At 48.0% G+C, this 64,721-nt stretch overlaps 4 protein-coding genes across 5 annotated transcripts; 1 reads left to right on the forward strand and 3 right to left on the reverse strand.

Moving 5' to 3' along the window:
• Positions 1-15,415: 15,415 nt before the first annotated feature.
• Positions 15,416-24,683, reverse strand: LOC124483248 (ubiquitin carboxyl-terminal hydrolase 43-like). The gene is made up of 2 exons (XM_047043597.1): positions 23,679-24,683; positions 15,416-16,817 (listed from the first exon to the last, which is right to left on the reverse strand). Exons 1-2 carry the CDS (start codon positions 24,303-24,305, stop codon positions 16,566-16,568), a joined length of 879 nt encoding a protein of 292 aa, XP_046899553.1. The 5' UTR covers positions 24,306-24,683; the 3' UTR covers positions 15,416-16,565.
• A 1,377-nt stretch (positions 24,684-26,060) lies between these two features.
• Positions 26,061-35,808, reverse strand: cfap52 (cilia and flagella associated protein 52). The gene is made up of 14 exons (XM_047043563.1): positions 35,672-35,808; positions 35,267-35,466; positions 35,039-35,175; positions 34,773-34,901; positions 34,301-34,400; positions 33,732-33,848; positions 33,325-33,425; positions 32,770-32,940; positions 32,283-32,431; positions 31,876-32,021; positions 31,531-31,682; positions 30,954-31,056; positions 26,951-27,062; positions 26,061-26,683 (listed from the first exon to the last, which is right to left on the reverse strand). The coding sequence occupies exons 1-14, from the start codon at positions 35,730-35,732 to the stop codon at positions 26,508-26,510; spliced, it is 1,854 nt and encodes a 617-aa protein (XP_046899519.1). The 5' UTR covers positions 35,733-35,808; the 3' UTR covers positions 26,061-26,507.
• A 244-nt stretch (positions 35,809-36,052) lies between these two features.
• Positions 36,053-41,114, reverse strand: LOC124483219 (TBC1 domain family member 24-like). Its single transcript, XM_047043558.1, has 8 exons — positions 40,522-41,114; positions 39,898-40,273; positions 39,070-39,726; positions 38,635-38,790; positions 37,603-37,666; positions 37,408-37,506; positions 36,881-37,094; positions 36,053-36,589 (listed from the first exon to the last, which is right to left on the reverse strand). The coding sequence occupies exons 1-8, from the start codon at positions 40,934-40,936 to the stop codon at positions 36,417-36,419; spliced, it is 2,154 nt and encodes a 717-aa protein (XP_046899514.1). The 5' UTR covers positions 40,937-41,114; the 3' UTR covers positions 36,053-36,416.
• Positions 41,115-41,577: 463 nt separating this feature from the next.
• On the forward strand, positions 41,578-47,992 carry stx8 (syntaxin 8). Of its 2 annotated transcripts, XM_047043595.1 has the most exons (6): positions 41,578-42,013; positions 42,724-42,823; positions 42,935-43,029; positions 43,303-43,413; positions 46,078-46,211; positions 47,275-47,992. In XM_047043595.1, the coding sequence occupies exons 1-6, from the start codon at positions 41,997-41,999 to the stop codon at positions 47,721-47,723; spliced, it is 906 nt and encodes a 301-aa protein (XP_046899551.1). In that variant the 5' UTR covers positions 41,578-41,996; the 3' UTR covers positions 47,724-47,992. The 2 variants fall into 2 exon arrangements, with proteins under 2 accessions (XP_046899551.1, XP_046899552.1); XM_047043596.1 differs by lacking the exons at positions 46,078-46,211; positions 47,275-47,992 and adding an exon at positions 43,587-44,688 and having other exon boundaries at positions 41,825-42,013.
• The last annotated feature ends 16,729 nt before the right edge of the window (positions 47,993-64,721 follow it).

The following is a 64,721-nucleotide window of genomic DNA, read 5'->3' on the forward strand; positions in this document are numbered from 1 at the left end:
GTTTCAGAAATATATATACGAAGAGTTAGATAGGAATATGTAGGGGGCTAGACTTGTATGTGCTGCTTGTATGTGTGCATTTGTGTGAAAAAGAGAGAGAGAGAGAGTTTTTGTGTGTGTGTGTGGGTGTTTGTGTGAAGTCTGTGTCTTTGGTCACAATTAAATGTACTAACTATTAACTTTTCATGCCCTGAAAAGGATGTTTTTTATTAAATGGAAAAGTGTAATCTCAAACTTGGACCTGTTCCGAACCTTGTTTCAGTTCTTTTCCGCATAGCATCACATCCAGTCAAAAGAAAGCACTCGGAATCGCTGCATATTGGGAATTACAGGTAAACAATCATTAATTAGTCACAATACCAGCTCTGTGCAATCAAACAGCACAACATGAGGTATTTTGCATAAAAGCCAGATTGCACAGTTATTTAAGTGAGCACTATTGTGCTTTTCAACATTCTCACTGAGCTGTGCTTGCTAATCAACCAATAGAAATGTGTTCCTGACAGGTGGCAGACAGGTCTAATCTATAGTCTGCTGGCTCCATTGAGAGTTAACGGCACTCAGTGTATAACAAGGAAGACCAGGCGATTCTAAGAAGTAAAACAGTTGAAGGTTGTTCAAGTTAAATGGAACACATACACAACCTATAATACATACTCAATCACAAACATGAAGTAGTCCTAGTTTCAGAGTCGAGTTCTGGGGTAGAAGCCTTACATAAATCCTTGATATGTGCACTATACCAGACCAGGCAAAAGGGCTTTCCGAGAAAAACAATCGAGTTCACTCAACAACAACAAATGGTGGTGTGCAAATAGGATGGAGCCTTGGAGGAAGGTGGATGAGGGAGCTATTGTAACAGCTCAAACCCCTGAGCTACACTTCCCTCGTTCTCTCTGAGGAGCATAATGGATCGTTCCGAGGCCCTGGTTGCGTGTGAGACGGAGATTGAAAAAGGTATTCATCGCCACATGGGGAACGAGAGCTAAAGAGTCAAGGGGCTGTTTTGAAGCTGACTTCCATTTCTGTTTCATTTTAGGGAGGTGATGGTGCTGTGAGGGACGACGTCACAAACTTATATTGACTTCTATATACTCTTTGACGACGTTCAAATAGATGTGGCAAAATACCTTCTTTTTGATTCAATTTTTCTTTCAGTTTAAGGGTGAAGAGGCTACAGTATGCTGACGCTGAGATTGTGTGTTAGCTCACATTGTCTCGGTTTAAAACTTTTGAAGTAACATCGTCAAATGATACTGTTGACTGTAGACTCTTTGGATAAAATAATCTGCTAAATGAATAAAATGTAAATCACTCATAACACCAATGGGCTGTCAGAGAAACCTCATGGAATGGGGAAACGTTTTATAAAAATCCTTAAAGCAATCAACATGCAAATTTGAGTCAACTCCAAAATGGAATTCAGAATCAGCGGCTGACCTGTATTTCCAATGTTATTCTTACTCTCTCTGTAAAGTGTTACAATTCTTGTCAAGAGGAGTGGGTGATTTTTCCACAGTCAAACACGACGGGACAGCACTCCAAGGATTTAGAAAGTGTTCGGAAGGAACTATAAAGTAGTCTCCAAAGGTTTGAGTCATCTACTTCAACAACGCTTCTACCTATTGAGTGTAAATCTAGTATGAAACCAGAGTTCAGTAACAGGATGGCAGACCAAAAAAATGTGCTATGCCTGTATATAAACTGTCACAGTCAAAAGCAAGACATGGAACATCCTTTAGAAAATGGTTGTGACAACCAGAACGAATTCTCTTCAAGAATAGCTTGTCACCAACACCATTTTAGCTCCAGTGAGTAACCGACCCATTATGATCCACATACCAACAACCAGATGGCCCAGTCCTCCATATTCTTTTGTATGATTCCCCAAGTTACGATGCTTTTCAGTCTGATGAGGAAAATGAACAAGATGTTTCTTTCAAAGCTTGGAATCCCTAAAGTTATTTTTGCTTCTGCCAATACAATTAAAGATTAACTACAGGCATGTATATCTGAGACATGCTAGAGAATGATGGCTATTAGCAAGGGGATGAGTTAGGGAATATTATTTTTATCCAGTATCTGTGTGTGCGTGTCAAAGATAAAGAGAAGTAATATTATGTGTGAATGAATGAGAGAGAGAGATACAGAAAGTGTGTGTGTGTGAGAGAGAGAGAGAGAGAGAGAGAGAGAGAGAGAGACAGAGAGAGACAGAGAGAGAGAGAGAGAGAGAGAGAGAGAGAGAGAGAGAGAGAGAGAGAGAGAGATATGACTGTTAGCCATGTGAGCGCCAGAGGATATTAAATCTGAGACTGACAATCCCACAAACACAGTGCAGAATGAAGACACTGAAATTGTGCCATTAGGAAGATAACACAAGCTCATTTTGTTGCGATCTGGCCCAGGGCTGAAGGAAAACACAACAAGCTACTGGTGCAGCTTTCCACAACAGATTCCCACTTTAGTCTGTTATCTACAGTATTTACACATTCCAACAGACAAGTAGGACAGATAAAAGCAATCAACGGCAGCATCTATTAAACAAAAGACGTGCTAATGTAATGATCAGCTCCCAAGGATTGGTCTCACAGACAATCTAGATTTTGCCAAATCAGAAATCTCCATGGAAACTGGCTTCATTTCGCAATCAACATGTGAGTAAGTGGAACTTTTTTCATTAGTCACAGCTCTGCCTGAAATGAGATGTGAGGTTAGCCACTGATACAACTTCTCCCTGCAGCAATTCGTCTTAATCAAATACATTTACGTGCCTTAAACAACCATCATATTGCGGACTGGCTCTGTTTATTCAGAGGGGACTTCCATGTCCTGTCTCTGGGAGAGAATGATGCTAACGCTAATGCTAGCAGACCCTACCTACCTGCGACTCGCCTGTGTTCCAGGAACTGTAATGACCTATCAGGGGACACACCGCTCGCCCCAGGTATCACAGCTTGCGCCCTCACACTCACCTCTACAGGTTATTGGTAGCACCTTAAGGCTTCACACGACATGAGACTCTTGCATCCAACCTCGATTGAAAATGTGTACGTTGATAATGCCTACTAGCATTGGAGCCGGAATGCAATTTCACAGTTTGGCCCCTGTGGAATGCATTTCCTGATTCATTGTTTCTAATGGCCACCTTCAGACTCTCGTACGAGGCCCAGGAATGCATGGGGAGGGCAGTGATATTGCAGAGAGAGATAAGTGTAAGAGGGTGCAATAGGAGAGTGGAATACCAACGGACCCAGACCAACTCAGCCAGAGAAGGGCTACTTTATTCCCTATTCATCAAAAAATACGAAACACAGCTTTGGCTGCACACTAGAAAAAACACCTTCCCCACAAGTAGGTCAACAGGCACTTAGCTGGACCTTAGAACAAAGAACAGATGCCTCCATTGAGAGCTCTGTGTGTGCCGTGCTTTTTTATCTGAGTCCCAGACCCGGAGAATGAATACCACTTGATTGTTGTTCTTGCTCCTGCCATTGTCTGCCAAGCCGCCCCGCCAAAAATAGATTTGAGGCCCAGAGGCAGCAATAACAAGTGAATGCTAATATTCCAAGAGGCGCAAAGCTGCTCAATTGTCACATTGAGTGAAACAACCCCCCCCCCCCCCAAAAAAAAAGGTATGAATGCTAACAGATCCACATTCAGGCCCCCTGTTGCTCAGGGAAATGTATCGCATACCCCCCAGGCAATGTAATTGATTTTCAGGGTTTGGGAAAGGATGGGGGACTTCAAAACTACTGGCACCACTGCTAATGCTATCTTCGTTCGTGACTTACGTTTAAAAGCTGGTAACGGGTTATCCCCAAGAATATTGGTCAAAGTGAAATGATGGTGAGGTTTGAGGGAGAATGCTAAATAGATCCTTAATAAAGATCAAGATAAATAGCCTTGGCATTCGAGAGCCTTGCAGTGATTGCCTGAGAGCATCATTTGTGCCAGAACCACCTGGTGTGTGGACTACCCGGCCAATCAATGGCATTAATTGATCTGCTAACTGCCAGAAGGTACAAAAACAAGCAAGACATAGAGACCTTGAAGGGTTAGTTTGTGCGACCATAACCCGATCCGTGGCATATGAATTACATGTACTTGTTTGATCAGTTTTTCTTTCCAAGCGAGTTCTGCTTGACCAGACCGTCCAGTCCCTTGGCTGAACATGGAAGTACAGAGAACTCTGGCGAAAACACCCCATTTGGCATTCCCCCTCCCCCCCGCCCCCCCCCCCCCCATCACCTCCCGAAAAGAGCACACCTCTATTCTCAATCTCATCTTCGAGTTCCCTTTCTGTTCTTTTATTTCCCCATCCCATTGCTGCTCCTGCCCTGCAGGATGTGAGGTCAAACAGATACATATCACTGCAATCAGCACAACCAAGGCATGGTTGCGGGAGCACAAAAGGACTGATGGGTATTGGATATCAAGCCAATGCATTTATGCACACGCACCCACCCCCGCTCACGTCGAGCTGAAGGACACGCCCCCATCTTCCATACCGACGAGTCAACAGCAGAGGCACGCCGTCATGACAACCACACAATGACTTTACACGCGTGTGACTTTTCCACCAAATGTTGTAGCAAACACTTTAAGTTAAAGTTATAAAATAAAAGGACAGCTAAATCAATGATACCACTATGGCCGTTATTTTTATTGGTAACGCTCGACCTCTACTATAAGTAGCTAATGAGCATCCACCGTCCCCACTACAGCCGGGTGGGAGAGAGCGAGGGCCACCGCCGCCGCTGCGCTAGCTCCAAAAATAGCACTCTGTTAGCGGGGAGGCTAAAGGACGCCGCGGCCTCCCCTGCCGGGACCCTGGGAGCTCACCTTCCCTCGTAGAGACGGCGTGCGTGGCTCAGCACTGCTGGAGCGCCATATGCTTACAGCTGACCTAAAAACCCAGACAGGCTGTTGCCTGGCACGTCCTGGGGGTCTCGTGTCGTCGTCTCGTTTGATGTGACGCCACCCTCCTCTTCCTGTCTGTGACTCAGTGACACCGTGGGACCCTGAGGTTCTCTTTGACTCTGGTTCAGGTCTCCCCAGCAAAGTGACAAAGCTGTGTGGAAGACTTGAGAGTGGCTCTTAGATCTCCAGTGCAGGTTCATGTTTGTCCCAAAAGAGCTCCCTTACAGGGTTATTGCAACGACTCAGTATTCCACGTCGGTGTTTTGGCTGAGTGAAACAGATGCCCCATAGGATTCACAATGGCCTTTTGCCCTCCAAATGTACTGGCAAAGATTGTCTCCCCACCCTCTGACATCCTCATAATGCAGTCCTGTGTGAAAACATATGTTGTTATCACCGCCCTGCTGTGAAGCCCTGTGTGTGTGCGCGTGTGTGTGCGTGTGTGCGTGTACAGTATAAACAAGAGAGAAGTCACTGTTCATCCTCAGGCTCTGAAGAGGGGGATGAGTGGGTATACAGGTTTGATATGTGGGAGTGCTGGATGCTAGCTCCAACACAGTAGATGCCAAAAATATTGTAAGTCATTGGCAAGCCACTGACTGTAGTGTAAACCACCTACTACTGTACCATGGTGAGTATTATTGTAGATCGAGGAGACTGAAACAACACTGGTGAAAGTCTAAGCCTTTAGCTCAGTATGGTTTAGTTCTAGTATGTGTAGCTTTACTCCTGTATCTGAACTCCTGATGGTACAAGAAAGAGTCACTTAAATAGCTCTGTAAAACAGCTATCGAATCACGATGGCTGCCATTTCAACACAACACTTGGGGTAACTCCCTCTTGGTCAAGAATCTAGTCTTCATTGCAGTGTGAGGCGACAGGAAACAGCTTCCACACCACATTCTTGAGAGACACAACGGTCTACTTTGAAAGAAGTTTCTGCCTTGTAATGTTTCCTCGTGTTATCCGAAGCGAGACTGCATGCGTGCGTGTGCCAGTCTGGTGCCAGACGGTGTGTATGAGCAGTGGTCTCCCACGAGTGGATGTGTGTGTACAGAAACTTTTTCTTTGGGCCGGCTCCAACCGACAACGCAGCACATGCTGTAAGCCGCCATCTCAGTGTCTCTGCTTCCTGCAGGAGATGACATCTCCTGAGGTGCGTGCGAATGAGACGAGCCAATGTTGACACAGCCGCCCGGTTTGTCCTTTAGAAGAAGAGGAGCTCGACGCCTCCCACCGTTTAGAGCGCCGGGAGACGATTCGGATTGGAAGGCCCTCGCGAGTGTGTTTTGCGACGTTCGGTGCGCGCGCGCCCGTGCCGTCGCGTGTGGGAGGCCGGTAGCATTACATCTTCTTCAAGGTCCCTGGGCGTGTTGTGCTGCTAACAAACTGCCTTCTGGTAACGGACCGTCTTAGCGAGAGGTTCGTTCTACGTTCTGGTTTGGGAAGGAGAAGAATGACATGGGGGAAAAAAAACGTCAACACGACGGAGCAGACAGGATGACATGTTTTAATGGCAGGCGATGAAAAGAAAGGGAAGAGGTCAGCAGGAACGGAGAGAAAGGGAGAGAGAAAGGGAGAGAGAAAGGGAGAGAGAAAGAGAGAGAGAGGGCTGAGGAGAAGAGTGTGACGGGGGGAGGAGGAGGAGGAGGGGGAGGTGGATGGGTGTATGAAATGCTGGCCCTGCAGTAAAGGGGCTGACTCACAGCCTATCCTTTCAGCGGCAGATAGCTGCTGCTAATTCGGGCTATTCAGCGCCGGCTTACCGTAACACGGCAGTCTGGATGATAGCAGGGAAAACCACTGGCGGTTTTAACCCGCTGAACCCTCCTCCATACCTCCCTCTCTTTTTCTCCCTCCTCCCGGCCACCCCTCCCTCCCATTCAACACATACTCCCTCCTTATCGGTTTCAGCATGTACCGATTTGTCGCCTTCCTTTCTCTAAAGCTACTTTACTTCAGGTTCTTGAATTCCTCATGGCGTATCTATCACTTCATCTCGGTGAGATGAGAGAGACACACCATATGACTCTCTGCCATACCATCCGATACACCAAGGATGTTTTCTCTGAGCCACAAATACAGAAATCACCCCTTTATCCTTCTCGTGTTAATCGTGACATAAGCTAATCTCCACCCCCCCCAACCAGCACTGGCTGTCCGCTCGTTCTCCCTTTCTCCCTTAGTCTCACCCTGTGAGTGCACGAAAGCATAGCCACGCTCTCTGCCCCCTCCTCGGCTGTTTCTATGGAGACGCACTGGCCGGACCCAAACACAAAGACGGAGCAGAAAATAAGCAGCCACAGACAAGAGCTCTTAGAGGAGCTTCTCAGAGCCAAATCCGTCTTGGCAGAGTTACAGGAGGGGGGGGGGGGGACTGGAGCACTCTCTCCATTGAGCGTCTGTTAATGTTTATTCACTGTGCCAAATATTCATTTTGAGAAATGAATTAGGCAGCTTGACTCGGGAACGGAAGGTTCAGGTGGAAAACAGAAACGATCAATCTATTTTGTTCAGAGGGGAGGACCAATAGGTCACCGGAGATTGATATTTTAAGCAGGACGAGAAGGGAGCATATTCCAGCACTTCTCAGCAAGAGCTTCACAAAGCTTTCCACAAGAACTCTTCAAAAGAAAAAGTACGAAAAGGTGAGCAATCTGCGGATTTGCTCTCCCTTGGAAACGTCACAACGAAAAGAACACTGGATGAGACAGTAACCACTCGAGATCTTCATATGAATTTCGTATCCAATTCAGTGTAAAGCTAAGACGATTTTGACGGTGGGAAGCTTGACGGCTAGGGCCTGAGCCCTTTTGTTTCGTACGCTGACTCTACAAGAGGTTGAAAGGTTAAGTGGCAATCTCAGCAAGTAATTGAGGCAACTGAGGGAAAAAATTATCCTATTCAGGCAGGGAGAGAGAGCACGTTTAGGGTCAACATTTCACTCCATCTCAACAGAAGATTGGAGTTCCTAAGGCAGCAAAACAAAATCCATTTCAACTCAAGGTAGTAAAAATAAAAATAAAACGATAAAGCTGTTTTTCTTCCCTCAAACAAAACTCCTCAGTCAAGACATGCCAACAGCCCAGAGACACGGCCGAGCCAAGAGACAACAATGCCCTGGTATTGCAGGGCAACAACCCAGGTTGAGGACAGGAAACAAGCCAATGAGGACACCGCTTACAGTTGAACCGCCTTCGGTAGAACTGGACGAGCCACACGATAACAACATTTCCAGTTGAACGGCCTCCTGCCATTCCAAACAGGAAGGTTTGGCCTTATATAGGACAATGGCTCGACAGGAGATGGGCGTGTGGGTGTGACATACAGTACAACAATAGGGCCCAGGGCCACACATTGTATACTGAATTAGGCAAACAACACAAAGGCACCACTGTATCCAGTCTCATCCTCCTCAAGCCGACGTCGACAGTTCCTGCACGACTGGTTCGAAATTAACACAGGGACTAGGGAGATTCTCAAAGAATATTCTGGGTGTTTTATAGATCATAGTACGGAGCAGATGGACTCCGGGCGCATAATAATAATCTCATCTACAAGACTTCGATTTCATCGATTTGAAACGCCGGAACACATGCGTAATAACGAGGGGTGAACTTCAGTCAGGCCCTTCATTTCAGGAGCAGGGAAACTGTCTCACCCCCCTCTCCTACCTTCTCCACTCTGTCAAGAGGTAATAAGGTTCATTTACAAAACGAACCTCTTCCTGCGCTGAAGACCCACTCCCTTTAAAGTGGAGACATGCTGCAAAAATAACTCTGCATCGCTTACGCCTAAGTATCCCTCAAATCATAAGAAAACACAATACAAACGTATCTCTGATGGTCTGGTGGTGCGTGCGTAGTGTGTGGGTGGGAGGTAAGAGATTGGGGGTTTGTTTCGAGGCCACGTTATCGCTTCAGAAACAATCAAGGACACAGCTTTCCAGCAGATTAAGAGACAATATATCCTCGTTCGTTGCTGACTGTCGAATTAGAAGAGAAATTTCAGGCACAGCCTTCAAAGACTTGAGAGGAACTCTTTCAGCAAAGTTACTGATTTGACAATGGAAAGGCTATTATTTCTTCATTCTTGGTAATCTGTTCAAAATCCACAGTTCTGATTCCCCCTTACTTGACTAATAGTTTGTTCTCTCTCTCTTTCTCTATCTCTCCCTCTTTCGCAAAGGACAGACACAAGTTTAGATGTCCCTGAATTTTTCAAGTGTTCCTGCACTATTTAGGGGGTCGTCGTCTAAAATATTCATGGGTTTTAATCAAATGTTTCCTAAGAAAAGGGCTGAATATTTCAGAAGGGGCTGGATCCATTAGAGTAAAAACCTGTGCAGTCTCTGTGTGATGCTACAAAGGTACGCTACACCTGGATCCTCTGAAGTGTGCGCGCGCGCGTGTGCGGAGACGATGATTGGTAGCCAATGTGGAGAAGTGGGACAGCAGCCTTACCTATCCCCAAGAGGACCACGTGGAAAAGGAGGGAAGGAGGAGGAAGAGAGAGAAGAAGCACTAAGGTGAACTGTGGTCTGAGTGTGAGAGAGGGCGTCTCTGTTATTTGTGTAGGAGGCCAGACTAAGTGCCCTTAGAAAGCAGAGAGTGTATCCTAGACCCCTTTAACACACACACACGCACAGAGGAAGGAGGGCAGGGGGATGGCCAGCCGGATGCGCCTCCTGCCCTCTCAGCTGATCGATCTTTGAGCTAATGTTCCTGCCATTTGTGCAGCACCACGCTTCCGACTTGAGGTCCTCTCCGATCCCATGGGGAGGGCCCTCTTCATTATTCAGGGACCCCTGGGAATCCGTGCTTCAGTTGCAGTGCTTTTGAGAGGCCTACACCACACAGTGATCCTGGGTCTTGGGTAGAAGGCTTCTCTATGGTAAGGCAGCCTCTGGACTTGTTGGAATCCGTGCCACATAGGGATTAATGAAGGACCGCATGGTATCTTCTGATGCAGGAAGCTGGATCGTTCACTACCCTGTTGAGAATGTGATTTCCTGAGGGAGAACTAATTGGCATAGACATACTGTGGTAAAGATGTGTTTGCAGGGACACACACACAGTATATGCAAGCAGATTCACACACACACACACAAACTCTCTCACTTATTCACGCACACACATATGCAAGCACACACACAGTATATGCAAGCAGATTCACACACACACACACACAAACTCCCTCACTCATTCACGCACACACATATGCAAGCACAAACACACGCGCGCAAGCCCTCACACACACACATCTTTTTTTCCCCCACCTGTCTCTTTCAGCCACGAGCACTCCTCTAACCCCGACGTGACCCCTGCATTGAGGACTGCTGATGTGCCCACGAACCCTCTCTCCCTTTACCCTCCCTGTTTCCACTCTCTCCCTGTCTTTCACTCTCCCTTTCTCTCCCTCTATTTCTCTCTCCCTCTCTCTTTCTTTCTCTCTCCCTTTCTCTCTCTCTTTCCATCTCTTTCCATCTCTCTCGCTCTCTCTCTCTCCTCTCCTTTGGGAGGGTTGTTTACTCTCCCCTGGCCTTTCATCTCAGCCGCCCAGGCTCTCAGGTCACTCTTCCCAGGCGGAGTCCCTGGCTCTGGGCTGTAGGAGGATTACAGGCTCCCTGGTTGACTGAGATGGAGCAAACAGCGCAACGTCACGCCTAATTAAGCATTTTACACCAAAGCTACCCAGCTAAGTTCATACAACATACTGTATGTTGCATTAGCCAGTTTAAACTAGTGAAAAAACTGGTGTGGAACCAAACGACTACAAAGTGCTTCTTGTGATATTGAAAGTTGAATACTTCAGAAAGTTGAACTGTCTAATCCCCCCCTCCAGCCTACAAGCCACAGTACTGCAATTAAAAAAAACAGCTTTTTATCCTGGGAATAAAAGTGATGTCAAAGTCTACAGTTATGAATGCAAAGCAGTCGTTTAATTATACATGAGTGTCTTTCGGCCTTTACGAACTCCGGCTGTAAAACCATCTCTAGGTTAAGGCCATAAAGTGGTAAAGACCCACATTGACAGCTTCAGTGGGCTGCCACAAAGCTCAAAATGTGCTTTCGGTTATTTTACCCCCCCCCCCCCCAACACGGTCTCCCTCTTTAATTTAATTTCTCCTTGTCGTCTGACTCCTTCCGTCTATCTCTGTCCATCCATCACCTTCCATGCACTTCCTGGAGTGACTTAGAAAACCAGAGGGAGAGGTGTACCATTGGAAATCAGGGCATCAGCTTGGCAAAGCAAAGCAATACAACACCGGATTAATTCCTGAGCAGACGAGAACATTTTTAGAAGCGCCGACTTATCATATGGGCGTTGGCGGCCCCGATTCACACCGTTTTGCGAAAAGAACATCAAGTTGCCGTCTAAATTCGGAAAATGTATCCACAAAGCCACAAAGCCGAGAACCTGCGGTGTCAACAACTTCTTTATATCCCTCAATATACACCGCAACAAAAGCATATCTGGAACTTTCCATTAACCCTTTTGGAGATGGAATTACTAAGCAGGAGTGGGAAAGGGACAGGGGACTCGAATTGGCCTCCTCAATCATTAATCTCTCAATAGCTGGTAGATTGTGCCACGTTGGAGGGCGAGGGGGGTTCAAAGAGACACTTTAACGGATAAAGGTTGAATTATGAATGAATCCGACGTTAAGAAAGGGAAGGCATGTTGAGAAATATTTCATAAAGCTGAGATTTTCTGAAAGTTTCTTCTTTTTTTTCTTCTGCTTCTGCTGAGTAAATCCTATTAGGAGGTTGGAGTGTAGTAGTGGAGGGATTAGTTCCAGCCCTTCAGTCGACAGTTCGCTCCATTCAAACCACACATTCTCACACGGATAGAAATACACACAACGTCGCCACTGTTGTTCCTGTACCACTCTACGCTGTGTTTGGGTCAACTGAAACACGACTGGGCCGGGGTGGTTGTTTTATTTGTGTTCCAGGAAATAACGATTATCGACGGTCGACCGATTTCGCGGCGCATCTACTCTGTATTTTCACGCAGAGACAAAAGAGACCCGTCGGAGGTCGGAGAACCTCGAAATAGATCAATATTCAAAACGCTTTCTAGTTCCTGTCCCTGTATTTCTCAGACGTCTTCCTTTCGCTCTCCCTTTTCCGCTCTCTGGTTCTTCTCTTTCATCCACTCAACCCTTTTCTCTTTTTTCCTGAAATCCGAAGGCATTCCAGAAATGTCACTGAGAGTTCTAATCGGATTGCGGTGGGGGTGTTGGGTAGTGCTGGAGGGGCCGGTGTCTTTTGAAGTGACCTGTGAGAGGGGTCGCCAAAGCGGAAGGCATGCGTCTGCAGCTCCTGGTCCACACAGCCTCAGTCTGGACACCACTCCGACTGCTAGTCACCAACAGCAAACATATAATATATATACATATATATATATATATATATATAGAGAGAGCGATAGATAGATATAGAAAGCCATAGAGAGAGACAGCGACAGCGACAGGAGGAGAGAGAGAGAGATGCAAAGGTAAATTAAAGGGATTGAAGGACGTTCGAGTAACTTTTGAACTTCAGCATCTCCACACAGTCTGACGCATCGCGAGCAAGGATTAGCGATACGGTAACTCTGCATTAGCTTCAGAAGAGCTACTATCATAGGAGATACAGCTGTTTCGAGAGAGGCCTAAGCTAATATGGTATAAAATCGGCCCGATCGTGGAGAAAACCCCACTTCATGATCTGCTGTCTAGACTGGCGTGGAGGCCACAACCTCCACACATGCTCAGTCCACGGCCACATACGAGAGAGGCTTTATCAGAGCATTAATGTCTCAGTGACAAGCAAGGACATTAGAACAAAGATGTCAGATCAACTACCCGTTAACTCCACCTGCTACCGATCCACATTTTCTCTCGTGAACAAAAACACTTTCATACCCCCTGGAGAACTTACACCAAAGAAGTCAAACCCACAATTTCTGCTTCCATCGATAAAGGTTCTCGCTTGCCCGGCCAAGTCCAGAGACCAAATTTCCAAGTCTAAGCAGTTTACTTTGAGTAGCAGGGAGCTTTTGTCCCCCTCACTCACTAGCCTGTCAACACTCCAGGGGCAAAGAAGCCGGCCATCATTGGCATTTAAAATTGAATAATGCATACATAATGACTCAGCACTCGCAGTGGTGTCAGAACGCCAGACCTTCCTTTCCCAGCCATGCTGTGGGGTGAGATGGATAGGCTTTTAAAAAAGCCCCAGTAGGGAACCCACTCACAGGTTGCCTCAGGGGCAAATGTAACAGCTCAGTGTACTTACTGGACAGGCACCGAGGTAATTGATGCCCCACTTGAATGACGTGGCGCCCGAGCCTGACTGATGTTTACGGTAACTGACCCTGATACTGAAGATGGAGAGGCTAGTTCGACTCATCCTCCTCTCACGTTGTGGCGAATATCGCAAGCGTCTGGCTGAATATGAGGCCTGAGTTCTTTTCAGATTGACTCTAATCTCAGCTGTTGCTAACCAAGGTTCTGGTCCGGGGCCACGTTTTATTGGCTTTCCACAACATTCGGCTGGGTCTGAAAAGAAGGCGGTTCCAGTGACACATTACTCACCTTCCAGGCCGATAACACTCACACTCTGCCCTATTCGGGGAAAAACATCAAACAAATCTAGTCTTGTGTCATCCAAGCAGCTGCACTGACATCAGACAACCGAGAGTCCAATCAAGCGGACACAAACCGGTTCCTATTGTGACGAGGCTTAGCATTACTGAGCTGCCCCTGCCCTCACAACTGTTCGTAACGCCACCCTGTGGGGGGAGGGGTTGAGTTGGAGTGGGGAGGGGGGGGGAAGGGGTGGTGGACCTGTTGAGCTATTCAACCCACTCTTCTCTAACTAGGAGGTCGCCCCAATAACGTCAACACAAACAGCTCTTAAAAGGGACGTCAACTGGCTCCCCCCCCCCCCCCTCCTGGTTTGCTTGACTTCCTCTTGGCTTGCTCGTCGAGCCTCAGAGAGGATGATTATGTCCCACTCGAAGGAGTCTCGAAAGCGAAAGCGTCGTTCTCTAGTTGCAACTGTGTCAATGCTGTTCACGGATACCTGCGTGTTTATATTTTCCTCTCGCTAACGTTCATCCACCTGGGAGTGAGTGCTGGAGGATTATGGAGGTGAAGGACACGAGAGGAAGGAGGAGGGGGGGAGGACGCCATTCGCAGAACGGCGGGAGACGGCGACAGGAATGTGCGTCTCCTTGGGTTTCTGTTAGCTCAAAGAGATTCTGGGTAAATGTTTGCCAGACACGCCTGCTTCCCAGGCTGGGGCGAAGGAGGGAGTTTCCACTCTCATGTCCCTCCCAATCTCTTCCTCCTCCCGCTCAATAGCACCCGTCGATACGTTTCCTCGTTCCATCCCCTCCCTCCGTTCAGTCGATCAACTCCTCTCGTCCCGATCCAGATCCAAATAACAGCTTAGCCTTGAGGCAGCGTTTGTCAACGCTGAGGGAATGCCACTGGGTGCTCCTGCCATAGCAGATGCACGCAGCCTTTTCAAGGAGCAACACAGACTAAGGATGGCACCATTTTAGCTCCCTATAGAACAGCAAAAGACCATGTTTACTTGCCTTCTATAAGCTACCCTGACCATAGATGGAATCGTTTTAGCTCCCCATAGTACAGTAAAAGACCATGTTTACTTCTGCTTTTACAGAACCAGAATCATATGAGGCATATATGTCAACCAGTTGCTATAGCAGACGGATGCTGCACAAGACCCAGTACTGATGTTACCGTCAGAACAGCAGCCTCACAACAATATGGCCTTTACTTTGTACTGTAGAGGTGCGTTAGGGAGTCGGGTGGTGGAAGGGCTGTACACACCACAGTGAATGAATTCAATTACAGAGAGGGAAAATAGCACCTCGGAAAAAAATGAAAATGGAGCACGACATTTGTGAAAGGCTTTTTTTCTTCCTGCTGCGGCGAAAGCGAAAGCTTTATGGCGACATGATTCAAGCGGGGCTAATGAGAGCGAGAGCCCTAAGCTGTTTATGTGGTATAAAGCACCCCTCTATTAGCCTAGCGGCACAGAGGGGAATTAGGAGGCATCGTGACGGCAGTTACTAACACTAACTTGCATCTGCTGATAATGGGTCCCGGAGATACTGGAGACACAGAAAGGGCTCTGGCCGAAGGTGAACAAACCCCTCTGATGCCCCTACCCTGGGGGGTTTGACACGCCACATGATCCAAAAGGCATACAAGGTTTGTCGTTGTGACGCTAAGGGGCAGTGAACGTTGTCGTCTGACTGCAATTTCCCACGTTTTCAAGTTCAGAGATCCTGAAAAGGAAGGATCCCCGCATCTGTCATGACGGAAGTCAGACACTGGAGTGGATACCGTCGGATTCAGAGTTAGTTAGTCACTGCCAAGTGAAGATGGAGGGAAACAGAGAGAGGCAGAGAAACAGAGAGAGGCAGAGAGAAAGATACAGAGAAAGACAGGGAAACAGAGAGAGGCAGAGAGAAAGATACAGAGAAAGACAGGGAAACAGAGAGAGGTTACAAAACAAAGAAAAAGAAAGAGAGAAAGAGGTAAAGTGGAGGACACCACCTTTCACAGTGGGCATTCTACTCAACAGCCTCTCCTGTTACCATCCACTGGAGACCTCTCCCCTCCACACACACACAATGCCTTGTTTCAGAGGCCCCCAGTGGGTGACTCACCCACAGTCAGACATGACTGGCTCTGCTCCACACACACACACACACATACACACGTCGACTACCCTCCGGCTCCGCTTCTTTGTGAGGGGGGACAGGGAGGGATCGTCCAGGGAAATGGGGGGGCGGAGGGGATTCAAAAGAGCCCCCCTCCTCACAGAGAACATTCCGTATCTCCTTCTAAAGTGCGATAATTGATTTTGGCGACCCAGGCGGGATGAGGACACACCGTGCCGCTCTATTCAGGCGAACACAAGGGCGGGCAAGGAGGAATAGGAGAAGGATCGCATTCTTGAACACACACTGCACTTCTGACGAGGAAGCCGTCTCGTTAGACCGATTGTCGCCCCCTCTTGTTAAAGACCCGCGGTTAATAGCCAACCGAGGCGAGGGTTCGGGTGTGTTCCGAGGATTCGTTCTTCGGTGATGTTAAAAGAAAACTCGTATCTACTCATTGTCTCTCTCGAGCGTGAGAGCGTTCATAGTGAAGACGTGGCCCGGGTCAAAAACAAAACTCAAATTCTGATACGTTTGTTACGCAACTAAACAGATGCTAAGTGCTAATTAGAACACCTGAAACTGTGTTTAGACCGTCTGAAATGCAGGCAGGTGATGCACACAACATCTTGGTAAATGTGAGGTGCCGGTAAAGAAACTGAGAAGCTTCTTTTTGGGACAGGAACAGATGAGCAAGCAGGCTGTGGGTGTGTGTGTGTGTCTGTGTGTGTGTGTGTGTGCGTGCTCTTGCGTGGGATCCAGGTGATATGACTCAAGCTCCAGCAACTCTCACACCTGAACAAGTGCTAATCTCAGCATCTTCTCCCGGGTTCCTCGAAATAAAACAGCCTCCTAAGGAATCTGGAGCCACCGGAGTTCAGGACTCCCAAATCGAAGCCTGGCCTCGGAGTCCATCTCGAAGCGCTTACCTGATCTCCTTGGTCGGTACAGTCGGTTCATCCGGAGATGCTATGAAAACGCTCTTTCCTGTTAATGGATGGTACGTCATGGCCCCTTACCTTGACAGAGGCTTTGGTCTTGCCGCTGCTGTGGTTAGAACTAGGGTTGTGGTTGTTGGAGCTGGGGTTGTGGTTGTTGGAGCTGGAGTTGGCGTCCTCGTGAACCCTGTCCAACAGCCACAGGAGGAACTCCAGGGCGTCGTGCTGCGAGTTCCCCCGGAACTGGGAGTTGTACTTGGAGACGATACTCTGGAGGAAAGACAGGAAAGGAGGAGATCAGATGCAGACCAGGATGAACCCGTGCGAGAACTCTCCTGCCACGCTGCCAGCTGAAAAAAAGAGTTTGACAGGAGTTGGGCTGTTTTTCGTGTTTGACAGGAGTTGGGCTTTTCATCATGTCAGTCGGAAGTTTCTCTGACACGTCTTTCAATCCGCTGCAGACAGCAATTAGACAAAACTAATAACGCCATCAGGACAACCAGGTGGCTATTTTCCATTCCGCCAGTCATCCCTCTTTCCTTTCCTTTTTCCTTGTTCTCCCTCTCTCCAGGCAGTGAGTGACAGAGCCCAGGCTCCTCTCCATGCCTCGTTAAAAATCAGCGCATCACACCGCCACTGTCTAAATATAAACACAAAACTCTACCCCCCGCCTCACCCCCTACCAGCCCCCCCCCACACCTGAGACGGCTCGCTAATGAGCTTAATCACAATGCGGGGGGTGCAGAAAGGGAGGAGAGGGGCGAGGACAAATTGGAAGAGTTCCCCCTGAACCCTCTGGCTTCCTCTCCCGGGCCGTCAAAGGGCGCCCGGCGCCGGCGCTACCTCGCTGAAAGGGCAAGCTGTGAAAACCGAGCCGAAGGGCAGCGGGGTGGAGCGGGGGGGGGGGGAGCGGAGCTAAGACTGCGGCCCCGCTGCCTTTTGTGTCCAAGGTTAGAGAGGTCCCTGCTGTGTCTGGGAACAGAAACCTGATGACGTTACAGAACCTTTATGGCTTCATTAGGACAGTGATGGGGGGGGGGGAGAGGAAGTAGGTGTTGTCTGTGTCTGTGTTCCTCTTCACAGTAGGTAGCAAGACGGACTCGACGCCCCGAAATTCCCGTATTAGTTGGGACTGGTGAGTTGTGCAGTGTGTGTGTGTTTAACGGCTGCAGAGTAAGCAAACAATATTTGCTCCTCTTTTCTGTTTGTTCTTGTTCCCAGTGTTCACTGTCCTTTTGGCTGACGGTCTGCATGATGAACACACATCAGACTCTCTAACTAAACCCACTTCAACCCACAGCAATCACACAGGAGAGGCAGTGCTCTCCGTGGGCATGTCGGAAGGCATCGAGCACCCGACGGGGGAGCGCCGAGATTCAAATGTAAATTGGAAATAAATCCCTTTGCGTGATTGTTTTACTGTTTGGTGGGATCGGAAAAAGCTCAGGAAAGACTGCTTCCCATTTCTGTATCCAAGAGAGGAGAAGAGAGAAAGGAAAGTGAGAATGGGAGAGTGGAGGTCGTCGGGAAACGCTCCCGCGGAGGTCGAAGCTGACAGAACCGCTGGCCTACCTGGTGGAGCCTTTTAAAAACAAACACAATCTTGACCATTAACCTTTAACGCAAACAGCAAGGTAGTAAACTGTCCATTTTAAGGCTTGGCGGGCAGGCCCAACGCAAAAATGTCCTCCTAAATTCTGCTGCTGGAGATGGCACTTCAGTCAAACTATAACTGGCCAATGTGACTGGGAGATGGTTAACCTTGCCCCCCCCCCCGCCCACTAATGTAAACAGTGAAGAATATGGAGAGCTCCACCCAGACAGGAATGTGCCCTACATCAAACAAACGACCCCTCTCCCTCACTAAACACATTTACACTGCCCCGCCCACCCTGGCCTGTAAGATGGACCTTGTCAGATTCCATGGGAGATGAGATGAGAGTGACCTGACAAATGATAATATTGCGTAACCTTTTGGTGGAATGACGGCTATGTTTAGACACACAGACACACACTAATGCCAAAGTAACACACACACACACCAGCAGGTGATGCTGGAATGAGCCTGGATGTTATTCATCTCGACATGCAGCTCCATTTGGGGTTTCATTTTTTAGCTCCCTTCCCAGGCATTGCTCCATTGCTGACCAGGCACACACAGGCAGGTCATCACTTCATGCCTTTCCCTCCCTCCCCCCCTCTCCCTCCCTCCCTCCCTCCCTCCCCCCCCCTCTCCCTCCCCCCACTCTCCCTCTCCCTCCCTCCCTCCTCATGTCCTCCCTCTCTCTCCCTCCCTCCCTCCCTCCCTCCCCCTCCCTCTCTCCCTCCCCCTCCCTCCCCCCCCCCCTCTCCCTTTCTCTCTCCCTCTCCCTCTCTCCCTCCCCTCCCCTCCCCTCCCCTCCCCCCCTCCCTCCCTCTCCCTCTCCCTCCCTCTCTTCTCATGTCCTCCCTCTCTCCCTTTCCCCCCCCTCTCCCTCCCTTCCCCCCCTCCCTCCCCCCTCTCCCTCTCCCTCCCCCTCTCCCTCCCTCTCTTCTCATGTCCTCCCTCTCTCCCTTTCCCCCCCCCCTCTCCCTCCCTTCCCCCCCTCCCTCCCCCCTCTCCCTCTCCCTCCCCCTCTCCCTCCCTCTCTTCTCATGTCCTCCCTCACCCTCCCTCTCTCTCTTCCCCCCCCCTCCCTCCCTCCCTCCCTCCCTCCCTCCCTCCCTCTCCCTCTCCCTCTCCCCCCCTCCCTCCCCCCCCCTCTCCCTCCCCCCCCTCTCCCTCTCCCTCCCTGTCTCCCTCTCCCTCCCTCCCTCCCTCCTCATGTCCTCCCTCCCTTCCCCCCCCCTCCCTCTCCCCCTCCCTCCCTCCCTCCCCCCCCCCCCCTCTCCCTCCCTCCCTCTCTCCCTCTCCCTCCCTCCCTCCTCATGTCCTCCCTCCCTCTCCCTCCCTCCCTCTCTCCCTCCCCTCCCCCCCCCCTCTCCCTCCCTCTCTCCCTCCCCTCCCCTCCTCCCTCCCTCTCCCTCTCCCTCTCCCTCTCCCTCTCCCTCTCCCTCTCCCTCTCCCTCTCCCTCCCTCTCCCTCCCTCCCTCCCTCCCTCCCTCTCCCTCTCCCCCCCTCCCTCCCTCATCGATCCCCGCTGAGCTCCAGACGCCCAGCCTCCCCTGGAGGACGGCGCTGATCGAGTAGAAACACAAACCTCGCTCGCCGCAGAGCCGACCGGCCGCCACGCCAGCGCCCCGTCCCAGTCTCTGACTCTTCACACCGGACGGCCCCTGTCTGAATTTACGACCCATAACACTGACCCCCCCCCCGCCCCCAACCCCCCCGCTCCCCATACACACACTCCCTTACACACACACACACACACAACCACCTCGTCCTGCCACATCTCAGCTCAGGCTTGATTCACTTGACTCGCCTCCAAAACATTCCGCAAAATAGTAGCCAGCTTTTTCATGGCGGCCGTATTATTTTAGATGCAAAGCTTTGTTATTTTTCCAAGAGGATATGAGCAAAATCCTTGTCAACATGACGCCAGTGAGTTGACACAGTAATTCCTGGTCCATAATGTTGGATTTACTGCTATCATGAAGAGACGGAGATGAATTGCGACAGTAATAATCGTCCCTGAGTGGTTTACAGTCTGGGAAACGTTCCCTCCCTGCAATTGTAATCGAGAAGTTTAAACCCAAACGACTCGAGGCCGAGGCAGTAAATATGCCACGGGGGAGAAATGTGATGTTCCCCATGCTATATTGTAACGGTTTCCACGTTTCCCCCTTCGCTATGATGAAGTGTCGAAGTCTGGCCCGACCCCCAAACCCCCCTCACATGATTGGCTGTTCTTACAGCCCAGCACAGTGTGATGGATTCATTCACCACCTATGTCGCACTCTGGACATAAATCACCCGGCTCATAACTGTATTGGAAACACGTTACAAATGCAGTGCTTACACAGACATATATCTCGGATGCCGTGTTTGCGTTTTTGTTGCGTTTTTGTCAGAAGGCGTGCAATTAAAGTAGTGCTCACTGGATTGTGAGGTAGCATGCTGACTGTAACCGCATATTATCATGTTCTTAGGCATTTAAGAGATTTGTCAGTTGACATGGCGTCTGCCTGCTATTTTAAGTGCGAACGATGAGACGGGCCTTTTTATCACCAGGAACATGACTGAAATAAGACATGAGAGGTGGGAAACATTTTGCAGTCGTCGACTGCCGTTCGCTGTCAACCATGAATTCTACCTCAAGTGACATGTACGGGATGCGAGTGATGTTCCATGTCTTTTACAAATCCTGGTTTGTAAAGCTGCTTCAAATCATGTTATCTTGTTTACAAATAATGGACGAATTATATGTTTCAATGTGGACTGACGTCAACAGTACAAAAAGTTCAGAGTGTGGTTTTTAAAGATTACGCACACTAGTGACACTTTAGCCTGACACTGTTTACAGTTCCGACACCTCTGGCCCCATCCGTTACAATAGATGAGAGCTACTAAGAGTGTGAAGTACCTATTTGGCAAACAGCGAAAGAGAGAGAGAAAGAGGGAGAGAGTGAGAGGAAGGAACAGAGAGGGAAGAAAACAGAGAGAGGTATACTTACGAGTGTGAACTACCTCTCTGGCAGAGAAAGAGTGAGAGGGGGAAGGCTCCAGGTGGTTTGTGTGTCCACACCACTGAGACGATAAGGACCTCTACCAGGTACAGTGTGGATGTGTGGGTATGCGAAACGATGACGCAATGTCTGCTTGCTCGGAAAACAACCGTACGTACCTGTTTTTCTCCTGGCCTGCCAGAGAGTCTCTTCTCAAATAGCATTTACATTTACATTTAGTCATTTAGCAGACGCTCATATCCAGAGCGACTTACAGTAAGTACAGGGACATTCCCCCCGAGGCAAGTAGGGTGAAGTGCCTTGCCCAAGGACACAACGTCATATTGGCAGGGCAGGGAATCGATCCGGCAACCTTCTGATTACTAGCCCGACTCCCTCACCACTCAGCCATCTGACTCCCGTCATTTAAGCCTTCACAGTATTACAGTGTGGCTGGCAAATCACAGAACACCTCCGGCGCCACATAAAAAGCTATCGGTTTTATTAAGGAAGCGGTTCATAAATCATACACATTTTCCTATAATTTTGGGGTGTATGCCTAATCGGAACTATCCACTGAAAAATCATTGTGTTGATAGTAAAACAGGAAAAGTCAAGTGACTGTAAAATTTGTATTGCAAAGTTCTCTTTGGTTGTTCTGTAGCAACACAATGGCTACACGTCGGTTGACGCTAGAGTAGAGGTCTTGTGGAGGTCAGAAAAATATTAGTGGTCATACATCAGGTAGCTCTCCCGTCGGACACCCACTCACAACCATAGAAGGATGAGAAAAATCTCTCTCTCTCCCTCACTCTCTCACTCTCTCTCTCTCTCACTCACTCACTGTCTCTCTCTCTCTCACTCACTCACTCTCCTGCATATGTCTGCCAACGCGCACACACGCCCACACACGCCCACACACCAACACCAGGGTCATGGTGGAATTCCAGACCCCCTTCACCTCCACAGGCGGGCGTGGAAATGTCTCCCAGAGAGGACTTTTCATCCCCCCCACACAGCCTGCGCCATGGAACAGGCCCCAAATTCTCCCCTCCACACGAAGCAAGCCGAACGTGAACAACAGCCATCAGCTGTCAAAGCATAAAGGCTCTTAGGAAGCGTCCTCGCCCCCGTCGAAGACCAGCCCCCGCTATTATGAAGATGAATGGACGAGGAAGTAATGGAGGAACGCGTTTCCTCGCATCAGGGCCGTTTCTCTCAGAGATGGATGTTAAACGCAGAGTCTCTGTGCGCATCGCTGAAGCTAACCCAGCAGGAGGGCCACCCCCTTTCTCTGGCTAAATGCACCGGAGTGTTGTGCGAGCTACAGTGATCATCCCGTAGCTTCACTCTCAGCGTCGCAGTCGATAGGAAAGCAGGGTATTGCGAAAAGTGTAGCAGAGCGAGAGGACACACTCGGCCTTCCAAAATAATCTGGGAGGTGATGGATGAAAGGGGAGCACTCAAAGACGGTTTGTTTTGAGAGACAAGTTATGTTTTTTTTCCCTCTTTGGTGTTGATAAAAGCCACGTTTTTTTTATCAATGGTGACTCATCGTTCTTTTGTCGTTCTAGTTCTCAGTGGGAAGTGAGTCACTTATTTTATTCGAGGCCTGGAGGTAAATCTGGGGGGGTGACGCTGCCCTTGTGTCGGGGTGATCACAGCTATCTGGTCAAGGCCAGACCACCAGGCAGACTCCTGGATTGAACTGGTCATCTGCCTGGGGCTCTGAAATGGCTACCACCTCATCAGTATGCTGTAAACCCAGAGCAGAGGGTGCATCCTCTTGCATGTGAAACACAGCTCTCTCCTCCCTCCCTCCCTCCCTCCCACCCAGCAAGGGCATCCTGGGAATGCAGACAAACAACCTACAGGGTGCAGGTGGGGGCAAGAGGCGACATACACACAGGCATACTGCGCGCACACCCTGCCACGTCCTTTTTTGTTTGCTGGTGTTGCGATTCCTGAATCCAGATCATTGTTCTTCTCTTATTGAGAAAGCCTGCCATAGCTTCTTGAGTTTTGACAGCTGACCTAAGGGCTTGTGCTTTAAAGCTTTCTCAAACAGATATGTGTCCCTTAAGTAAACAAAATTCTCACTCTGAACCTACTAAAGTGATCTTTGACACGAGTTTGTTGCTGACCAACGTCTCACCTGACTTTTACCCCATGGCTCCTCCCCTGAAATACTACCTGCGAGCTCTCACGGAAATACGTGAGGAAGACAGTGCTGACCATTGGCGGTCATCCACGCATTATTGACTTATTTACCAAACGTTATGAGGAACGACATGTTCTATCCAGTAATATGAGTGATTATGATATAAAGACTTGGCATACTTGACATAATTCCCTTTGCGAAACATAATCTTATTATTCTGCCATTAGCGTGCTGAAGCGGAAAGGGCAGCGTTATGAGGGCATGCGATGTCTGAGTTTGAAAGGAACATTTGCCCCCACCAGTTGAAAGCTCTACCCGGTAATACGACTATAGTATAAACTCCTGAAAATTGTTATACAACCACTAATCCCTAGAAATGCTCTCACCTTAAATTCCACTGACAGCTGAGGCGTATATTCAAGGGTCCAAAGCGCCCGAACCAATGACGCCAACTGTTCGGTAACCTCACCCCTGGCATTTGGCGCGTCCTCGCTTTTAACAACTCCATTTACTCTCCTTTGACACAAATCTGATTTATATTGTTCCAAACCAAGATATTCCGCAAGAAGGTCTGTATTACTGAGGCACTGAACCACGGCATTCATGAAACAGGTGTTTCCATGATTTTTCAAACCAAGGACCCCGGGAGTTTTGTCGCCATAGCACCAGGACAGCCTGTCTTTAATAGATCCGTGAGAAGACACTGTGCAGCTCTTCTTCATAGTATTATCCCTCGAAACCTGGAGTTCATCCTTAAAATTCCCTGAGGTTGCACTCAACGTGCATGCTCCGCTTTCTTTGAAACCACCATCATCATCCTCAGCGTCAGGTGGCTCGACGTCTCCAAAGTGTGCCAAAGTTCCCAAAGTTTTCAATACCCTGCTCATAAAATTACCAACGGACTTCAAAGATTTTCCCCTGAAAATCTTTGTGGTTTTATATTTCTTCTCTTTGCGCTTCGTCGATTTGGGTTTCATTGTATGTTTCCTCATCTTATTCTCCTTGGTATCCATGGCTGTCGGTTATTTCCCGGGCAGCAAGTGTTGAAAACGTAATGGTCGAAAAGACTGGGTCCATACGCACCTGCCTGCCCGTATCTGCGTCTTGCTCTTGAAACCTCACCAACAAGGTGGCACCGATCCCGTGCCAAGGCACATGACAAAACAATGTTACCCAGACATTCCTTTAAATCCCAACGGCTCTCGGGACTGAATTGTCACTGTGTTGTAAAATGGTGACACCTGTAACAAGTGTAAAGGTTAGCTCCCTTCAACTCCATGTTCCTCTGTCTCGGCGAGGTTCAATTTTACTATACTACTTCCTCGTTCGCTTGTAGCGACTAGGGCTCTTGCGTAGTCTACGCTGTGGCTGGCGGTCTTTTTTCTCCCTCCCTCTCTGCTAGTCCGAGCGCGCTAGAGAAGTTTCTGTTTGGGTGAATCGTGCAAGCAATGCCCTCCCACCATGAATCTTATTAGCCTGGTTTAGTTTAGTTTGGATAGTGAAGGTGGCAGCTGTACTGCCAGTGACTGTACCCAAGGGCTAATGTTTTTGTCGGTGAATTATCGTTGAGTTTCAATGTGACTTAGGTTACACATGTAGACCAATTCCAAGAGCTGTATTTGAATACTGAGTAAAATACTGAAATCACGTTATAGTGCCTGTGCGCATAGAAGGGGAAACTTTGTTCGTAATATGGTTGGTGCTTTCAATAAATTGGTCAGAAATCTTCATAGAATGGATGCATGTAGGTGTTTGAGCCCCCTGCTGTTACGGGAGAATGTTTTTGCCGCTAATGATGGTGATGAGTACTAGCTGCATCTGCCTTACCAGTCACGTGCTCCTCTAATGCATTGTCTCTCTTCAAATTCCCCAAAATACTAAGATCCTATACTGTTCCTATCTGCACTATAAAATGGCATACAAATCTGTGGAGAAAAATAACCTGATGTAAAGCTCTCTCAAAGGCAATGAAATAGTTTTGAAAGTAGGCAAATGCTGCTACTGCATGTTTTTACGCCTTAGCTGCTGAGATTCTTAATCAGTTCAGTTTAATTTCACAGCTCGCCAATACCAGAGATTGGATTTAGTGAGCCAGATGTGCTTATATATTGAACCCAAGTCTGTCTCATCCTGTATTTTGATAATACCCTTTTTTTCCCAGCGGGGATATAATATGGAAAACACGCTCATTTGATTTAGTCATAGCAGCTCTCGCATGACCAGCTCAAGCCTGCGAAATCAAACACCCATTTCACATCACAAGCGATAAGCTCAACGATCCTCACTTGAGAAGGAAAAGGCCCCCCCCTTGGGCATCTGTGGAGCCAGGACAGCAGGAGGGCAGAGGGACACCCATTTCATCAAGCTGGGGAGGGGGGCATTTCTGCTGACTCGCTCCTTGGTGCTGCCGACTTTGTGGGGTAACAGGGGGTAGTTATTAATGATTGAATCCGCTCCGAAGCAATTGAGATGGGAATGAGTTTGGGAGAGAGAGAGCCACTCCACGAGGCCCGCTCTCTGAGCTTCCCTCCTCCACCAGTGCTCCCCAGGGAGCCCCCGGTGATAGATTAGCTGACAGGAGCAGTGTGCTAAAGTGCACCCGGAATCTGGGCCTCGCCTCTCTCTTTCTTTTATGCCACGCGAGACACGCGACAGACGGTCGTACCTTGAATGAAATATGCATCTAATGTACTGTGTAAACCGAAGAGGGCTTTTTGCATTTCATTTAACGGAGAGAAGACAAAAGAGAGACACAATTGATTCTTTGTGATTTTTCTTTTTGAAAGAAATAGGTTCCCAAATTGTTTTGCATATGAGTGTACCAAAAAGGGTATGTTAATGTAGCCAGATAGTGCTTTACATGATAAGAAGTGGGAATGTGAATTCACTATTATTCCATTACCGTAAAATTCCACCTGTAGATGCTGCATTGTGAAGATTAGATGGAAATTACACATTAGTGCACAACCACATAACTACAATCGTATATTGCCTACATTCACACATGCAAGAAGAAATATTCTAAACCCTGCTTCATTATCAGAGTCCGTTTATTTCTGGACACAATTGTAAAAGTACCTGTGATGGAAATGCTGGTGTAAAGATCTATCTATATCTAGCGCTGAGAGCAAAATGTTGATTCGAGGCGAACGAAGGGGGAAATGTTCTAGAACGTGTGCTTTCCCCCATATCCCTCCAGACCTGCGGAGGGCGCTCTAGGTAGGGTGGGGGTACCTCCACCTGAGCACGGCCCCATCAGCGCTGGTGCTGACCACCCAGCGGTTGTTGGTGCAGATCCTGATGCTGGTGATGCTGCCGCTGTGACCGATGCCCACGTGGGTGACCTCGCCCTCTGAGTAGTCCCACACCTTCACCAGCTTGTCATCGCCACCTAGTGGGGGGGGGGGGGGGGTAAATAGCATGGACGTGCGGAACGCATTGTTTATTCATGTTTTCTGCACGGCGCTTTGTGAAGATTTGTTCACTTTCCAGATTGGAACTGCCAAAACGTTTATGCCTGTTTTATGGCTGTCGGTATTATAGGGTTCAGTTGTTTTTCCATTAGTAGTCTGAGACAAATAAACATTTCAATAGCAATATTCATCTCTGTGGACAATCAAAACAAACTCAGTTTAACCGACACCAATATAAACGATACCTGTGACAAAATGGCTGCCGTCCTGTGTGATGTGCATGCCATTGATGGCCCCTGACAGGGACCCTTCCAGTTCCCTGATGGCTGACCCATCGTACACCTCCCAGTACCCAATCTAGAGAGGACGCAGCACAGGGCAGAAAGAGCACATCAATGGGATGAAGACCAAGACCAAGTTTAGGAGATGACTGTTGACATATTTGATATCTTCATTCAAGGTGTTGGCACATCCTCTATGTACCTGCCTCTTTGAGTAGAATTCTTCCCCTCAGGGAGTCGCGTAATTTGTCGACTTTGGAATACTTAAAGGGCCACAACCTAGTATACGTGTCGCATTATAGTGTGGAGTGAGGAGATTGTGTCACTTGTCTGACTCGTTATACTGCGCCGACACTGCTTCTCTGCCTTATTCATCCTCATTACTCTTCTATATGTAAATACAGACGGTGGAAGTCTATCAAGTTGTCGTATGCCACCGTACAGAAAAAAAAAACACACACACACACAAAAAACTAAACACGCGTGCAACTTTAAATGAGAGTTAATCGTCTCCTGAGGGTGTGCAGCTGTCAAAGACTCGGCCTCTCAAAGGCCTCGATTGTTTTTTGAAGTTATTTTTAGCGCAGTAATACCACAATCTCGCACACGGAAGTTAGGGTCCTTTCTTGTTATTTTTACGACAAAGCTAATTACTATTACAAACCAGTCAGGCCTATGAAGGAATTCATCATTAATATACAGCTTCAGAGGGGCGCTAGGAACGAAGGAGTGGAGTAAGCACACGATAAGACTATTTAGACCTTCCTGTGTCTGGAAATATTGAAAGGGGCCAAACAGATTGCACTTGAAAGCAATGAATTCCTTAGGTGGGGAATCTAATTACAGGAGAAGAAGAAGAAAATCTATTTACGGACTGAATAAAATAAATGAAAATATAGTGGCCCAAAGCAAGGCCACCTGCACAGATAAATAAGAAAATGTATTACATTTCAAGAGTATGCTAATAGATAAACTCAATCATTTCTAAAAATATCTGGAGGATTGTTGGTTGTGGGCAAACGGAAGAGAATTTGTGTGACTTGGTTGAGTTCAGAATAGAAGCATTTATGAGAATAGCTGTGTTTTGTCCCTCAGTCCAGGACCACAAACATAATGCATTACAAAGGGGTAATGCAATCTTGCACATATCAAATACGGTTTGTTGTAATGGGACAGGAGGAAAACAAACAGAATCAAGGATGAAATGCATCTTCTTTATAGTTCCAAGACGGTTCCATGACGTTCAAATCAACAAGGCACAAGTCTGTGTAGAGCCTATGTTTCAAGTGGAATGGATTTGTGACTTGGTTAGTCTCTGTACTCCAGTAAGATGAATCGACTGGGTCAACGCAATGACCAAAACACACCAAACAATAGCAGCTAATAGCAATGCTCTAATACTATCATTAAAGGTGACTTTTTAAAGTGGAGTGTGGCACACCTGAAAAAGGCACAGTAACCAGACTGACAGACACAAATTAGACTCCCCAGTGTTTGTCACGATCCAACTCTCTCTCCAACTCTCTCTCCAACTCTCTCTCCAACTCTCTCTCTCTCTCTCTCCAACTCTCTCTCTCTCTCTCTCTCTCTCCTGACATGGTGGGCTTATTAGTGGCGTCCTCTCTGTGCGAGCCGCCCTTGTCCATCTGTGTTCTCTCACTCTCCGCCGAGGAACCTGGCCGCCGGCCACCTCAACAGCCAATAGGAATTAATTACGGCCAGTCAGGCTAGCTACTGTTACCCTCGCTTACCTACCACACCAACTGCCAGAACATGCGGCCTGAGGCACAGCCCCCTTACAGAGGAAAACAGTACGTCATCATTATTCATGATGTAGTGGAAGCTATATCTTTTCTGTGAGGACTGTACGCGTGTTCCTATTGATGTACAGTGCATTGTCCTGCAGTATGTTTACTTGTCTTACATGGACCGAAACATATATATGGTTTACTGCGGTAAAGGGTTTTATTGTAACGCGTATGAAGGGGAAGGGGGAACAGTCTTTAGTGTGGGCTCTGATCACTCCTGGCTCTGTGTCTGTGCAGTGGGCTCTGATCACTCCTGGCTCTGTGTCTGTGCAGTGGGCCTGATCACTCCTGGCTCTGTGTCTGTGCAGTGGGCCTGATCACTCCTGGCTCTGTGTCTGTGCAGTGGGCCTGATCACTCCTGGCTCTGTGTCTGTGCAGTGGGCCTGATCACTCCTGGCTCTGTGTCTGTGCAGTGGGCCTGATCACTGCTGGCTCTGTGTCTGTGCAGTGGGCTCTGATCACTCCTGGCTCTGTGTCTGTGCAGTGGGCCTGATCACTCCTGGCTCTGTGTCTGTGCAGTGGGCCTGATCACTCCTGGCTCTGTGTCTGTGCAGTGGGCTCTGATCACTCCTGGCTCTGTGTCTGTGCAGTGGGCCTGATCACTCCTGGCTCTGTGTCTGTGCAGTGGGCCTGATCACTCCTGGCTCTGTGTCTGTGCAGTGGGCTCTGATCACTCCTGGCTCTGTGTCTGTGCAGTGGGCCTGATCACCCTAATCCACTTAACCACCACCTCACAAATAAACAATCTCTTTCTCAGCGTAATTGGGCATCTCAAGGACATTAAACGCACCGCAACAGCATGTTCGCAAAGCATTATTTTCCGTGCTGGGGGGGGGGGGGGGGGGGGGGGGGGTGGAGGCTTCAAGGTTGGTGGAACAAACGGGAGAACTAAAATAGCACCATTTGTTCCGTCTCAAAGTACAGTATGTCTGAAAGGCAGTCGTCTCTCAGAAAGCATTTTAGCGGCACCGACAACGGATATTTACCCCGTCATTGAAATGCCATGATAACAACCGAAATGCACTCGGTGTCGAATCCAACCTCAAACAACATGGCTGCAGACCACAGACCGATCAAGCTTGGGAGGCCCACAAACAAACCATCACACCCAGGAATGAGAGAAAGCCGAGCTGACCTCCCAGCAAAGCTGTCCTCTCCGTCCCTTCCAACGCTGGAGAGGGTGTGAAGCTGTCTCCAATGACTCCTTCATTGAACCCAGAGCCAAGGACCTGCTTCGGCCCACGCACACATATCTGTCTCTCTGCCTTTTTGACACCCTCTCAATCTCTCTCGGTCTCCATCTTTCTTTCTTTCCTTCCCCGCTCTCGCTCTCTCTTTTTCCTATTTCCCCCTCGCTCCCTCGCTTGGCACTCAGTTTTTCAGCTCTCCGGATATGCCGAGTGTAGGCAGGGAGGGATGGAGGGAGAGGGTGTGGGGGGTGGCGGGCCCTTTGGCCTCCCCAGACAAAGTGCCTGTGTCCTGGGGCGAGCAGATGGTGGAGCTGGCACGCGCGCACACGGATGGCACGGGCGCATCCGCAGGAAGGCGCGCAAGCCAGAGCGCTCTCTTCTATCTTGCTTTTTTATTATTTACCCTCTCTCTCTCTCTCTCTCTCACTCTCTCTCTCTCTCTGTCTCTCTGTCTCTCTCTCACTCTCTCTCTCACTCTCTCTCTCTCTCTCTCTCTCTCGTTCACTCCCCTCCCTTTCACTCTCTTTTCCATCACAGTGTGTACACAGTGCTGGCTAATCAGTACAGCTTGTCTTCACTTCACAGCGTGGTGTTGAGACGACAATATGGGTTGTTTAGCACAGAGGTGGGTGAGCCTCGTATCAGAGAGGCAGTTGATCACAGGCGCCATTTTGAACTTGTGACCTTTTCGTAGCGAGCGTTAGATGATTTTGCTTGTTTCGTTACAAACAATCACAACCCAGTTAACTGCTGTGTGCACTCGGCAACATAGGACTGCCGCGTAATGGCTTGATAGTGTCTGCTGGAGAAGGGGATTTACTAAAAACAACAGCACTGTGTGTAACTGGTCCACGTGATTACACACACACGACACACACACGACACACACACACACTAAACACACCTCTATGGTACTTCAGTGCCATTGAGTGTACAATAGGCATGGATTAGATTTGAGTCATTCCAAACCTTTCTGTCAGTGCCACTGGTGATGACCTGGTACTCCTCGGGGTGGTAACACACACAGCGGAACAGAGTGTTGGCTAGAACCATCTGATTCCTCACAAAGCGTCTGCAAAAGAAGCGGCGGGGGGATGGGATCAGAGAAAAATAAATAGAGGTGAGAGAGGTCGAGAGAAGGTCAGGGAGAGAACGGGAGTAGAGTCGAAGGCTCAATGGGAAGCACATCAAAAACAGGCAGTCTGGCACCGCACTAATGTACGTGTGTGGCTAATACACGCTAATGCGTGCGTGTGGGTCACACGCTCATGTCTTAGGACCTTTTAAATATGCATGCACATGTATGAGCGTGGGTCTCGTCTTCTTCCGTTTGAGTCAGGTGGCTGAGCGGTGAGGGAATCGGGCTAGTAATCTGAAGGTTGCCCGTTCGATTCCCCGCCGTGCCAAATGACGTTGTGTCCTCTGATACGAGGCTCACTTCACCCTACTTGCCTCGGGGAACGTCCCTGTACTTACTGTAAGTCGTTCTGGATAAGAATCTGCTCAATGACTCAAATGTAAATGTAATTGTTTGTCTGAAACTCACACCAGGTCCCAGATGATGCAGGCTCCGTCTGAGCTGGCTGTGACACACTCTTTGTCGTTGCTCTTGATCTTGATGCAAGTGATGGTGGCCTTGTGCTCCTTCATGGTCTCTAGCAGACGGTGACAGCCCTGCATGATCTCCCACACCCGCACCTGCCACAGGCCCCAAGTGAAAAAGAAAAATATGTCGCTTAACAACAAAAAAACGCCCTGAAAAGCGCCCTTTTAAAACCATCGATTCACGAGCCCCCTACGGCCCGACCGTGTAGTCAGTGCATGGTGTGGTATGGAGTGATTGCCGTAACGAGGTGGCGAACGCCTGTTTTCCCAGCCTGTCTTGCCTCACCTGTCCCTCTCCCCCTCCGCTCACGATCCTTTTGCAGTCCCTGGCGCCGGCGATGGCTGTCACACCCATGCTGTGGGCGTTGTGGACGACCAGCATCTCCCTGCCGCTCTCCGGAGCGAACACGCGAATCTTCCCGTCGTTCCACGCTGGCGAAAAACACAACAAACACGTGAACGAGCGGCGAAAGATCGAGTCTCTGGACCTCCCCTGAATCTGTAGCGGCCTTAGTCGTCGTATCATACATAGGCCGAACCGTGATACACATATCGGATGTGAGGCAATGCTAGGTGTGTGACGTGTGAGACCAGCCGCGAAGCTACAAAAGGCGGTGGAGGGCATAGCCTTTGGAATGGGCATAGCCTCGGGGTGTACAGATGCCGGCTCTCTGCGCGGGCACGCGTGCCCACCGCTGATGATGCTCCGTCCGTCGATCATGAAGTCCAGGGCGTTGCAGGTCATGTTGGGCACGGAGATACGCAGCAGCTCCTTGGAGGTGTCAGAGTGCCACACTCTGATGTCATCCTGGGAGCAGGTGGCGAAGAGCTCCGACGAGCCGCTGGAAGAGAGACACGCGAGTCTGTGGATGTGTGACGGTACGTTGCTTAATAACTTCAAAAAACAATCGAGGCCTTTGAGACGCCGAGTCTTTGAAATGCCCCTGGGAAGACGGCTTTGCCGTGAAGTTCTGCCTGTGACCCAGCTACAGTTAACTGGCTTACCTGTTCAGCGTTAAAACGAGTGTGTCAAGAGCTAAATCGACTGGGGTTATTTTCAATGATTCTTTCTCAAAGGATGTAGTGACCTCTAGTGGGGAGACGCGGGTACTGACGGGCAAGCCTGAGGGTCCTCTAGGTGAAATGGGGTTTGTACCAAATTAGCCCGGCCATCACTCACAAGGGGAAGGCCACGTCTTTGACAGTGCTGTTGTGACTCGTGGAAATGAGCTCGGCTTGGAAGTCCGTGGAGTCAAAGCGGTAGATCTGAGAGGCCACCGTCCCGGCGAAGAACTGCTGGCCCTTGCCTCTCAGCGTGACGGACGTCACTCCACCCTCCAGCTGGACCTGCCTGTCACACGACGGAGGAGGCTGTGTGACTGATTGTACACATCACAACCCTAACTTTGCTTTTCTATTTCCAGGTACTTTTCACAGGGACAGTTCAGGTTGATAAACTTTACTGGACTTTACTAGACTTAGCACAATAATTAGTCTGTGGATTAAACCTATCAAGGAAATACGATCGGTACAATTTTCTGCGTGTAAATCAATGTGTAAGACAAATCGACCCAGCTATTGATGTGACCATGTGACCTAACAATCCTCAACAATCATCACCCAACACTCCAGTACCACCCAACAGCCATCGAAAACACTCGTTAAAATTCAAATGAAACCATTCATTTCCACATTCCGAGTGAGCGGTGGCGTGATGAGCGTTTGAGAAGCTCACTTGAGGGTTTTGAAGTTGGCTCCGGAGCACAGGGTGAACATGCCGTCTCCCGAGCCCACCAGGATGTCCCCTGACATCAGCATCTTCAACGTATTTACACCCTGCTCGGAAACAAAACAAGGAAGAACAGCAAATCCCGGGCCGGTTGAAGTTAGAAATGATACGGTACGTTTCTCTTGGTTTCCCACAACGTCAAATACACAGGAATGTCATAGGCCTTGTAGCCATTTATTTCAGCCATTTCCCCAAAGTCATCCTTTGGCGATAGGCTATAATTCAATTACTGGTGTGTGTGTGCGTCCGGTGTGGGAACTGGAACAAGCGTCTTAAACAACCTCAAGCAAAGCAGTGAAAAACAATCACAAAGCCAGCAGCCCTCCTTGATTTGATTGGCTTATGACACCCACCTTGCTAAACTTCTGTTTGAGCGGCCCGCAGCTGTTCAGCAGCCGTGTCTTCAGGTTCACCTTCATGATGTCTCCGCTGGTCGTCCCACAGTAGAAGAACTGGCCGTCCTCCTGGATCTGTAAGACGTCAGATCCACGCCGTTCATGTTCATCCTCCTCAGAAAGTGGTGGTGAACCAGGAGTGTTGTCCTATAGTCGCAGGACAACACTCCTGGTTCACCGCCGCCTTCTTCTCGACTGCACGTCGAGAATGGCCCTTCCAGTTTAGTGACGAGTCACAGTATGGAGTAAGGAGAATGTGTGGGACGGTAAAGGCATGAAAGCCCCCGTCACGCGCGAGATGTGTACGGTAATGGCTGTCATGGTTCTTGATGGTTCCTCTTACAGCATGGGTTCTGTTTTTAAATATGGGTGGGACATTATTTTTTAATAACTGAGAACGTGGCTGTTAAATTAGATTTTCTTCATCAAAAGTTGTGGGGGGTGGGGGGGGGTGGGACAGATTTGCTGAACAGCAAAATTTTAAAACATTTTCAAAAAGTGGGCGGACTTGTGTCTGTGTCACTCACCTCGATGCATTTCACTATCCGCTTTAGCTGTCCTGTCTGGCATTCCGTGGGGCGAATCTTCCTGTTGGGAAGGTCTAACTCCCAAACACGCAGTGTGCCACTGAAACAGAAAAGCACAAAACCACAAGAGTTGGAGGAATGGTATGACCTTGCCTTAGTAAGACGACTGACCTTTCCGCTGCGACTTCAGCACTGGCATCTTATCCACAGAGGAGAGTTCCAGAACTGAACACACCAAAGCAAGGCCGTAGCCATGGAGTCAATAATGGGGGGGACAAATATTTTTTTTTAAATTATAATTCCGGACAGCGTGCGTGGTTGCCTGTCGTAGCGCAGCACATTTATATTTCTATATCAAAATATTGGGGGGGGACATTATGACCAGATTTGAATATTGGGGGGGATGTGTCCCCCCCAATGTGTATTATGATTACGGCCTTGCACCAAAGCCCACTTTGAACGAGTCACTCACTTCCCAGCTGAGATGAAGAGGTCGTCGGTGTCGTTGCTGTACTTGATGGTGAGGCACTGGCCCGCGCTGTGGGCTGAGGCAGGGCTCCCACAGATGGCCTCCTTGCTCTCGATGTTCCACACCACGATGCTGCAAGACAAGGGAAGCGTCATTCACGCACGGAGACACAGTACTCATACTGTACACAGTACAACAGAGGACACACCTATGGGCTACGTTACACAGTAATATTTGACATGGTGTTATCGATCAAATATTCTCTGTACCTGCCATCATCCTGGCCACCCAAGGACACCAGGTACTTGTCATTGGGAGAGAAGGCGAGACCTTCCACCTTCGCTTTGTGAAGTTGTAGTCTGGCATGTATGTCTTTTTTGGCATAATCCCAAATTATAATATCAGCCTAGAGTGAAGTGATATAGTTTTAATTGGATTTAACTATGTTCATTAATTAACCTATGAGTTGACAATGAAAGACCCGTTCCCGTTTTTACCTTGAAGCCCATGAAAGTGACTTGTCCTGAGGCTATGTATTTTCCACTTTTGGAGACAGCGACACAGGAGACGTTGTTTGTGTGTCCATGTAAGAACTCTTGTTTGCCATCCTTGATACTTTTTACGATGATCGTGCAACCGAGAGGATAAATTAAGTGTTCACTATCTGGATGGACTTGGAGGCCAGAAAAGACATGTCCTGACAAAAGAATTGCAAACGTAACCTTAGTTTGTGTTCCCGTTTTAAATTAATTGCCTATATCAAATGCATTTATTGTATAGCCAGTTAATGTTGGCTAGCCGCGATAGCCTACTGTACTAGAGGTAGAGCTAGCTAACTGTTAAACTAGCACGAAGTACAGTAGTTCTAGCCTAACTGGATAATCTATATTTTCATAACATACCATTAAATCCAATGACAGACTCTAATTCAAGGCGTGGAATGTCCTGCGCGTCCCCAGCCATGATTCTTCACGGCCTTACCCTGTTCAGAACTATTAACATAAACACTGCAAGCTTGCAAAAGCGAGTTTTTAGCTAGCTATAGCCTATCCGTATGTAATGATATTTTGCTAGCTTTCTCAATTTACCATCCAAACAAACGTGACCTAGCAACAGCACGATTTGTTTGAGTCTGTTCCTATGGTTACTGTCGATGGCACTGCAAAGCAATAGAAATCTAGCCATAGAAATCTTAGAACAGAAATAACCATAGATATCTCTATGGCTCTGCACATTATCATCATTATTCAAGGAAAAAGACCAAAGGCTGCGATTCCTCAATGTTGAGACTTACAATTGTGATGCTTTATTTATACTAATTGTCAAATACTCATGTAGATAGTTAACAATCCTTATAATCATTTGAATAGCATGAAGTTTTTAACACTTAATTCAAATATATATTACAAAATATCACATTGACGAGTGAAAGTTTTCGAAAACACTATAAAAACATATTCCTCATGTATAATACACATTTAGCTTGTCACAATGTCACTTGTATACCTAACATAAACCTACAGTTCATGGAAAATATAGCCACAAGAGACATAGTGGAATGAAAACAAACACAAAGTGAATGTCAGAGGGAGCAAAATACAGCGTCTTGGTGTAACTTGACGTCAAAGGTCTGTCAATGTTTTCTCTTCAATGAGTGAAATAGTGTGAGAAGGAAATAGAGTTCTGGATTCCCCACACTTCCAAAGACTGAATCTTGAAATGTCCTTTGCAGAGAGGAGCGTTATCAAAGGTGTCACATCGCTCTGTGTAACCCTCTTGCAAATCTTCATGCAGGTAGATGGCATGACCCCCATCGCCTCCTAAAGAGATACGCACACAACCCATACTGTAAATACATCATCATTGTACAGGTGTACACACTGTCAACAACCCCTGCTAATTGTCTTTCACGAGCTTCACCGTAATATTTATACCAATACACTATACAAAAATATCCTTTTAACCCCGACACCTCTCTCTCAGTGCAAAGTCCAAACATATACAATGCTATGAGTGTTCCTATTGCAAGGCAGGGTTGACGATCCCTCAACAATGTTAAGGCATTCAAGCAGGCATATATTTTACAGGACTGTTTTCAACACTCAGTTTACCAATGACCAGCTTCTCGTTGTCTCCTGCAATGAATTTGGAGGCTCCCTCTACTTTGGTACTCTTGGGCGAGATGGATCTTTCTGAGGGGGTGTTGAAGGGGCATGACAGGCAGGGGTCATGGGGGGTGTCAGCGGAGGAGACCTCCTGAGAGGGACGCCTCCGGGACATGATGTGGATCAAAGCACATCGGTAACGCTCCATGCCTGGCCGTAGCTGAAAGAACAAGTATATTGTTACTCACTGCAATTGTAAAAGTAGCTGTGTTTCAGTGATCTGATCACTGTTAAGGACAGAGAACAGCGAAAGTGCAGTCATATGAGTTGCGAGTAAACCACAGCATGTTTTGGAGGGAAATATTTTTGTACTGTTGTCAACATGTTGTTATTTGTTTTAAAGATATCCAGTGATTCAGTGTCTGGGTATACGGGTTATATGTGTAATATGCCACAACTTGCAAAGAAAAATGTCCACCTGTGTAGACAAAATATTTTCTTCTATTCAATTCAATTATATTCTACTGTCTCACCGTAAAGACAAAACTTTCTCCAGTCCCAAAATATTGAAGTCCCTCTGAGTCAAGTCTTTTTCGCTCTAATAAATCGGTCGACAGGAAAGCACCACACACCTGTAAAATTCGATAGCAGCACAGTACATGTAAACACGGGGTAAAATGTGTAAACTGTCCAACTATTTGATGTTAGCATTCCTGTTTAGTAATTACCTCTTCATCCACTGTTTTGAGAAGCAGTACAGCTGGCTCATGTCCTTCAACATGGGAGTAAACTCTGGAGAAATCCAAATAAACATTCACATACAATCATCTGTAACTTTAAAGTGGACATGTAGTAGCGTTTTAAGTATGTAGTTGAAATTAACCTTACAGTATCATCCAAGCAGTTGCATCCAACCTAGATTTAGATGCCAATTCAAAATGACCATAGATGCAGTTTAAGTCTGATGGAAATAAAATTAGATTTTTAAACACAATCAACCAGTGTAATACCAGTGTATTGGTGGACCATGTGATCAATGGTTTCAATATTGACAGTGTTTCACCCTCGTTGACAGGTGTTTTTGGTGGTTCATTCAGTAATCATGAATCATGACATGGAATGTCTGAGTCGGTGAAAGGTCAGCGAAGGGTCAGTCACAGTCATGCACCATGTTGACTTGTCATTCTGTAGTAACCAGTCACACAACTTTTCAAACGCCACAGACCTAATCTGCCGTTTTCTGCAGTAGGGACGTGCAGCAACCGAGGGAAAGTCAAAAAAACATTTGAAGGACATTGGAGACAGAGTGCATGGATACTCTTTTGTTGACTGCTAATGTTCAATTCTATCATCATCAAATTTGACACAAATTGTGACAAGGAAATTCAAAGCATTTCCTGTTAATGTTAACGTAAAAACAAAAAACTACAACAATCAAGTTCAACCAAACTTCACTTGAAGTAAAGTAGAAATTGTTCATGCTTCTGACCCGGAGAATACTCAGTTATGCACTTCATGTTGATACAACCAACACTGCCTCTCTCAGTGTTATGTAACCAAGCCCTGAGGTTAGCTAACTTCCACATCACACTTACTTCAAAGCTATTGCTATCGATTGTGCTATACAAAATTCAAAGTTTGCATTCAGAAGGCATACTATCTACATTTAGCTTCAGCGCCATTAAGAAAACATGACATCTCTGGATGAAATATATTTCTTTCTTTTAATATCATAGGAATAGTAAAATGTGAATACTTACGAAGACAGACTTCGGACATGTTCATCTGTGCTGAACAGCCTCATAGGTTCAAAGAGGGCGAAGCGTTCTGGGATCCAGGCCCAGACAACTCTCATCTCTGTTCCCGTCACGACACTTGATTTGAAGTTTCCAAAGTCCACCGTTTGGACTGCTTGCCTGACAGATAAAATGCAGCCATTTGTTATGCAATTGATAATACTTATGAACATCATTATGGAACCACAAAGAGGCGCCGTAATGGGGGGGAAGATTAGGACGATTCTAAGGGCCCTGGTCAGACATGGGGCCCTGCAGAACCCCACACTTTCCTGTACGATTCAGGGATCCTAGAACTCCTAGCATCTCCCTTGGCAATACCTATAGTTCTAGTCACATCACGGTAATGGCTTACAAATGACGTGGCGTTACTGTTATTGGTTTCTACCATCTTCTCACCTCTTCTGATGAATGCTGACACCCTTTTGCATGAGTGAGTCTTTGTTGGCATTGAAGAGCAGATTGAGCTCCCTCCTGGTGGCCATCGGGATGCTGAAGGCCCTTTCCAGAAGCTTCTCTATGGAACAGTGGCGCGCCACACTCTCCACAAAGCTCTTCATGTCCCTCCTGAAGTCCTCTACGTCCGCCACACGCGATGAAACCGACACCTTGTACAAGCTGAGTAGGGCCAGAGCCACCCTGTAAAGAACCTTGTACCCCTCCAGCAGGTAAACATCCAGGACTCTGATGGCGTAGGTGAACGGAAGGTCAGCGAAGATCCACATGATCCAGTCAGAGTAGAACTCAAAGAGGTTCTGGTGGGAACTAGCGATGAGTTTGCGAATGCCACGACAGAACTTGTTGGCAAGGTCGCCAAAGGTCATGCAGGAGGCTCGGTAAGTGAGGAAGGTCTGGTCAATGTAACGCTTGTTGGGGTCTTTGTAGGAGATGAGGCGACAGATGCTGTGGAAACACTCTGCTTCGTCTTCGCTGAAGTGTAGCAGGAGAGAGACCAGGGCGGGTAGGATTGGGCAGAAGTTGATATCGGGGAAATATTTGCCGATGCAGAGGAGGATCTTCTTGACTGAGTTTAGGCCTGCTTTGTTGAGGCAATACCTCAGGGCAGGAAGTAGAGAAAATGTACTTTATGAATATTGCGATTCCACAAAAATAAACAGCATTAATGACTACTAACAGATATCTGTAATGACTCAGGATTTCACGAGCACACTTATTTTACCTCACAAAGCTTAGTGTAAAATAAATACTGTAGTTTGGGTACAATACCTGGGAAAACCACCATCTTCCATGTACTCTGGAAAAGGGTGTGTGGTCATCTTCTGCTCCCCAAAAAGCGTCTTCGAAACGTCCTGGTAAACATCTCTCTGTGAGGTGATGGACCTTGAATTGATGCCATGTATGATGTGGTAGTAAGCCTTTGCTCTCAGAGTGTGAGGCATGGCCCAGAACCCCGATCTGCCCATGGTCTTCAGTTCCTGGTGTTCAACGCTCAGGATCTTCTGGTAGCGCCCAGCTGCCTCTGGGTCGATCTTCTCCCAGTCCACAAACTGTCCGTACTTCATCCCTGAGCAACAGGTTATCTCCCAGTTGTCTGATTCTGAGATGGTCATCATGGGGACACCCTTCAGACTTCCCCGACTGCCTGATTAACAGAAGAATGGTGATTGTAATGTCTTTATGATCATGTTATTTATGTCATAAATATATTTTTTTCAGGATAGTGTGTATATATAGTGAATGTTAAAATGTCATGATATAATGTTATTTCATATAATGTCAAATTTAAAATGTTTATAGTCGAAGATAAGTTACTCTTTACACAGCCTATTTCTCACATGATAGAATGTGTGATGATCATTCATATTAGTTCAACACACTAGGTTTCCATACCATCCAGATCCCTGCAAGAGGAGTGCTTGATGGGCTTAGACTTTTTTGCCTTCTTGGAGAGGAGCCGAGACAAGGCTCCATCTGGACTCTTCTCCTTCTTCGTAGCCTCAAAATGCAACAGAGAATTAGACCTCGGTCTCAGGGCGTTTGATCTAGTAAAGATTCCCCCAGAAGATACGTCCGTTTCCTCAAAGCTATAGAAAGACCTAGAACGAGGCCTGGTGAGATTCTCTTCGGCTTCTGCCTGTAGGTTGTAGTTATTGCTGTTGTCTGGGCTGTGGTAGGAATGGGACCTGGGTCTCCTATGGAAAGCTGCAGAACTCTGGTTTTGCTCCACAGCTGTTTCCATCGATGATCCATCTAAATTCATGGTCCCACAATAAGAGCACTCTGGTGTTCTCGAAACATGGATCATTTCCACTGGGTATTTTCAAGTCTCGGTGACAGGGAACTCCCTCTTTGTCGGTTCTTTCTCAGGTACTGTTTACATCCGAACGTCCTGAGGGGGAGGCTTTTATGAAAGGCTGTGGGTGGTCAGGTGACTGACACAGATGGTGATAGGGTGTTTTGGAGTTTTCTCATTGGAAAGTTACAGCGATTCCCCTATCCACACTAGAAAACTAAACCATTTTAACATTGTAAGAATACATTACAGATGAATATCATTCAATGAATTGACTTGTAACACAGGTAAATCAAAACATGTAAAAAGGGTTGTATTTTTGTTAAATTGTCTATGCCAGTATTTATCTTGCCTGCTGAACAGATTTGACTGTATTCTCGGATTAACCTGCTTGAGGGATTCTTTGAAACACTTAAATGCCAAATCAACAGTAGCCTAGTTCCAAGAAATTCAAACCGTTATTATTTCAAACAACATATATTGTTTTCATCCAAACATACCCGTTGTTTGGTTATGAAACATAAAACCTCTACAAGTTTCATCTGGCATGGGGGCTTAGCTACAGTTGTGGACTTGAAAACAAACACTGTATCCTGAAGAAAACGTGCTACACTGTCAGGAATAAGTCTTGTGAGATAACAGGGACTTTGATGACAGCAGAGACAGAGCAAGCAACCGCATAGTATAAAGTTGTGTGAGTGACACAAATAGATGAAGTGAACAGCACCCTGATCAAACGCAAACTTGAATTTCTCAATCGGCATCGTATAAGCAGGACTCGTAAAGAAACGTTACATATATTTTTTCTGTATTTTTATGCTTATGTATCTCGTGAAAAAAATATTATATGCTTATACATAATACACAAGCATGTAAGAATAAAAAATACTCAATATTTAAGCTTATCCTTTCTTATGACAAGGTTTTAGCGCAATCGTTTTTTTTTTACATTCGTGTGCAAATCATTTTGTTTGTCCCACTTGGTTCACTGTTCTGACGTCAGACCTAAACAACAAGGACTGAAAGCTATTAGCCTTGGATTCGCTGTATATTTGTTTGAACTCATATTATAATGTCTCAAGATCTCTGGTAAGTAAGAGTTTTAAATAAGCAAAGTGAATTTTAACTTCCTTACGAATGACAACCTTAAAAGTACATATGAAAATCCCTGTCTCTTAAATACTACAGTAGGAGAGGACTATGCTACTAGCGTCCTCGTTAGCTGGCAATTGTTACAGTTTCTCTGTGACAAGTATTAGAGAAGTTGAATATTTATGTAATCAAAAGCATAGAAAAGTAAGTTGTGTCTTGATGTAACGTTCTGTCTGCTAAATAATTCTCATTGTTCGGTGAAATGCAAGGAAGAAGCTAAATTATTGTCGCATGATGGAAAGTAAAGTCTGACCTCAGTTAAGATCTGTGTCTTGTGATTTAGATCAAGGCTGATACAAAACGAACCAAGGGTCTTGACAGGCACAGAAAAACTCGGTGTCCGCTTTCAGGCAATAATAACATAAATAGATTCATTTGTGACTCAGTACAAGTAGCCCTTTGCTAACAGCTAGCATAATTAATTCTCAACTCGAAACCCTAGACAATGCTGTGTATGATGCAGCCTTTGTCGCTAAAACTATTAAACATCAGCATAGCACAGCTCGCAATGCTTGAGTTCCAATCTTTGACTCCTTTAGTATTTGTATTTGATCTTACCTTATCTTTTCATCGAAACATAGTCTGAGTCTAATAACTATAGGATATGCCACATACTAGCCTGGCTAACTGGCATTTTACATCTGTAGGTTACAGAACTATGATGCTACGTGCCGCCTCGCTCAAGAGATTGCAGAGAACATCCACGAGAGAAACCGGCAGCAAAGAACTGGAGGAAACCCTGCCAAGGTTAGTGACAATAACAAACGTGTTCCCTGTCAACTACCCCTAACATTGTAATGCATGATGTGAAGCCTTGATAGATGGACACCTGTATATAGAACTTGCTCTGTTATCCAGGTCAACATGAGTCTGCGAGCATCGCTACAGAAGCTGAAACAGAGCATCAGCCAGCTCAGAGAGAGCTTGCTCCGGGCCTCGTCTTCCCGACGCATGTATCCTTCTAATCACACAAATCACTGGTCATGAGACTAGTCATGCAGGAAGCCACCAAGAACTTTCACTTTGATCACAGTGCAGTTCCTCACTAATTCCAATAGATGGAAGTGTTTCCCAGCAAATCAGATCATGCGTTTCACTACCCTGAGTTACTTTGATTGTCTTTTTCTCTTAAAGACTTCACGATGCATGTTATCTTTGCTGTGTATGTGGGGTTTTCAGGTCTTTCTTTGACCATTGGCTTGACCCTAACACACCCCTCCTCCCAGAATGCAGTCCGAAGCAGATCGAAGGCAGAACCTCGTGGACGACCTGGTCACCAGGGAGAAGCAACTCAACGCCACTTTCAAGGGTGACGTCACAGAACCCGAGCCCTCAAGGTATTTCACAAAATGAATAAGCGCCCTCCTTTTGTAGGTTTACGTCAGTGGAGCAGAACTGAGCGTCTGTCAGTGACTGACGGGGATGCGTGAAAGCTCATTCGTTCAGAAGACTATCTCTCCATATCAGGCATCCAATTAAACTGATGATTCTCTACTGTGTCTCCGTGCAGAGGGGTCGAAGGATTCGCAGTCTGCTTTTGAGGATAAGTCACCGGTCACTGTCTTTGTGTGCAAAGTCTTTGGACTTCCGTGTGACCCTCATTTTGACCTCCTCTATCAATCGGAAGTTTGCTGCCGCTACGCCTTGGTGATCACACATTTGGAACCTCACAAATCATGGACGCACACACACACACACACACAGACTCAGCCTGGTTAAAGACGTGAGGGGGAAAATGTGTGACCGGAGAGCTTAAAGAGTTTACAGTTTACCACTCTTCACTGAGCTCATATCCTGTTGTAGTGGATGAATCAAAGAGCTCGACCTCACTGGCTGTATCCTGTTTTGTGTATTATCCCTAATCGAAGTGACAGATCCACACAGGAGCCTGAAAAACAGTCATTACCTGGAACTGGGGCTTGACCGGCCGAACCCAGGTGGCTTGTTTTGGGGATAGGAAGAGGCCGGTATTGCTGCGGTGTGGTTATGTGTGGAGTTCACGTCAGTGTACTTTGTGTAGAGACATTTTCGTGAATGACGGTGAATTCCTTTTCCTCCACGCTCTTTTAATTTCTCAGGCTTTGTAGTATGAGCGCTACTCCTTTTTGTTGTGCATTTTGCTCCCTTTTATGGTGTCTGGTTTAGGTCATTTATGGCTTCATAAGCGCTGGGAAAGCTTTCATCTTTTAGGAAACCCCCTGCACACATTGGTGGGCTAGTACTAACTACGTGGGTGCTGGTCATCATACGGTGTTCCTTCAAGTTTTCCTGCAAAAGTGTAATTTTGATGTTAACGTGGTGGTTAGTTTGGTCGAGTAGGGGAAGAAGGAATTGTGGGTAGTATAGCTGACCCACAGTGTGTGGTCTTTGTGGTGGGGGTATTAGCTGTGCTTGGATAACCTAAGCGCTTCCATTTTTGGGGGGCGGGGGGGGCGGGGGTAGGGTTAGCGCAGAGGGGGCTTAACTTATTCCTGAAACAATACATTCAAGGCATCTTAGACTCAAAATGATTTGGCGGAAAAAAAAGGACACCGCGCCTCACTTTGAAGGCTTTTTGAAGCGCCCATGACCCCCTCTGAACCCCCCCCCCCCTTCATCCACCCCCCTACCCCTCCCTACTTTTCCCCCAATAACCTTCACCATTTGTATTTTAGCTGCCTGTAAAAAAGTCGCAATTAGTTCAATCCGTCCTGGTGGGAGTCCTGGGCCCTCCTCTCCAGAGGCGGTGCGGCCGCCCGGGGATGCGCCTGAGCGGCCTGGCGGTCCCGCTGGCTGGTTAATTGGATCAGCTCTAATCTTCACACGGCGGGGCCAAGGCCCGGAGGAAGTGGAGGGCCTGCCACGTGGTGAGACAGTTACCAAACATGTCAGAGAGATTAGCGTCGACTGCCGACTCCCCTCGTCTCCTTGGGAACTCGGGTGAACTGCGGCGGCGTGTCGCGGGAGGGACACGGAGGCTTGCGCCCCGGCGAGTCGCCTGACCGTGCCGTCGGGCTCTCGAAAGAGCCGTCGTGGACTTTAGCGACTTTGCTCTTTTTACCTGACCTGCTACCTTTTTGACACCAATTTGTTGGTCGACCCTGGCCTGTACATCAGTGGAAGACGATACCAAACAGTTCCTTGTCGCCCCATCGTGCCAAATGCTTTTCATTGTCGTTGCAATGGTGGGAAGTCATAAATGTGGTACTCTGCGGTCTTAAAAAAAAAAAGAACAAAAAAAAAGTTACTCTTCCATAATCCACTCAGTCTCCACACTGTCTAAGGTTACGCTGAGACCTGACCAGGCGACGACTCTCCTATGGAGGGACAGGGATCGCCCCCACCCCCTTCCATGCAGAGACCTCGAGGCCTCGCCGCAAGCCATCCTTGGGGTTGGCCTCACTCAGCTTTTTCCCATTACCAGAGGAATAGCTTGGAAACCGCACGACAGTGTTTTAGCACAACACAACCCGAGTCTCATCATCCACTGCTACGTCGGAGCGAAACCCTGCTGCGACCTTGAGGCCTGGCCTTGATTAGCGTGCGCCGCCGTGTACATGCCAAACAAGCCAACCCTCAAGGTTGCATTCACTGTCTACAAACGCAGTGCTTCCTCATTAGAAAAGTAAGACAGAATGGGTAAATAAATAATCATTCTCTGATCTGAAGGGTTTGTAAGGGGAGGTGGGTGGGTGTGTGGGTGGGTGGGGGGGGGTATTTGTTATTGTACAGTACAAGTCCGTAAGCCAACGGTAGAGATTTGGGGGGAAAAGAACATGAGTTCTACAGATGTGCGAGCCACAGCGATTGTTTGCGACACGTGTGTTTAGCCTCCATATTTCATGTTGCTAGCAGGCCTGCCATGTTTACTTGCGTAGCTGAGTGTTAGCAATGCGCGTCCGTCGCGCCGGCTCGTGTGCCGGCCCCCCGGAACGCTGACTGACTGACAGGAGGTCCCCGCGGCATCTGGCGTTCCCACACGCGTGCTGACGTCACCGTCTCGTGTGACGTCGTCTCCGCAGGTCGACGTTGATGTCGGGGAGCGGCGGCGGCGGCGGCGGTGGGGCGGCGAACCCGTGGCTCGTGGACGAACCGGAGGAGACCCGGGGGCTGAGCTTTGGAGACATCAAGCAGCAGCAGCAGAGTATTATTCAAGGTGAGCGGGGACAGCTGGGGGGGGCACTTGGGAACTCTGGGACAACCTTGGGGGGGGGGGGGGCTGTGAGAAAGCCTACTTGGCAGGACTGTGTCTGTTCCTGACACCGAGGTGAGCTCCCCTGATGTACGCCTACCGAGCGCAGCCACGGGAAACAAAATGGCCACGATAACTCACATCCCGGCCGATAAGGAGTGCCCTGCGTTTTCCATTTTCGAAATGGTTCAAATGGTTCAAATGGTTCAAATGGTTCAAATGGTTCCCGCGTGGATTGGAGCATCCAGGCCGTAGTTTACCTGACTCCACATGACACTCCTTTGCTCTGTCTCTCCCTCATGATTCCAATCGCAATCTGGCTATTGTCAAGGTTGGACCGAGGAATTCATGTTAAGACAGTGAAACCAAACCATATCGAGGTTTTCTTCAACCCCTGTGTTTTTTTTTTTCCCTGTGCAGCAGTAATAGTCAAAGACCAGACCTGTGGTCACCCATATTCCCTGTGCTGGCGTGTGTCAAACGTATACAGGCAAATATAGAAGCAAAGTTCGATCCTCCTCTCTCCAAAGTATTTGAACATAGTAAGACTGCCCACGTGTATCTGTTTCTTTCCAAAGCTAAACCAAATGCGGAGGCACTGCATCACACCGTGTTCCAGAAAGCTGTCCCTTCCACCCTCACCTGGGTTCTGCTGTGCCTCTCTGCACCCTGGCCCGCTGCAGTTAGAATGTTACAATAACAGCAGTCAGGCTGAGTGGGGTAAAGTGCTGCTCGATGACTCACACGTGGCACACTATGAGCCTCTACAAGCCCAATAGCCTGTCATTCCCAGTCCCTGAATGGTTGTCCTGTGACATCACAGTGCAATAAATTGCTCCCACCTTACAATGGGCTCAGTACCGACTTTTGTTTTTTTTACCCAGCTGCTACATTGAAAGATTTCTTTCGAGTGGGTACACGTATCTTTAAGGTGATTGATTATTAGATGTTTGTGACTTGACTCTGCGATCACAGCATGATGGTAATCCATCCCTCCCTCCCTCTTTCCTATATTCGTTCCCTACAGTCCAGGATGCTGGTTTGGATGCGTTGGCAGAAGTCATCAGCAGACAGAAGCTGATGGGCCGGGAGATTGGTAACGAGCTGGATGAGCAGAACGGTGAGTGCGTGTGTGTGTGTGTGTGTGTGTGTGTGTGTGTGTGTGTGTGTGTGTGTGTTGTAACATCGGATGGAGGAGAGGATATGGAAACGTTTACACCGAGAAGAAGTTCCATTCACACGCCCGCCCCCTCACCACCGTGTGAAATCAATCAGACAAGCGTACAGTCATGGAAAGAGAATCGCTTCGGTGTTGGGTCATGTGACTCGCTGGACACGACCCCCTTAACCACCTCGGTCAGTGACCTCATTTTGAGGTCGCCACGACGACGTCCTGCTTTCCCCCGCGTTTGGGATCCGTGCGGCCGTCATGGGCTACACAGAGGAACGCGAGCGCCCGTCTGCCCGTTGCTTTAATGCATTGTGGTAAGAGCAAGTGCTTGGAGCCCTGAAATCCAATCTGCTCTGAGGTAATGGGACGGTTTCCCATAAATAACTCCATCACAGCAAGCCAGAGTGTATCAGCTCCCTCGGACGCTGCCGACACAGGCACTCGAGACGGAGGCTTTGCCCGGGGTTGGTCATCCGTCTCCCCAGAAGAAGTATTAGATCAGTGTTCCGCTAATGCGGTTCTTGTCAGAACGCACACTCGTACCTGAGACGTTCATACACACACACACACACACACACACGTTCTTGCATGTGCAGAGTGAGAGTTCCTGGAATTTGAACTCTAATGGGTGTAATTAAGTCATTAAAAAGCCATCACGATAAACTGCACTTTGAGTCGAACGAAATGAGTCGGAGGAGTTCTACCTGGGTCCTGTTGGTTCGCCTTGTCAGAGAAGAGACAATAGTCAAAGGACAACCAGACGAGGAACAAGACGGGACGAATAGTGTCATTCTCCATGAGCGCAGCAGAGTAATCAGTCCCCCGAAGGAATGCAGGGCTGAGAGTTCATTAGTTCCTGCTTGCTGTTCTTGGCTGGGCGGAGGTGCACCACAATGCCACAGTCCCGGGGGCGCTGTCATTAGCGGGTCGTTGGGCTAAATTGTGCTTTTCTTTCTCCTGCGCGGGCTGCGAAAGAAAAGTGGTGACATGATTGGTGTTTCCCCCCTAAAGAGCTGACAGTCTTGTCCAACGGAAGTCAAGTCCTGCATCTGGATGGATCTGGAGGAGGGAGGGGGAGTTGGCCAATCGTTGGATATCCCAGTGGCGTGAAGCAATAGCTCACTACCCTATCCTTTATTAAATCTCACGATTCTTGCGGTTCGTCCAAAGTGTTTTTGAAGTTGTGCTCACATGAATATTCATTGGCTGCCTTGAATAAAACGTCTGTTGGTCTGCGAGGAGCAGTTCCAAAGCATGTGCGGCTTCGCTACTCAAGAGTACCACAACAAATTCGGAGGTTGCGCAAACGAATGACCTTGGAAACAAATGAGATTCCCTTCTGCTGGGAATTCCAGCCAACGTGGGCCTCTTCTGATCTCCAATGAGAAGGAGGGAGAGAGAGAGAGGGAGGGAGAGAGAGAGAGGGAGAGAGAGGGAGGGAGAGAGAGAGAGAGAGGGAGAGAGAGAGAGAGTCCTGTTGCCCTCACACTCGCTCCATCTTCTCATCTCTTTCAACGCTCAAAGTCAGTTTTTCCGAGAGCACGGGTCCCAACTGGCGACCTGCAAGCCTTAAATGAGAGGAGGAGCGGGGCATGGAGAAACGTACGAGCGGTGGAATGGTACCTTCAGTTCAAACGGGAAGTGACTTTTGCTCTTCTAGTGTACGGTTCCCCAGAATGGCGATTTTATTTTTGGCTTTTACATTTTATTTATCTTACGGCCAAGAGTTAAGCCAGAGGGAAACCCAACCTCTAGTCGATATGAGTTTTAGGAAAGGTCACATTACTCCACCTGCGTATGTAGGACTCGGTATTGGCAATTCCCAACACAATAGCCTGCATACGACATCATAGCACTGTAGGTCAGGTCACCATACAAACCTGGAGAGCCAGCATATCACAGTACATAGTAGGTCAGGACACAATAGGTAGTATAAACCTGTCCTGTGAGTCTGGGAGGGAGGTGATAAAAGTTGAGGAAGATGGAGGTGGGGGGGCCCTCAGAGAACCTTTCCAACACCTCACATCTCACCCCTCTCCACCGGCTCCCCGCTGAAATTTACAGCCCGGCTTCGAGTTCGCAAGGCCCTCTGACGCCCGGCCGTTACTCACCAGTCCTCTGGGCTCTGGTCTTCCTCTTCTCCTTCTCCTCCTCCTCCTCTCCTCACGGTGAGTTATAGGGAAGATGGCAGCTCCCCTAAGTGTGGGACAGGTGGAAAAAGAGAATATATCACGCAGGGCCCGAGCGCTGAGCCAGACCGACTTCAAACAGTGCTAGCCTGCTGATTGTTGAGGGTCTTGAAGTTCCCAGGCTTGATTTAGGGGTGTTGGTGCCCCACAGGGCCTGTCGAGGGGAGCTTTAAGAGCCACGGCATTAGCATGAGGCTGTTTTAAAGTGGTGAGTCTATTGGAGTCCCATGCTTTAGTAAGCCCTGCCACAGTGAAGAGTCCACACGCCAACGTAGGCATTTAAGGAATGTCGATTCTGTGTTTTGAAGCATTGAAATCCTTTGTGTTACAGTTCCGTGTACTTGAATACGTACACTAGACTTGGAGTTGTGCTCGATATGGTACGGCGCACTCTTATGAGGCACCGAGGTTCATTTCATGTTTTTTCAGCAAACTCTGAATTCACGGAATAAAACCTGGAATGTTTTTCCTTCCAACGTCGTACTTAAATTACTGGAACTATATCGAAAGACAGCTTTGTAGCTGCTGCATTTCTTACTTGTATTAAATGACAAAATCGACGACGTGAAAAGTAACAGGATAGGATAATGCTGTCGGAGCGACGGGGAAAATGGATTTTTAAAGTTATAAAGAGGCGAAAGGCAAGCCTCCTCGTTGGTCCTGACAATTGGTGCTTAACCTTGCCGTCCTTTCGAGTGTTCTGTTTTTCCATCTTTTAGGGTTCCTCCTCCCCCTCCGCCCCCCCCTCTTCCTCAATCCCACACAGTACCGTAGGTACTGTTTTGCTATAAATAGATTAGGCTGTCAGTAATGTGGCTGCCCAGTGAGACCCTGACCTGAGTGCAGTGAAGGTTGCAGCGGGCTCCTTTTCAGGAAGTGACATCAGCTGAGGTCGACAGTGGATGTAACCCTGCTCAAGCAACAGAAAATAACCAGAGGTCCCCCCCTCCCCCCTTCCCCATCTCCCCCTCCTCCCCTGGTCGACAATGGCTCGTTATGGACAGTAAGGCAGAGCTGAGGAAGCCACCTTCCTGGTACACTGTTAAAGCACCTGACATGCATGCCCACGTGAAAAGTTTTCCATCTCTAAAGGTGGTGCGCTATCAACAGACATTTTCATATTTCTACACTGACGTGGCCAGACAATCTTATTTTCGTTTCCAAATTCAATGTGGCAGAGAACAGCCCTCGGAGTATAAGTAAAATGTCCTACATCAACAACATGACCTTTTTATTTTTTTGCCGTTAGAATCAACGTTGTTTGACTTTATTGGTGTTGATGTTTCTCAGAATTGAAACTGTAACAATGACATCAGCGCCTGTCAGAGGCTTGTGGCTTATGAGTGACAGACAGACAGGCAGTCAGTCTTGTTAAAAAGTTTAAAACTTTTTAGGGGTTTAAAACTTTAATAGTCTCAGTGGCTAGCCTCAAGGCTCTCCTATATGAAGTATCCTTAGAAAGACGTTGAAAGAAACTTTTAAAGACTACTTTCCATCAAACCCCCACACATTGGTTAGCCCTTACATGGAGAAAGGGAGGCTTTTATTTCCATGTCTGCTTATTACAAGCACCATTAGGAATCAAGCTTCGCTCGGCTTGGTCTGATCAAGTGAATGGAGGAGTTCATCTCTTTTCCACTCACACTCTGGTCGTTAGATGTTAGTTAATCAACAGGACTTTCCAGCTAAGTCGGCCTTCCGAGCTTCCCTTCACACATAAACCTTTCAGAGGAATTAGTCACCGCCACTGGGGTTTCTTCCGTGTTCTTTCCTCCACCTCCATCCTTATTTTATAAATAGACCCACGGGCTTGAGAAGAGGCTGGCGAATCGGATCGCACATCAAATATCCCCGGCTCTCCTTGACCTATCGAAGGCCTGCCCCGGTTCTTGTTTTGATAATAACAAGTCCTGGGCGGGTTTCACTTTTGCTAGGCAACCCGTATCTTAGCTTTTATTTTTTTTTATCGAATTTTTTTTGCGAGGAGAGACAATGTTTTGTTCAAAGTGAGCTCATGCCGGACGGAAAGAAACACAACTTGATTGAGATTAAGACCTTCTGGGAAGGCGTCTGTGGTCAAAACCCCAAAGGGAAGGCCGCGTTTTAACTGATACATCTGATCTCACCCCAAGTCAAACATGATGTCTCCCACTCACAAACAGTGTGATATTGACTCATTCTCTCGGATGTGCAGGGTTCTGATAGGTGTCCATGGACAACCATTAAACAGGCTTAAAACAAAAGTCATCTATTAGCCACAGACGTGTACCTTCACTGTACTTCATCCACTGACCTTCAGCCCAGGAGATAAACTCAGTCTTCCATACCGTGCAGTCTTTCACACCATAAAAGGGACTGGCATGGGAACTCGATTATGACTGTGTTTCTCGCTAATAATTAGGTCATTGATTGGCTCCTACTTCAGCAGAGGTTGTACTGTTCCTGCTAATGACTTCCAAATAAACAGCGTCCGGTGACATCAGCCCTGTGACGGCCCACCGTGGAGAACAGAGCTCTCGACTTGGTCACACTTAAGAGAAGCAGTCCGACGAGCAAATAAACACCGCTAACAGTTCTGGTGCTCGACGGCAAGGGTTGGGTTCGTGGATTGATTTATCGTTGGTCGGATTCGCCCGGGCAGCCATCGAGGGTGGAAGCGCTGCATGTTTGGGTGTGGCGTGCGACGTACGGAAATGTGATGTGGTCAGAGAGGAGGCTCAGCCTTGTGTCACTGGGAAATGGATGTCAGCCAAAGGAAATGACTGAAACAGCGGCTGGCGTTTTGACACACCTTTATCTCCCTCCATTTCGAAAAAGCTCAATTGCCCTGACGTGTAGAGGTTCATTCATGTAAATACAACTCGGCATAGCTGACTGAACATGATGTACGAAGTTAATTGCTACTGCTTCTGTTTTCCACTTGAACTCATTCATCCCTAGCCTGACGTTGTCATACTCATAATTCTAGTCAGAATATGAGTCTGATACCGCTCCGTTGGGCTGTGAGTATGGGACGTGTTTCAACCGAACCCGGACTAAAAATGCCTCTTCGCTCAATTGGATAGACCTACAACCAATCAGAGCAACGTAGTATGTTGTTTGTTCAAAACGAATTCAACCCAAGCGCTCTTTGGTGATGTGGTTGATTACGTTACTGTTGATCATCTGTCCATCATCGTATAAAGCCCGCCCTGACAATTTGATTGGTCCGAACAGTTCCTGTTCGGACATAGTTTTCCCCAAACCGAGCGACCCCAGACCCAACTTCCCAACCACATTTTTTTGTGGGCGGGCTAAGTTCGGCTGGCACCCAGGCTAATCCATTCCGTTTATTTGTTGAAAGCTCATAATGAAGCATACTTCACTCATCTACTTAATCTATTAATACTTACTTATCAAATGTAACAGACATTCACTATAAAATACTTTCCTCACCGACAGCTATGATCTGAATTGGGTCTTTTTCTTGGAAGTCTTTTTCTTTCTTCCTATTTTACAAGAAGGTCCTTTTCTTCCTGTACATTGGCAGTCACTGACCTTGTCCTTATTTGGTCTTCCAGGAAGTCCGATGCTTTTCAAGTCACGGCTGATATTTTGACGCCCCTGTGCTCTCATACTCTGTGTTGAATGACCGAATTCGGTGATTGTGACATTCTGTGCTCTGAGTCAGATGGAAAGATCTTTTGTGAGGAGTCCTGGGATCCTGCCAGCTTGTCGACTCATCGATTTCAAGTATTCTTTCTAGATGTACGATTGGTCGAGAGGACAGCTGTTTCTTCATGGCCGGTGTATTCAATCTCTGATTGACAAAAAACACATTTCCTTTTTCAGCATCATACTCATCTTACCAACATCCCTTAGCCACAAAAAGATTGTACATTTCAACTTGTTGGAAATGCATGGGAGCAGCCCATGTCTACTACCCCCACTAAAGCAGAATGTATTTGCCACTAACAACTCTTCCATGTGATCGAGCGACTCATTCTACGTTTAATAACATTAAAGCAGCGTCCTACTGATCTGGACCAGGGTACAATCAATCATGAACCGTCTCCCCCTCGTTCCATTACTCCACTGGCGGTTTTCTTCAGGCGTTTGTCTCCAGCCAGACCTATGAGACGCTCCCGGCGGTGTGAAAACGCAGGGCTAACAATGACGTGAAGGGTGGATTCGGGTCACGCCTGCGACCGCGGGGGTGATGAATGGTTCCCCCCCGTCAGGGGCGGCGAGCTCATTTGCATGCGGCGACTCAAAAGGGGTCCCGTCCGAAGGTGGCTTCATCAATCAACTCCTCTCTTGCTTTACCTCTCAGCGGGACTGATGCACTCTTTTGAGTTCAGATGTCGTGTTTTTTTTTGTGTGTTTTTTTCTTTTTTTTTTTACACGGCTTCGGTTTGTTGCGCCGATTTGAGGAATGACAGTCGAGGCCGTCATTTGTAAAGGGGCTGTCAAGCGTCGCCGGGCGGACGGTTCAGTCGGGCGCCTCCGGTGCTCCTTTTGCGAGGGGTGGCATGCGCAATTCATGTGCTAAGGAGTTTACAATCATCCATAACCGTGGAGATAAATGAGGCCTTTTCCATTTACTGCTCAAAGCCGTGGAATGACTTTGCTGTGGTGTCGCACCTCAACCAGCGAGTCATGTGAACCAAGAAGATATTGAATATGCGAGTCCCTGAACTACTATGAGTAGTGGGGAAGTGTATATGAAAGCCACATATCCTAAATGTTTCCGTATGTGGTTCTCCTGGCTGGATGCCAGAAGGGTGAACCCAGTCGCACATCCTGCTGGGTTATTTAGCGAGGGCAGGAAAACGGCTTGGTCATACCTGGCATCGATCAACGCTTCCCCACATGTTAGGGGCATTAGTCGTGTTTGGGTTTTGATATAGTGTCCCTGTTGCGCCCATCTCACTGCCTGCTTGTAACTTAAAAGGAAGAATTTACAGGATCATCCCAGGGCTGATGGAAGCGATGGGCTCTGTGCAATGCCCTTGTTTTTCAGCGTGCACGTGTAACTGTTCCTGCTACGGTTCTATTGAAGAGGTTGACGTTTTTTTTTGTTTTTTTGTCTCTTAGAGTTAGGAGGACGAGGACAGCGATAGTTCTCTGATGGTCAAATCTTTTTTTTCCCCCATCAGATTTTTTCCCCATAGATGCCGTAAAGCATCTCTAAGGTAGGCCAAAGCAGTACTAAGTTTTACCCTTCTCCTCTGCTGGATTGTTCTTCATGAAAGGACAAGTGTCTGAAAATAGAACCATTTTGACAGTTTGATTTTGAAAAAAAAAAATATTGGCGCCGACGGTGTCAGCAGTCCAGGGGCAGACAGACGGCAGGTGGTGGCACATTCACGACAACGGCTGATAGCTGCGTGTGGATGCAAGACCTGATCATTTGCAGCTGAATATGAATGAGATGACAGATTGAGAGAGCGCTGTTTTCAAAACACGCCAAAGGAATGAAGCGCCTTGCACCGGCGGTTAACCATTTTGAAACGTTTAATTTATTCCCTTTTAAGACCGTGTTGGAGTTTCTAAGGAGTTGGTTTCTCCACCGAACAGTAGAAATTATGTTTGGTAGAACTGAAGGGTTTTATCAGAAAACAGTCCTACTTGTGTACCGAGTTAGAAATCACTTTCTTCTTAGGTAAGGGATTTCAGAAGCACTTCAGGGCTGGCTGCCACAGTTCTCTCTGGATCAAATGACCCTGAGTCTGCACAGAGAAAGGTGGAGCAAAGGGTTTCTGTGGCAATTTGTGCTTCAAATGGCTAAATAAAACCCCTCCATCACAAGGCTATTCAACTCCCATATCTCACATTTAGCTCAGCGTTTCTAACAACGCAACCTTCGGTAAACAATTTGAAGTGCACATCTCATCCCTGATACTTTTTTTGGTGTTGTCAGCAATTGAGTAAGTAGAGCTATATCAGATCGCTGAGAGTCCCAGGTTTTAGAGATGGAAAAAGACTTGATAGAATAGTTGACAGCCTCTGACTGATTTAAAAGGAGTCATTGGGATTCACCCGTTCCCCCGCCGTCTCAGCCTTCGACACAGCATCTCGACGAGTTAATAACGGGGGAATGAAGACCACCCAATGCCCTTTAGGCTTGGCCGAGAGTGCGGGGCAAAGTGGATCCTCTGTAAAGGCCCACGCACGCTGTCTCACTCTCATGGAGACGCAGCGGCAGCAGGCCGGGGGGGAGACCCGGTCGTCTTGGGCCGAGGCGTCGCCCTGCCGTAGCTCATCTGCACCTCATATGTTTTCTTGCCGTGGCCCCAGATCACAACCAGATGTCCTCAAAACACACACACACAGAGGGAGAGAGGGAGAGAGGGAGAGAGGGAGAGTGAGGGAGAGAGGGAGAGTGAGGGAGTGAGTGAGGGAGAGAGGGAGAGAGAGAGGGAGAGGCTGCCTCTAGCAATAACACATAGATAGCCAGACAGTGACATGCTCTTTCTCAACCTATTAGCGGGGCACTTTATCCTTGGCGGGAAAAAAAAAACCTGTTGAATGTAGAATAACATTTGTATCTAAGGGAGATAAACAAACGATATCGCTGGCTCTTCACCACCTCTTCAGAGTTTTGGTTTTTGATGTTGTTTGGTGTTTTTGGTGGTGAGACAATTCCTGGAAATGCACATTATTGGATTTTGAAGCTGAGAGTGTGGGCTCATGACTGTGCCTTAGAGTAATCCATCTCCTTAAAGCGTCTTAGCTGACATTAAGAGGGACTTAGCTGGCATTATGAGTTTACAGTGGTTGTTCTCAGACCACAAACACACCAGTATCGTGGCATTGGTCTGATAATCACTCACACTTCAGTGACAGGATTGAGCCATTGTTTTCGATGTAAGCCGAAATTGGACTTCAATAAATGTGGAAAAGTGTTTTTGAATTGTTCCCTTTGATTTTATTTCGATTTTTTGGAAAATGTGGTCATCGTCGCTTTCAAACTGTTTTGACGAAAACACATACCAACACTGAACAGGAACGTTAACGGTGCTTTTGCTGTATTTAATCAGCATTGTGAGTTTGCTAAAGTGAAAACTGGAATGTTCCGGAGTGTCGGCATGGTCCGCTACCTGGGTGTTCTGTCCTTACTACTTCACTAGTGCTACTCGTAAATGAAGGAGTTACGGCTATTATGATTGTGTTCACATACTCATGTCACCATGTTTCCTTTTTTTGTCGCGGAAAGTTGCCTTACGTCTGTGGTATGCGTATAATTTTACGCCAAAATGGCTTCAACATCTTCGCATCGCTGCGTCATTCTCCCCTGGAGAACTTCCCTCGCACGCCGCCCGCTGAGGAAAAGTGTGTTTGCCATGTGTGGTGGGACAGGCTGCAGCGCTAGCTGGCAGCTCCCTAGGAGGAGGCCCAAAGGATTCCCTGAGCACCTTCAGAGTGGAGCAGAAGCTTGGCTGCCCCACCTGGGGGCCTCGCTGGATAACCTGAGTGACGGCAGGAACAAGTCTCCCACTCTGTTGACTTAGCGGTTAGGAACCCAGCTGCAACAAAATGTAGGTCCCCCCCCCCGGGGTAACGCCTCCCCTCCACACCCCCACACCCCCCACACACACAGGCCCACCAGGGCAGGGCGGGTCATCCCCACGTAATGACTGGAACGACTTACTTAGCAGTACCCTTCCCTGACGTGGACCCCCGCTCCAACGCACGGGGGGGGGGGAGATCACCCCTTCGTCTGCGGAGAGGGATCCCCCCCCGTGGGAGGGAGGTGGGAGGGCACAGGGGGGCCATGTGTGTGGCACATGGGGCCCAGGCCGGCACCGCGGCTTTTGATAGGCTTGCGGCGAACGCTTGGAAGAACCGAGGCCCGCCGCCTCCGGTCGAGAGGGAGGTGACGGCGCTGCCTGTGACCTCACCGTAGGAACCTGAGCAAGGGCCGCAGAGCGTACGCCCGGGGGAGGGGGGAGGTGAGCGGAGATGCACCGTGCAATAGCGCTGAGGCGAGGGAGCCTGGAGGATCGCTCATTTTCCACTGATTTAATGCGCCGGGAGAGTCGGGGAGGTGGAGAAGGCAGTCGGAGAACACAGCAGGGACCCATTACAAGCCGTTGCTCACAGCTAATACTGAGAGAGAGAGGCTCCATGTTCCAATTGAGTAATGCTTCATTAGCATTAGCGTCTATGGCTGAGCTCTTTGAAGTGCGACATTCCATAAGGGAACACATGGAGGATGTGATCGAGGGCTCTCGACCGCAGTCATCAGTCTCTCACTGGGAACCAGTGCCTTTAAGAGCTTAACGGGTCTGTGGAGAATGAAAGCAGTCCTCCTCTATTACCCATTTTATAGATAGGCTAAACTTCTTCTTTCTTTCTTTTTTTGTTCCAGCCCCCCCCCCCCCCCCCCCCACCAAACCTGACCTTTGATATTGCATAGATAATTGATAATTGGAGTCATGTAGCGTAGCTCCTCTGCCGAGTTTCTGAAGTCATCCATTTAGATGAGTCATCTGCCTCGGTCATCAGAACATGAGCGATGGCTATCATGTGTAATATTTGGGCTAGCGACTCCGATCCCATCGACAACGAACGGCAGTTAAACGCTGTAATCATATTTTTAAATTGAAGCAGATGAGAACATCACCTATGGGACTTTTGTCTACCAAGGAACAAAGGAGTCCTTTTTTTATTTTATATATTTAAAAAAAACGTAAGGCTTTGTGTCCAGTCTATTTGATCTATTATCTGATGGTCTCCTCCTTTTGTGAAATGGATCCTCTGAATACACATATTAAGCTGAGGGTCCCAACAGCCTGTGATAATAGGACCGCCAGCTTCAAACCCAGACTTTGCCTCGCAAATGAGGCCCCCTTTCAGGCTTTCGCGTCAAGTGCGTTTGCCGCCGTTCGTTTTATGTGCGTCGCACTTCTCAGATCTGCTACGCTTGAATAAACACGCCCCTGAGAGAGAGAGAGAACTCTTTTGATCTGTTATCTAATCATTCTCATCTGTTAAGTTTTTGGCTTTAATACCATCGACCGTTACAGTTCAGTCTGCTGTCGTTACGTCTCCTACCCACGGTCTATATGCTTGCTAATGTAAACGAGACAGAGAGATTTTTGAAGGATACATACTTAAACTTTTGATACGACACAGCGGTGATTTATACTAGCATTGAGAATCGGCTTCACAATGTCGCAATTTGTCAAATGCTCAATAAGCCCGGAGGACCTGTTATTCTACCTGAGATAACAACATCATCTGCATGTCCGTGTGGATTGGCTCGTGTGAAGAGGGCTGGGGGTCATTGGCTGGGGCTCTAGGTAGAAGGGTGGCTGATACTGGTTGGGGGGGAAGAGGACAAAGTCCGTACAGATCAGAGAGCCGGGCCGACACTTATCTTGCCTCTCTTATTTTTTTCCTCCCTCCCGCTCGACCTCTTTCTGTGCCAGCTACTGGCCCAAACTGGAACTTTGTTGTGATGGTGTGACTGATAATGAAGTTCAACCACTTCAGGTCACATGACATAGTTCAATAGGTGGATTCTACCTTGAAATCTGTGGGGTTTAGGTACTGGCATGCAGTGCGTGAGACCAGTTGTGTTTCAAGCCGTAGCCTTACAATGTTGTTTGATTCTCAGCTCGTTTTCCCTGATGTAAGACTGATGTTTCCTATCCCTTTCACCGCTGTGCTCAGCCTGGCCTGCCGTTGAGACATCTCACCACTAGTGGGCAGTAGTGATGTCAGCTCAGACTGTCATGAAGAACTTGTGGGTTTTGCGTTCAGTCTTTGAGATCCTTTTTTTCGTTTGTTGGTGGTGTTGTGTGTTTAGCATTCGATTCGTCGAATGACTAAGGAGGCTTCCCTCATCTTAAACGATCACCACCTCCTCATTGTCAGACGAGAGTGTAATCGACATGTGCATCGCAGCTGCACGAGCCATCGCAGCCTCTTCCCCTGAACCACCCTGTTTTCACATGGCTTCTTCTACGTTTTCGGGAATGCCTGCACCCTCGTGTTAACATTTTAAAAGAACCTCATTGATTTGGGGGGGGGGGGGGGGGGGGTTGGGTGAGAAAGAGCGGGCTGGGTGGCAGCAAATCGGGATACCCCGTGTGTGTGTGTGTGTGTGTGTGTGTGAGCACTGCATACTGGAGGGTTTCTCAGTGCTCCGTGCTTGTGTGTTGATGGTGGCCCCTACACCACTGCACAGCTGGCCGGTCTAGTTTTCTCTGTAGAGGGGAAGTTGTTTCAGGCGCACTGATGCCATAGCGTTTGTTCTGGAACAGATTGGAACAGCACAAATAGTATATATATATTTTATTAAAGAAAAGTCTTTATGCCACCTTGAAAGCCCTCTCTGTCTCTCCCACGTTCTCCTTCCTGACGTGTGCATTTCTGTCCTGAGTGAGAGTGCTAGCTACAAGGTGAAGTCTTATCAGGCACCAAAGTAACCAATTACCATCCTCTAAACGAACATGAATCAGACGACATCCGTCAAACGCTCAAGCACACTATATACTATATATACTACTGTATATATACACTATATACTATATATACTACTGTATATATACACTATATACTATATATACTACTGTATATATACACTATATACTATATATACTACTGTATATATACACTATATACTATATATACTACTGTATATATACACTATATACTAGCACTACAGTCCTGGGGGGATGATTTGATGATTTGCCGTTATCTTATCTTATCTTTTTCAAGCAATTAATATCAACCTTGCGACTGTGTAAGCTACTCAGACACGATCAAAACCTTGAACTTAGTTTACAATACCGATGAAGTGTACTGGATATTGGTTTATGAACTTGAGTTCCAGGACTTAGAGCCCCACAATGATGTGTCGGGCCCCATTCTAAAGGGCGTTCATGCTTAAGTGCATGACCCCAAGATGACTCCCATGCCCGGACCTTTTCAATCTCTGACCCAGCTCAAACCTCCCAGGTCGCGTTCGAATCCAAAGGGAGCCCGCTCTAAATGGCGCATGAGGCAAAAAAGCGCATTCATCCACCCAGCCCAAAGCTGAAATTTGGTATCATTTTTTTTGACGTGCCACATTCCTCAGGGTTTTGAGTGGAGATAAACAACAGCTGGATTTGGAATCTTCTTTCCATTCCGGAACGTTTCCGCCCTGGCTCATGCGGCTCCTCTGTTCCTTTCCAGTTGTCGTTGGGCTGAGATCAATATGATGACTCTTCTCCTTCACTCTGGGGCTGTCGGAAGCGGCTCACATCCGGTGGTGGAATAGTGTGTGTGTGTGTGTGTGTGTGCATTTGTTTGTGTTCACAGTTAAACAGGGTTTGGCGTGCAGATCAAAGTCTCTTCATAACTCTGAACAGTCAGTCAGCATATTGCCGGGAAGCTGGCTAACCTCCTCACTGCAGGGGAACCTTTTTAGTTGTTGAGGGAGGGTAAATTAGTCCAGATTTGTTTTGTTAGTTGTTTACACAGCGCAGTGACAACACCAACAGGGGCTTTGCTCAACAGTACTTGTGTCCCGTGACAGGGTGAAGAGGTTGCCAGGTTCTAGAAATTAATCTGCCTTCTGAAACCCTTCCAGGCAAATGGGTCAATCTTCGATGGAATCTTTTTGCCCTTGTTTTCAATATATCACCTTCCCGTTGGATTTCCCGGGTAATGAAGTGTGATGCGTGGTTGAGTCGCTTTGTGACGAGGCGTCCGCTTCGTGCCGGCTGGCCCTTCTGCTGGCACCCTCATGGTAATCATGGAACCATTGTTCAGTGGCACCTGGCCATGCGTGGGTTGTAGAGGGGGGGGGGATGCTGGTGAATCTGGCAACCCCAAAGGAAGCATGTAGCAGCAGAAATGATGTGCGTGATCCTGAATGGGTGAGGCTTCTACCTCGGACATGCACTTTCCCTCTGCTCGCTTTCTCTCTTTTCTCTCTTTATTTCTTCTCTTTCGACACAGAGCATTGGAAATCGTATTTTCCTTTTTTTTTTACTCCACCTCAGAAATGCCCTCCTCATGAAAGCCGTCCAGATTCCCCTCTGTTCAGTGAAAGTGAATTATTTTAAGGGTTCCCCTCCGTGAACCCTGGCAGAATCATTTCATCACACGCTGGACAGCCGTGGCCCCTCACAAGACCATCATAACTCACCGCCTGCTCACCCTGTGGTGTGGTCAACACCCGACCAGCTCCTCCCAGATCCTGCCACCGCCTTCCCGTAATTCAACTGACTTCCTGCTGCCCCCCCCCCCCCCCCCCCCCCCCCCCCCCCCCCCCCCCCCCCACAGACACACACACTCAAGGTGAAGTGGATATCATCGACTTGGGCTTCCACCTTGGCGATATCCCCGTCCCCCGTCCGCCCCAAACCCTGCTCGGCTTTGAAGCACGTTCTTTTGATGGGAGGTTCCACCGCCTCGCAGCCATTTGTCAAGCAGCCATCCATTTTGGGGTCTGTGTGACGCGGCCCATCGGTGGTGGAGGAGGTGGCGGGGAGGAGCACCCGTGGTTCTGGCCTGCTGGAGGATTCATAGGGGGCAGGGGCCGTGTCGTCTGGGGGTGAGACTAATCGCTGCACATGTGTCGAGGCACTTCTGAGCGCCAGATGCCGGCAATGTGCCGGGATGCTTTCGCTGAAGACCGCTCCTGCGGGGGGGAGGAGGGGGGGAGGGGGGGGGGGGGGGGGAGGGGCGTGGGCGTGAGAGCCTGTTCTTCACAAGCACATGGACCCCCACTCTGACTCTAACTACATGCTCCGGGGGGGGGCAGAGGGGCGATCGATGGTCTCTGCTGAGGGGAGAAGCCTTCTGTTTATAGTCCCAGTGTTTGTTATCGTTTTTGTTCACATTCTGTGGTCGACTCTTCATTTGATTCTTCGTCCTTCGTGTGAGAAATGGCATCTGTTGTTGGTTTTCGATCCCTTTCGGGAATCTAGTCATTAATACACCCATTAATCTCCGGAGCAAGTATATACAGCAATAGAAAGTTGGTTTGCGAACACATAAACAGGCAGCTCTTTTTGGTCGTCCCTGCTGGATGCTTGTTGGGAGAAGAAAGTGGAATCGTTTATTTTTCTTCTTTCTCTGTTTGTCAGAATGGTCATAACACATTTTACCCGCCGTTCCTTTCCTCAAGCCCATCTTATTGAGACAGAAACAGCTTGTTTGGTCGTTTATTTTATTTTTGTGTGTCAGCATTGGCAGGCCCTTTGTTGGACCGGCTTTGCTGTCAGTTTATAAACTTGTAAAACGTCAAGTTTTGAGAGCGCAGGCCTCTCTAATCCCCGCTCGACGACCTCTCTGGCGAGTTTGTTTACAATAATCGCCCGTTGAAGAGGAGGAACAAAAAAAAAAAAAGACAGAAGAAAGAAAGAAAAAAAAGTTCAACTTCTTGTAAATACCGTAATTGCCCTGTGTTGCATCCTCAACCCAATTACCTATGTGCTCCAAGTGAAGTTCCAGTGACGACGCAAGCTGAGCGTGTTTTCCCTGGCAACAAAGCAGTCCTCAATGCACACACACTCACACTTGGGGCCAATGGGTAACAGTTGTGGGGTAGCGACGATGGGCGCAAAAGTAGTTGTCGAGCGGAGCTTAATTCTCTCACCCCACTGTCATAGCCTCGGGAGAAATCGCCTCGAGTCAAGCTGCCCTGCTGTCGCTTTGCGTTTGAAGGGACGAGGGGGAAAACAAGCCTTTTTTTCTTTTTTTTTTCTTGCCTGCTCTGGGAAGGCGTCCTAGAATAACAGGCAGAGTTAATATGGCACATCCTGGAGCCACGTAGAGGTGTCACTCTCTAGCACGGTGCCCACTGCCCCCTCAACCACTACAGCCCCTGCGAACATGAGTCAGCAACCTTCAATCCTAGTCAAAAGTGAGCTTAAGGGTAAAAAAAAATACAATTAAAATAAAAACCTTCTCATGCAGTCCATCCTCTAACAATCTAATAATAGTACGTGTCGCGGGATGCCGGATGTTCTCGAATGAGGTGGGCTGGCGTGTTATTAGCGGGTAAGCCTGTTCACTAGCAGCTCTTCACTAGGCTGCGCTAGGCTAGGCAGCTCTTCACTAGGCTGCGCTAGGTTAGGCAGCTCTTCACAAGGCTGCGCTAAGTTGGTCAGCTCTTCACTAGGCTGCGCTAGGTTAGGCAGCTCTTCACTAGGCTGCGCTAGGTTAGGCAGCTCTTCACTAGGCTGCGCTAGGTTAGGCAGCTCTTCACTAGGCTGCGCTGGGTTAGGCAGCTCTTCACTAGGCTGCGCGAGGCTAGGCAGCTCTTCACTAGGCTGCGCTAGGTTAAGCACCTCGAGTTTTGCAGGCAGAGTGTGTGTAAAGAGCAGCCTCTTTTTCGTCTGCTTAAACTGGTATGGGGGGGGGGGGGCGCCATGTGGCTCTGGGCCAAGCGCCACATCCTGGAAGTCAGGCAGAAGGAAGACCCTCCTAGGACGCAGTGACAGAACCAAGCGTCCGCTGAGTCGGCTGGCATTGACCCCCCCGTCGTCCAATTGTGCAACACACACAAACACACCCAGGATTGGCTGGCGTGTACCCATTGCAGCGGCGGCCTTCAAATCCACCAGGGACACGCTATCATCCTCCAGATGAGCAAACAAGTCGACGTGAAAGTGGCGTGGTCGTCCAAACAGGTGGATTTGACTTGTCTGCACTTCAAAAACAATTCTGCCGGTTGGGCTCACGGTATTTTATTGAAAAGGATCTGAGCTTGCAACGGATTGGCAGGGTGACAGAGTGCTGTAGGGGTGTTAGTCTGGGTATACACGCTACACCCTGTGTGCCAGGCATGGAGGAAGCGCCTTGGTCCGGGCCAGATGACGCAGAGGGGGATGGAAATCAACCTGTTAACTAGTTAGCCCTCCTCGACAGGAAGCTGGCGGCCAATGAAAGGCAATCAGCGCAGTTGTTTGGAGGAGCTGTGTAATTGCCTTGGATGGGAGATGGGACATTGAGATGCCGCAGTCGTCGGGGAAGAGAAAGTTTACTGAGGGATGCTGATGTCATGGGAGAGCAACATCTGTGTCCTATTGGTGTCTTCCAGAGCCCTGTCACGTTCCCCACCGGGAGCACGTGGCGAGGGAGGAGGGGGGTGGGGGGGGGGGGGGGGGGAGGTTCAGTTTTGGTCTT

Source organism: Hypomesus transpacificus, chromosome 21, assembly GCF_021917145.1.
Source record: "Hypomesus transpacificus isolate Combined female chromosome 21, fHypTra1, whole genome shotgun sequence".
NCBI lineage: Eukaryota > Metazoa > Chordata > Actinopteri > Osmeriformes > Osmeridae > Hypomesus > Hypomesus transpacificus.

What these genes read in the sequence shown, in the direction of transcription:
- cfap52 (XM_047043563.1), bottom strand. Translation starts at nt 35,732, where the DNA reads ATGGCTGGGGACGCGCAGGACATTCCACGCCTTGAATTAGAGTCTGTC. An exon ending in TGCATCATCTGGGACCTGGT is followed by an intron (nt 31,057 to 31,530) that starts GTGAGTTTCAGA and finishes CTTCTTTTGCAG; the next exon opens with ACGCTTTGTGAGGAATCAGA. An exon ending in CGGCAGCCATTTTGTCACAG is followed by an intron (nt 26,684 to 26,950) that starts GTATCGTTTATA and finishes CCCCCCCACTAG; the next exon opens with GTGGCGATGACAAGCTGGTG.
- LOC124483219 (XM_047043558.1), bottom strand. Translation starts at nt 40,936, where the DNA reads ATGATCCATGTTTCGAGAACACCAGAGTGCTCTTATTGTGGGACCATG. An exon ending in CTCTTGCAGGGATCTGGATG is followed by an intron (nt 40,274 to 40,521) that starts GTATGGAAACCT and finishes TCTGTTAATCAG; the next exon opens with GCAGTCGGGGAAGTCTGAAG. An exon ending in GTCAGCATTCATCAGAAGAG is followed by an intron (nt 38,791 to 39,069) that starts GTGAGAAGATGG and finishes TTTATCTGTCAG; the next exon opens with GCAAGCAGTCCAAACGGTGG.
- LOC124483248 (XM_047043597.1), bottom strand. Translation starts at nt 24,305, where the DNA reads ATGGATACCAAGGAGAATAAGATGAGGAAACATACAATGAAACCCAAA. An exon ending in AGCTGTCAGTGGAATTTAAG is followed by an intron (nt 16,818 to 23,678) that starts GTGAGAGCATTT and finishes TCTTTCCTCCAG; the next exon opens with AGTATCGTCTCCAAGTACAA.
- stx8 (XM_047043595.1), top strand. An exon ending in GCCTCGTCTTCCCGACGCAT is followed by an intron (nt 43,030 to 43,302) that starts GTATCCTTCTAA and finishes CCCTCCTCCCAG; the next exon opens with AATGCAGTCCGAAGCAGATC. An exon ending in ACAGAACCCGAGCCCTCAAG is followed by an intron (nt 43,414 to 46,077) that starts GTATTTCACAAA and finishes TCGTCTCCGCAG; the next exon opens with GTCGACGTTGATGTCGGGGA.